This window comes from Marmota monax, unplaced genomic scaffold (assembly GCF_021218885.2).
Source record: "Marmota monax isolate L192 unplaced genomic scaffold, Marmota_monax_Labrador192_F-V1.1 WCK01_AAM20220418_F8-fsc00013, whole genome shotgun sequence".
Lineage (NCBI taxonomy): Eukaryota > Metazoa > Chordata > Mammalia > Rodentia > Sciuridae > Marmota > Marmota monax.
Window position 1 is genome coordinate 11,932,304 of NW_026692202.1, and position 72,089 is coordinate 12,004,392.

General features: G+C 34.2%; 1 pseudogene; it reads left to right on the forward strand.

The window, feature by feature from the left end:
• Positions 1 to 1,422: 1,422 nt before the first annotated feature.
• LOC124083233 (trifunctional enzyme subunit alpha, mitochondrial-like) lies at positions 1,423 to 52,707 on the forward strand (annotated as a pseudogene).
• The last annotated feature ends 19,382 nt before the right edge of the window (positions 52,708 to 72,089 follow it).

Genomic DNA, 72,089 nt, shown 5'->3' on the forward strand with positions numbered 1-72,089 from the left:
ACATTTTATAAAAACAAATTGCAAAGTTTTAATTGCAGATAATATTGGTCACATGTGGAGCTCCCAAGACCTCCAGTGTTTATGAATATGAATATGAAGCACTGCATCACTGATTATGAAATGAACTTAGAAAACCATTACAGTCAAGTTTCAGTTTTGAGCTTTGTGGAGTACATAGGGGTGCTCCATTCAATAATAGGATGACTTGTACAATAATAAGGAAACCATTTCAACCAAAATCATTCAGCAGTTCATTATGTGATAAAATGTAAATCCAGAAGTGTCATAAGCAAGGCACCTCCAGAGTGCTCTCCTATGGAATCACGGAAATTAGAAAAACCCTGTGAGGTCATTCACTTCATCTGTCCCTGGTATCAAAGTGTTCTCAGCAAAATATTTTCAAATATAGAGTCCATACTCCCATCATGAGATTCTATTATTTCTCCTTTTATTGCATTACTTTTTTCACTATGATGAATTGTTTTCTAACCTGACAATTGTTTCATTTAAATATTATTGGTCTTTTTGCAACAAATAAGTAATTCTACCTATACAAAATATTGTTACACTCTTCTTATATTCTCTTTAAAACTGATCTTACACATTTTTTACTTATAAGGCTAAATACAGTACTTTTGGGCCAATAAAATTTACATTTTGGAAACACGAACTATTATTGTCTGATAGTCCTATGGGGACCCAGAAATCCCAGACACAGTCAATTCCAATCTACCAAAAATTTAAAAGGTATGCTTACCTGGTCAATTTCCAAGTTGTTTCTACTTTTGGCAACCAGAATTATTAGTACCCTTTGTCTGACCCCAAATACAAACATAAGATTTTGGAAAAATTAAAAGTAGATTCTTATTAGGAAAATTTGAGCAACACTTCAACTTTACCCAAGTCCTTCAATTTACATATGAGAAAATAATTGAGTCCCAGAAAGCAATTTGTCTATGTGGCCAAACACCTGAATTAATTTACAATTAGAAGTGTATAACTTAAGTCTAAAAGATCTAGTTTCATTTCCTCCCTCTGCAGTTAATTAATTTTGTCATTTTTGGTAATCCATTAGCCTTCTGAGCCTCAGATACTTGTCTATAAAATGGAAAGAACAATATTTGGCATACAAGTTAGTTACAGGAATCAAACTTAAAATGCTTTTAACACAATACCTGGTTCAGAGTAACTGTTCAATAAATGATACCAGTTAGTCACAAAAAAAAACAGCTTATAAACCATTGTTTAAGATTTACTTAGCACATTCATTAATTGCACCTGTCATCTCTCCTTCACTTAGATCTAAGTGTTATGCATCGATACTCATAATAAGAGAAAAATAAGCTTTTGTCTAAAGCTAAGTACAAGATATTCACTCATCAGTTACAACTAAGGATGTTTAAGGAGGTATGGCATTGCACTATGAAATATTTAGCCCAGTTTGAGGGTAAGAGATACATAATAAATTTGTAATGTTGCAAAGAACCTAATTCTTTTAATCAGTGTCCTAACTTACATTGAAAATAAAATGTTTAAATACTTTTTAGCATAAATTAAAACTAAAACATGGTCTTTATATGTATTTCTGGGTTATAAAAAACATTTTTATATTATAAAAATAATACATATGGTGAAGAAAATTTTCCAGTGCAAAAAAAGAAAAAAGTCATTTATAATATTACTATCCAGAAATAATTGCTTTTAACGTTTTGACAAAAATCCTTAAAATCTTTTAAGTATATATTTTCCAATTATTTAATAGATATTGAGTTCATCATATATGAAATAAGTTATACACTCTTATTTAGTTATACACTACCTTATTTTCCAATTATAAATGCTGAGCATTTATCCATCATATATTCTTTTATTTTTTATTTGTTCTTTTTAGATACACATGACAGTAGAGTGTATTCTGAAGTATTACACATGGATGGAATACAAATTTTCTAATTAAGATCCTATCTTGAAAAGATGTTTTTAAGTATCATGTCATAGGGATGAATCAATATTTTATTTTACTCCCATTCTCCTGTAAAACATTTATGCTGTTCTTATAACACTGTAATTAGCATCCTTTGGTTCCATAAATTCTTTTCAATTAGAATTTTCTATCAACCATTAAACTGAAAACTCCTTGAAGCCACAGCTCTTATCCAACCTGTATTGGATTTCATTTGCTGCCAGCATGGTGTGATTATTCAATAAGAACTACTCTAAGGGGCTGGGGTTATAGCTCAGTGGTAGAGCGCTTGCCTAGCACATGTGAGACACTGGGTTAAATCCTTAGCACCACATAAAAATAAATAAAATAAATGTATATATTAAAAAAAGAACCACTCTAAGAAATATGTCCCTATTAATTAACATTCAGTAAAGGCATTTTCCTTTACAGACACTAGGAAACTAATTCAGAATCTGTGATTCACACTACTCCACTTTCCTTACATTGCCATAATAAATTTTAACAGAAAATTTTAAAATTACTGCTAAATATGGCTCCCTCTGTCTGAATGTTTCCTCCATAAACCATGAACCTTCTTAAGTATCAATACATTCAAGATACATCCATAAATTCACATGTTTTGCTAGCCACTGTAGTACCTAGATGACTCTAAAACTAGTTAAGGTTAGAAACCAGAAAAACAGTCCTATTTCTTATAGATAGCAAAAACACCCATATATTTTAAATGCCACCTTTTAAAAATCCAAAACAATTTATGTATTTTATATTCAAAGAACAAATTTGAAGGATTTAAATTCATAATCATAATAGAAAAAATTGAATTAACAATTAAAATAATTTAGGAACTGACATATGCTACTTACATGGAACTTAAAAACTTCCTGTGTAAAGATTGATTTGAGAGTAATTTTTAAGCCAAGCCTTTATAATAATAAAGAGGAAAGCACCAAATTACATCATGCTGAAAGAAAAATAGCAACCAGAAAGTTGACTGTTTCAAGAATGATCTTAATTGACTATGATGGGGCAAAAATATACTTTTTGAAATAATATTATATAGAAAGCTTTTCTCTGAAAAAATAAACCACCTTAAGTGTATGCTTATAAATGTTAAACTAACATTATAAATATTTTCTCCATTCACTACCTTTAAACTCCTACTAGTCTGATCTTCCAAAGTAAAAAGTTCTCTATTGACAACAAAAGAATTTTATTTTTAACACTGCATCATTTATTCTTAAACCACAGTATTTATAAGGCATAGCACTAGTTATAATGAAAGACAGTACATTCTGGAAACTAAAAATCTTTTATCCAATCTCTTAAGATACACTCACGAGTACAAAAGCCTCTCATCAAAAGAGAACTTTAAGAGGACCTATTTAACTATAGTCATAGAGGTGATTTGGAAATTTGTAAAAGTAAGTTTATATTCACACTTCCAGTAGAATCAGCTACCAGGGTCAGTAACACAATAGTCAGATCAGGACCACTTTATGCCTTGCACAAGACTATACCTACTACCACACAGCGCCACCTGGCAGCAAAATTAAAAACTGTGTCACTATGGTCTCCTGAGAATAGTCACTAATTGGTACTATACTCTGTTCTCCTTAATGACCCCAAATGATGCTGACCTCATTTTCCTCATTAAAAATGGACACATTCACATCCCAACTTTGAAAAGCCTGAATTTTTTTCATTTTATTTTATTATTCCTACTTTTTAAGCATTTTAATTTAAAGCAGTACATTTTCAAAGAACATCTTCACTGTAGCTGATCACAATTGATAATAATAAATGCTATCTGCATTTTTCAAAAATAAGTTGTCATCAGTTTTCATGGAGATCATCACAAGTTAATTTACAACAGTAACATGAAAAAAATCCAGTGTTCAATGGAGTATAGATGTTTGCCTCTTTGGTAAAGGAATAACAACAGAAATAATAACTTCTAATACCCACCTGTTTGATTACTATTTTTATGTATAAGTTTACCCACATATAAACACATGTATTTATGCCCTATTTATATATCTAAAGACATGATTTGCACATATTAAGATGAAATAAATCTTATTCAATCCATTGGCCTTTCTCTTCACAATGAGTTGCTTTAACCCAGATACATATAACAACCAGAGATACTCCCAACAAAAACTTAAATAGTAACTATTTCCACAACCTGACCAAAGAAAGTTTTTTTTTCCTTTGACTGAAAAGGAAATTTTTATTATCCACTGTTCCTTAGTCCTAAACAATTACCTTTTACCATACCATTTCTTCATAACTGCATAAATAAAAAAGGAGGGAGAAAAACTGATGATGATTGTCTGCAGAAACACTACCACTAGGATCCCAAAAATAATAACATAAACTCAATGAGAAAAGTACAAAGCTGGGTTCATATTCATATTTACCCAACTAGATGGTTCTGATTGAAAAAGTCAGTAAACATCTCTGTATAACATTACAGATTTCCTGACCATAAAAAAATATTTGTTATATTATTTATAATAAATATTATGTTTGATAATCTTCCTGAATTATGGAGCAATTGTCACTTAAGAATTTTAAAAATGCATATTTGTTTTGTGCTTTCTAGTCTTTCTTCTTAGGTCTTTTAAAAATAAAAACTTACATTAGTAGCAATCAAAATATGGCTTCAATATTCAAAAGTGTCCAGTAAAAATATCATAGAGTGGAGATACAGCACACATCTGATTATACAGCCAAAGAAAAACCTATTCTTGCATTTTTCTTTGGCTCCCAAACAGGAGTACATGAGAAGAAGAAAAAAAAATGTTATAAAAAGGACATACTTATTGGAAAATGGCTTAAATCACATTTTGTTGATGCACTTCTTTCCTCAAAACTCAGGGCTGGAATTGCAGTCATCACATGGACAAAAATGAAGAATGAAAGTCACATTTTTCCCTACCTTCCCCTCTGTAAGTGCTTTCTCATGTTGGTAGACGGTTGGAAAGAGAATATAAGAACACAGAACAATAAGAAAGTTACAGCAATAGTTAAAATGAGATGAGAAAAAAGAGATGATTTCAGAAATTAGAAAGCTAGACTAAAAGAATTTAGTGACATATTTGATGGGAGAAGATTTAAAGAGAATCAAAATACAACTGGAAGATATTTTCTTCAAAGGAGAAATGAATATGGACAACACTGACCAATCACAAAACTGGTTTTGGATCTGTTGAACTTTATATGCTTCAAGTGTGATTTCTTAGTGAAATGAATCAGCAGTCGGTTATACTTGATTCTGATGTCAGCAAACAAATCTAGTAAAGGCACAGTGATGAATATAACAATAAATGCACAATTAAACAGTTATTGAATACAGAAATAGAATTGGAGGAAATGTTCCCCAAAATTATCATAATGACATCCATTCTTCATTTTTACTACTTAAGCTCCTGCTGGCAACCTATTATGCTTTAAAATATTTCTGTAAGAATTATAAATACAATAGATAGGAAAACGAGATCAACTAATTATACTGAATGATTTTAGTGTGAAGTGTTTCCAAAATCAATATTTAAAAATCTCAAGGTTATTATATTCCTTTTTGCCATTATCCTATCTCTTCAAATGACATAATGTACCTGAGAAATTGAATACATTCAAACTTTTATTAGGAAACTAAAACATTAATACTACTAAACTCTGGGGAACTGCCAAAGTAGTAAGCATCCAAAGGTTTGCCATCTGACCCCAGATATATTGCCAAGAATTAGGGGAAAAAAATTTTAAGTAACATTTACTGTAAAAGTCATGTAATCTTTCATTTCTGCAGGAAATAGATAGCAATTTGGTTTTAAAGTGAGATCTTGAAAACAACTATACCAACATAATCATCAAATTTGGCTTTATTAATTTGTAATGGTTAGAGGTAAAATTTACCTGAATATTTGTAGTTGACTTCCATCTGGACTTTATTACTCACAAGTCCATGCTCTTTAAAACTATGTCTTTGGGATGACATGCACTTTCAGAGTTGCCAGGCTATTTTGAGGGTAAAGCTGGTCTCGTGAGTCATGAAGAAGTGACACTAGAGTGGATATAATGTACTTGATCTTCCTAACAGCCAATATTTGTGACCTTTCAGAACTGGCTAAAGCAAAATAATAAACCTCAACTGTAAAGATCAAGAAGAAACCCACACTGAGAATAGGCCTAAACTAGGACAAGTAGTTGGGAAAACTTGTCCCAAAAGCTGTAAAACTCAAAATATCGTGGAACTCTGAGAAAATAGATTTTAAGATGAGAGATAGTAAGAACTTCATTTTAAAAAAATAGCAAACAGAATGATAAATTGGATGTCAGATTTTAAAATATCAAAATGATAAATGTTAAATGCAATGTTAAAACTGGCAGGAACAGGAAGGAAATTAAAATCCTGAAGTAGGCACTTTAAAATATCTTTTAGGTTGCCAAAGCACTAAACCATATTTAATTATATGCAAATATACCATTATATCTCAATTGTTCCATCCACTTGATTGGGCAATGGAAAGAGTGCTCCTAGTCCTAAGGGTGAAGACAATTTTTTTCAAATATTAACTTACAATTTATAACTTAGAAACAGTGTTCACAATATACTCTGAAAGCAAATTTCTTGAAACACTTATGGCAGGGTTTTTTTAAGAAGTCACATACACAAGTTCAAATGTCAAACCTATCTGCCATTAGCATGGCCACAAATCTTCTACCAGGCCAAAGACAATCAACTAAACCATTTATACCATCGTGAATTAATTCAGTACATAAACTCTTGCACAGAAGTTTAAAAGAAAATACAAACAGTAAAAATTTCAAATAGCTTCATGAGCACATCATCAAATACAGCATGGAATATTGATACTTTAAGCCTCTGTTACTCAAAATGCAGTATGACATGAGAAACAGAAGCAAAACTTTGGATCTTGGTAGAAAGTATATACTGAGGACCAGGACAAACTTACTAATTCACAATCTGCATTTTAATAATTATCTCAGTTGACTCATCTGCACATTCAGATCTAAGAAGCACCACTCCAAATTAGATAAAACTTGGTTAAATGAAGTTTGAGCAAATCCTTAAGAATTGTCCAAAACTCATAAATGAATAATTAAGTCATTTGTTTTCATTATGCAAGAAAAAAAATAAAGGTTTAATTTCACAACATTTTCCTTGGAAATCTAAAATTCCGTTTAAAAAAATCTTTTTCAAAAGTTTAAAAATTCTTTTATCAAGATTCAACTACAAGATGGCAGCGAGGGGAGTGCATTACCCCCGTGTGCTGCTTCACTGTGTGGGAGTATGACAAGTCAGGACGGCTAAAGGATATCTTGTTAGGAATTTCCAGCAATAGTGGGGTGCGCCGGAACCTGGAGGAAGGATTTCCATCGCACGAGGATCGGCTACGGGGACTCAAACGCGAGAGGTTTGTCGCACGGAGGGTAACACTGCTTATTCAGCAAATCGCCCCGCGGCTAGAGTCTGCAACGCGCGCTGGGATAGAGACGCAGGGTTACAGTGCTGCAGTTTCTGCCAGCCGCGCAAGCACCGCACTCAGGGCTGAATTCTGGGTTCGAGACAGGGGAAGGAAGCGGTCCATCTCGGTTCTCCACACCGGTCAGACCACAGAGGAGGCCAGCAGCCACCATGTTGGTAAACTGACGTCACCATACCTGTTTTCGACTGACCGCAGCTCATTCAGCCATAGAACAGGTAATTTCAGGATACAATTCGCCTGCGACTTGCAGACAGATTGCTAGGGTTCAGCGCCTGGGTGCTTCTTAGAATCTGATCTTATCGAAGCGAACACCGAGCGCGGGGTGGCCGAGTTCTGGCTCCCGGAACCGTCCCGGAACCGCCCTGGCTCAGGGCTGCGGAGCCTGCGGAGGCTGCTTCTTGGACCCTGCTACTATCAGAGCATACACCAAGCACTAAGCAGCCGAATTCCGGCTCCCGGAACTGAGCCCGCGGGGACTGCTTCTTGGAGCTTACACTTATAGGAGCTTACACCGAGCACGGAGCGGCCGAGTTCCGGCTCCCGGAACTTCCCTGGACCGGGGCTAGGAGCCCGCGGAAACTGCGTCTCGGTCCGGGTCCTGCTGAGGGCCGGTCAGGACTCACCCGTTGCTTGGGTTGCCCGGCAAGGGGAACGAAATGCTGCCATTCGCATAGGATACCAACATGGCAGAGATCTGATGTCAGCAGAAAGCGGTGGAGGAGAGATCTTCATCAATACCAGCGGTGACATAAGCAGTTGGTCTCCTGGTAGGGGGGGTGAGGCTCAGTCACCCGAGTCTCCTCAATTTGTCCTCAAGCCAGAGGGAAGGAGCCGGGCGGCCGCCAGCACCCGGAGCAGGCCCAGCGGCTCGCCAGCGTGGTGACCGCGTGACCCCAATTGGAGAGGGGGCGGAGCGGAGCCGCCACCCACACCCGCCAGGTGGGCAGACCCGTGACCCAGTAGTACATGGGCGTGGTAGGAGGGGCAGGGCAGAGCCGCCCTTCGCGCTTGCAAGGTAAACAGACCTGTGACAGCCTGGCGGGTCAGGCCCAGTGGCCTGCCAGTGTGGTACACACGTCACCCCAACTGGAGTAGGGGCAGAGCAGATTGTTCTCCCACGCCCGGATGAGGACCTGCCGGTGTGGTGGTCACGTGACCCCAATTGGAGTGGGGGCGGAGCGGAACCGCCACCTGTGCCCGCAGGGTGAGCAGACCAGTGATCAACCTGCAGATCAGGCCCAGGGGTCCGCAGGCGTGGTAGGAGGGGCAGGGCAGATCCGCCGCCCGCGCCTTCAAGGTAGGCAGACCTACAACAGACCGGCGGATCAGGCCCAGGAGCCTGCCGGCGTGGTACAAACACCACCCTAATTGGAGTAGTGACAGAGCAGAGTCGCCTCCCGTGCCAGGAACAGGCCCAGCGTCCTGCAGGCGGGGTAGTCACGACACCCCAATTGGAGTAGGGGCAGAGCAGAGCCTCCACCCGTGCCCGAAAGGTGGGCAGATCTGTGACCGACCAGAAGGACAGGCCCAGTGGCCTGCCGGTACAACAGACACGTCACCCCATTTGGAGTAGGGGCAGAGTAGAGCTGCCGCCCGCGCCTGCAGGGTAGGCAAACCTGCAACCGACCGGCGGATCAGGCCCGGTGGCCTGCCGGCGTGGTACACTCGTCACCCCAATTGGAGTAGGGGCAGAACAGAGCCGCCGCCAGCTCCCAGAACAGGCCCAGTGACCTGCCGGCGTGGTAGCCACGACACCCCAATTGGAATAAGGAGAGAGCAGAGCCGCCGCCCGCACCTGCAGGAAAGATACACAAGCAGTATGAAAAGACAAGGAAAGAAAGGACCACAAGCAATGCAGGTCAACGCAACTTTAGAAGAGGTAACAGCTGCAGCAGATGGAATGTCAGATAAAGAATTCAGGATATACATGCTTCAGATGATCTGGAGTATCAAGGAAGACATTAAACAGCAAAATCAGACAATGAAAGATCACTTCGACAACGAATTACGCAAACAAATCCAGGAAGCAAAGGATCAACTATACAGGGAGATAGAGGTTATAAAAAAGAAGCAATCAGAAATCCTAGAAATGCAGGAAGCAATAAACCAACTTAAAAACTCAATGGAGAATACTACCAGCAGAGTAGAACACTTAGAAGATAGAACATCAGACAATGAAGACAAAGTATTCAACTGCAAAAGAACATAGACAGCTCAGCAAGACTGTTAAGAAACCATGAGCAGAACATCCAAGAAATATGGGATAACATTAAGAGACCAAACTTAAGAGTCATTGGGATACAGGAAGGTACAGAACTCCAAACCAAATGAATGAGCAGTCTATTCAATGAAATAATACAAGAAAACTTCCCAGACTTGAAGAATGAGACAGAATCCCAAATCCTAGAAGCCTACAGGACGCCAAATGTGCAAAATCATAAGAGATCCACACCTAGACACATTATAATGAAGATGCCCAACATACAGAATAAGGAGAGAATTTTAAAAGCTACAAGAGAAAGGAAGCAGATTACATTTAGGGGTAAGCCAATCAGGATAACAGCTGATCTTTCAACACAGACTCTGAAAGCTAGAAGATCCTGGAATAACATATTTCAAACACTGAAAGAAAATGGGTTCCAACAAAGAATTGTGTATCCAGAGAAATTAAGCTTCAGGATGGAGGATGAAATTAAAACCTTCCACGATAAACAAAAGTTTAAAGAATTCGCAGCTAGAAAACCATCTCTTCAAAACATCCTCGCCAAAGCATTACAGGAAGAGGAAATGGAAAATAACAATGAAAACCAACAGTGGGAGGTAGGACAGTAAAGGGGGGGGGGAATAATCAAAGAGGAAAACAAACAATGTTTAGTAACAGAAATAAACAAATATGGCTGGAAGAACAACCCATATCTCAATAATAACCCTAAATGTTAATGGCTTAAACTCACCAATTAAGAGACACAGGCTAGTAGAATGGATCACAAAACAAGACCCAACAATATGCTGCCTACAGGAGACGCATTTGATAGGAAAAGACATACATAGGCTGAAGGTGAAAGGTTGGGAAAAATCATATCACTCATATGGACTTCGGAAACAAGCAGGAGTGTCCATACTCATATCAAATAAAATAGATTTCAAGCCAAAGTTAATCAAAAGAGATAAAGAGGGACACTACATACTGCTTAAGGGAACCATAAACCAACAAGACATAACAATCATAAATATTTATGCCCCAAACAATGGTGCAGCTATGTTCGTCAAACAAACTCTTCTCAAGTTCAAGAGTCTAATACACCACCACACCATAATCATGGGAGACTTCAACACACCTCTCTCGCCACTGGACAGATCTTCCAAACAAAAGTTGAATAAGGAAACTATAGAACTCAATAACACTATTAATAACCTAGACCTAATTGACATATATAGAGTATACCACCCAACATCAAGCAGTTACACTTTTTTCTCAGCAGCACATGGATCCTTCTCAAAAATAGATCATATATTATGTCACAGGGCAACTCTTAGACAATATAAAGGAGTAGAGATAATACCATGCATCTTATCTGATCATAATGGAATGAAACTGAAAATCAACGATAAAAGAAGGAAGGAAAAAGCATACATCACTTGGAGAATGAACAATAGGTTACTGAATGATCAATGGGTTATAGAAGACATCAAGGAGGAAATTAAAAAATTCTTAGAGATAAAAGAAAACACAGACACAACATATCGGAATCTATGGGACACATTGAAAGCAGTTCTAAGAGGAAAATTCATTGCTTGGAGTTCATTCCTTAAAAAAAGAAAAAACCAACAAATAAATGATCTCATACTTCATCTCAAAATCCTAGAAAAAGAAGAGCAAAACAACAGCAAAAGAAGTAGAAGGCAAGAAATAATTAAAATCAGAGCTGAAATTAATGAAATCGAAACAAAAGAAACAATTGAAAAAATTGACAAAACTAAAAGTTGGTTCTTTGAAAAAATAAACAAAATCGACAGACCCTTAGCGATGCTAGCGAAGAGAAGAAGAGAGAGAACTCAAATTACTAGCTTACGGGATGAAAAAGGCAATATCACAACAGACACTTCAGAAATACAGAAGATAATCAAAAACTATTTTGAATCCTTATACTCCAATAAATTAGAAGATAGTGAAGGCATAGATAAATTTCTTAAGTCATATGATCTGCCCAGATTGAGTCAGGAGGATATAGAAAACCTAAACAGACCAATATCAATTGAGGAAATAGAAGAAACCATAAAAAGACTACCAACTAAGAAAAGCCCAGGTCCAGATGGGTATACAGCAGAATTTTACAAAACCTTTAAAGAAGAACTAATACCAATACTTTTCAAGCTACTTCAGGAAATAGAAAAGGAGGGAGAACTTCCAAATTCATTCTATGAGGCCAACATCACCCTGATACCTAAACCAGACAAAGACACTTCAAAGAAAGAAAACTACAGACCAATATCTCTAATGAACCTAGATGCAAAAATCCTCAATAAAATTCTGGCGAATCGGATACAAAAACATATCAAAAAAATTGTACACCATGATCAAGTAGGATTCATCCCTGGGATGCAAGGCTGGTTCAATATATGGAAATCAATAAATGTTATTCACCACATCAATAGACTTAAAAATAAGAACCATATGATCATCTCGATAGATGCGGAAAAAGCATTCGACAAAGTACAGAATCCCTTTATGTTCAAAACTCTAGAAAAACTAGGGATAACAGGAACATACCTCAATATTGTAAAAGCAAACTATGCTAAGCCTCAGGCTAGCATCATTCTGAATGGAGAAAAACTGAAGGCATTCCCTCTAAAATCTGGAACAAGACAGGGATGCCCTCTCTCTCCACTTCTCTTCAACATAGTTCTCGAAACACTGGCCAGAGCAATTAGACAGACGAAAGAAATTAAAGGCATAAAAACAGGAAAAGAAGAACTTAAATTATCACTATTTGCAGATGATATGATTCTATACCTAGCAGACCCAAAAGGCTCTACAAAGAAACTATTAGAGCTAATAAATGAATTCAGCAAAGTGGCAGGATTTAAAATCAACACGCATAAATCAAAGGCATTCCTGTATATCAGCGACAAATCCTCTGAAATGGAAATGAGGACAACCACTCCATTCAAAATATCTTCAAAAAAAATAAAATACTTGGGAATCGACCTAACAAAAGAGGTGAAAGACTTATACAATGAAAACTACAGAACCCTAAAGAGAGAAATAGAAGATCTTAGAAGATGGAAAAATATACCCTGTTCATGGATAGGCAGAACTAACATCATCAAAATGGCGATATTACCAAAAGTTCTCTATAGGTTTAATGCAATGCCAATCAAAATCCCAACGGCATTTCTTGTAGAAATAGAGAAAGCAATCATGAAATTCATATGGAAAAATAAAAGACCCAGAATAGCAAAAACAATGCTAAGCAAGAAGTGTGAATCAGGCGGTATAGCGATACCAGACTTCAAACTATACTACAGAGCAATAGGAACAAAAACAGCATGGTACTGGTACCAAAACAGGCGGGTGGACCAATGGTACAGAATAGAGGACACAGAAACCAATCCACAAAACTACAACTATCTTATATTTGATAAAGGGGCTAAAAGCATGCAATGGAGGAAGGATAGCATCTTCAACAAATGGTGCTGGGAAAACTGGAAATCCATATGCAACAAAATGAAACTGAATCCCTTTCTCTCGCCATGCACAAAAGTGAATTCAAAATGGATCAAGGAGCTTGATATCAAATCAGAGACGCGCCGTCTGATAGAAGAAAAAGTTGGCTACGATCTACAGTCGGTGGGGTCGGGCCCCAAATTCCTCAATAGGACACCCATAGCACAAAAGTTAATAACTAGAATCAACAAATGGGACTTACTCAAACTAAAAAGTTTTTTCTCAGCAAAAGAAACAATAAGAGAGGTAAATAGGGAGCCTACACCCTGGGAACAAATCTTTACTCCTCACACTTCAGATAGAGCCCTAATATCCAGAGTATACAAAGAACTCAAAAAATTAGACAATAAGAGAACAAACAACCCAATCAACAAATGGGCCAAGGACCTGAACAGACACTTCTCAGAGGAGGACATACAGTCAATCAACAAGTACATGAAAAAATGCTCAACATCTCTAGCTGTCAGAGAAATGCAAATCAAAACCACCCTAAGATACCATCTCACTCCAGTAAGATTGGCAGCCATTAGGAAGTCAAACAACAACAAGTGCTGGCGAGGATGTGGGGAAAAGGGTACACTTGTACATTGCTGGTGGGACTGCAGATTGGTGCAGCCAATTTGGAAAGCAGTATGGAGATTTCTTGGAAAGCTGGGAATGGAGCCACCATTTGACCCAGCTATTCCCCTTCTTGGTCTATTCCCTAAAGACCTAAAAAGAGCATGCTACAGGGACACTGCTACATCGATGTTCATAGCAGCACAGTTCACAATAGCAAGACTGTGGAACCAACCCAGATGCCCTTCAATAGATGAATGGATAAAAAAAATGTGGCATTTATACACAATGGAGTATTACTCTGCATTAAAAAATGACAAAATCATAGAATTTGCAGGGAAATGGATGGCATTAGAGCAGATTATGCTAAGTGAAGCTAGCCAATCCCTAAAAAACAAATGCCAAATGTCTTCTTTGATATAAGGAGAGTAACTAAGAACAGAGTAGGGATGAAGAGCAGGAGAAGAAGATTAACATTTAACAGGGATGAGAGGTGGGAGGGAAAGTGAGAGAGAAGGGAAATTGCATGGTAATGGAAGGAGACCCTCAGGGTTATACAGTGGATGGGGTAGAGAGAGAGGAGGGGAGGGGAGGGGAGAGGTGGGGAGGGGGGAGGGTGGAGGATGGGAAAGGCAGCGGAGCACAACAGACACTAGTATGGCAATTTGTAAATCAATGGATGTGTAACTGATGTGATTCTGCAATCTGTGTATGGGGTGAAGATGGGAGTTCATAACCCACTTGAATCAAAGTGTGGAATATGATATGTCAAGAAATTTGTAATGTTTTGAACAACCCACAATAAAAAATTAAAAAAAAAAAGATTCAACTACAAATAATAAATCATAGGGACATGCAGCAATTAGAGATGATGTTGCTTAGCAAGTGCAATAATGTGTCAACTCAAAAGCCAAAAGATAGCGTAGTAAATTGTGTGAATCTGCAAAAGAGAAAATGCAGTTCAGATCAATCTTTTCAGACAATTGTCTCATTTAAAAGCAGCAGGATTTTTAGAAACTTAAGCTTTAAATTTCAGGGTGATTTGAATCTCTTTTTACATAAAAAATCATCCCCATTATTTACAGAAAAGTATACACCCTAGATCCAACAATGTCACTTTTAGCAGACTTCATAACTTTTTTGAACTTTAGTTTCTTTAGCAGTACAAAGAAGAATTTTATTACTCATTTAAAAAAAAAATTGAAGTTAAATAAGTAAGGAAGGAATTCTAAATACAATGCTAAATATATAATCAATAAACTCTGGCATCCTATAATATTTAGTAATATTTATAGGAATTTTTTGGATTTTTGTCAAATATACCTGTCAATGACAATATTTTAAATTTCAAGAAAACACATCTCACTCAGTGATGGTTAATAAATAAACACTTTGAATTAAAACAAATTGACAGGTAAAAAGAAAATTAATCAAAATAAATGAGTTAGTAACAAAAATAAATTATAGCACCAGACACACTTATGCATATGTAAGTTTTTGAGGCTGTTATTATAATGAATTAATTCTAGGTGTTTGTCAAATTATCTAATCTTTTAATCATCTTTATTTTATATATAATGATACTGAGACTCAGGTATAACAACTGAAGTCATCATAGTGTCACATGGAATGTTTTCACTGCCCTAAAAGTCCTCTCTGGTATTTTCATCCCTCCCTCCCTCCCTGCTAGCTCCCCAAACTCAGGCAACCAGTGATCTTTTTGGTTTCTTGATAGGTTTACCTATTCCAAAATATTCTATATTTGGACTCTTTTTTGTTGTCGTTTTGGGTTCTTTTTATTTATACATGACAGAAGAATCCATTTTGACATAATTACAAAAGCATGGAATATATCAGGTTCTAATGCAGTCCCTAGGAACTCCTCTTCCTCTTGCCTCCCCGAAAGCCCTGCTCCCTTTCCTCTACTTCACAGATCTGCCATTTACCCTATTTATTTTTTTAATTAATTTCTTGTGCATGTACACCATGGTGAGATTCACTATGTTATATTTATATATGTACATAAGAAATTATATCAGATTCATTCCACTGCCTTCCTTTTCCAAACCCTCTTCCCTACTCTTCATTTCCCATTGTCAACTCCACTGAACTTCTTTTTATTTTTACATTCCCTGCTCTTTGATTGGGGATTAACTTGGATATAGCAGAGAAAACACTCAACATTTGGTTTTTTGTGATGGGCTTATTTCACTTAGCATGATAATCTCCAGATAAATCTATTTACTGGCAAATGTCATAAAGCTTTCTTTATGGCTGAGTAATGCTTCATTGTGTATGTACACCACGTTTTCTTTATCCATTCATTTGTTGAAGGGCACCTAGTATGGCTCCTTAGTTTAGCTAACATTAATTCTGCAGCTATAAATATTAGCATGGCTTCATCACTGTAGTATGTTGATTTTAAATCATTTGGATATATACCAAAGAGTGATATACCTGGGTCAAATGGTGGTCCCATTCCTAGTTTTTTGAGGAATCTCCATACTGCTTTCCAGAGTGGTTGCACCAATTTGCAGTCCCAACAGCAAGGTAGGAGTGTACCTTTTCCCCACATCCTCACCAACATTTATTGTTACTTGTATGCTTAATAATTACCATTCCAACTGGAATGAAATGGAATCTCAGTGTAGTTTTAATTTTCACTTCTCTAATTGCTAAAGATGTTGAACATTTTTCCATATATGTGTTGACCATTCATGTTTCTTCTTCTATAAAGTGCTTGTTCAGTTCCTTTGTCCATTTATTGATCGGATGATGATGATGATGATGATGATTTTGGTGTTAAGTTTTTTTAGTTCTTTTTATATTCTGGAGAATATAATGCCCTATCTGAGGAGCAGGTGGTAAAGATTTTCTCCCATTCATAGGCTCTCTCTTCACATTCATAATCATTTCTTTTGCAATGAAACAGCTTTTTGATGACATCTTATTGATTTCTGATTTTACTTCTTGCACTTTAGGAGTCTTGTTAAGGAAGTCAGTTCCTAGGCTAACATGTTGGAGAATTGGGCCTACATTTTCTTCTAGCAGGTGCAGCATTTCTGGTCCAATTCCTAGGTCTTTGATCCACATTAAATTTAGTGAAGGGTGAGAGGGGTTAAATTTAATTCTACTACATATAGATTTTCAGTTTTCACAGCACCATTTGTTAAACTGCTATCTTTTCTCCAATGTATGTTTTTGGCACCTTTATCAAGGTGGGTTTATCTCTGCGTCTATTCTGTTCCATTGGCCTTTATGCCTGTTTTGGTGCCAATACTATGCTGTTTTTTGTTAGGATAGTACAATTTAAGTGCTTGTATTTTGATGATTCCTGATTTGCTTTTCTCACTTAGGATTGCTTTCGCTATTCTAGGTCTTTTATTTTTTTCAAATGAATTTCATGACTGTTTTTTTTTTTATTTCTATGAAGAGCATACTGGAATTTTAATGGGAATTGTTTTGAATATGTATAACACTTTTGTTAGTATGGTTATTTTGACAATATTAATTCTGCCTATCTTAGAAAGGTCTTTCCACCTTCTAAGCTCTCCTTCAATTTCTTTCTTTGGTGTTCTATAGTTTTCATTGTAGAGGTCCTTCACACCTTTGTTAGATTGAGTCCATTGTGAATGAAATAATTTTCCTAACTTCTCTTTCAGCTGATTCATCACTGGAGTGTAGGAACACAATTGATTTATGGGTGTTGATTTGTATCCTTATATGCTTATTTACTGAATTCATTTATGAGTTCTAGAAGTTTTCTGGTGGAATTTCTTGGGTCTTCTGAATATAGGATCATGCCACTGGCAAACAGAGAGTGTGCTCTTCTTTTCCTAATTGCATCCTTTTAATTTCAAGGACTATGCTGAATAGGAGTGGTGAAAATGGGCATCACTGTCTTGTTCCTGTTTTTAGAAGCAATGGTTTCAGTTTTTCCTCTATTTAGAGTGATATTGGCCTTCTTGTTGAGTTTGTTATATATAGCCTTTATGATGTTGAGGTATGTTATTTCTATCCCTAGTTTTTCTAGTGTCAAACATGGATGCTGTACTTTGACAAATGCTTTTTCTGCATCTATTGACACAGTCATGTGACTCTTTTCTTTACATCTATTTATGTTGTGAATTACATTTATTGATTTCTGTATGCTGCATCTTGATGGGATAAAAACCACTTGATAATGTTGAACTATCTTTTTAATGTGTTTTTGCACACAATTTTGCCAGTGTTTTATCAAGAATTTTTGCATCTATGTTCATCAAGGATATTTTTCTGAAGTTTTCTTTCCTATTATGCCTTTGTCTGTTTGATATCAGGGTGATACTAGCTTTGTAGAATAAATTTGGAAGATTTCCTTCCTTTTCATGGAATAATTTAAGGAGCATTGATATAAGTTCTTCCTCAAAGACCTGATAAAACTAAGCTGAGAATTCTTCCAGTTCTGGAATTTTCTTAGTTGATAGGCTTTTGATGGCTTCTTCAATTTCATTACATGAAATTGATCTATTTTTCTATATCCTCCTAGTCAAATTTGGGTAGGTCATATGTCTCTACAAATTTGACCATGGCTTCAAGATTTTCTAGCTTATTAGGGTATAAATTTCAAAATTGTTTTTGATAATCTTCTGGATTTCAGTAGTATCTGTGGTAATATTTTTTTTCTTCTCAGATTTTAAGAATTTGAGTTTTTTCCCCTCTTTCTTTTGGTTAGTCCGGCTAAGAATTTATCAATTTTGTGTAGTCTTTCAAAAAACCAATTTTTTGTTTCATTGATTTTTGAATTTTTTAAATTGCAATTTCATTTGATTTTGGCTCTCATTTTAATTATTATCTGTCTTCTACTGATTCTGGTATTGGTTTGTTCCTATTTTTCCAGGGGCTTTGAGATGTAATGTTAGATTATTTATTTTGTATCTCTCTATTCATTTAATATATGAGCTTAATGCTATGAACTTGTCTTTTAGGATCACCTTTCATAGTGTCCCAGAGATTTTATCTGCTACCCATTCATCATTCTAAAGTGTATTATTTAGTCTCCAGATGTTATTACTTTTTAAATTTTTTTTAGTTGTAGTTGGACAAAATACCTTTATTTATTTACTTATTTATATGTGGTGCTAAGGATCAAACCCAGGGCCTCACATGTGCTAGGCAAGTGCTCTACCGCTGAGCCACAACCCCAGCCCCTCTAGGTGTTATTTTGTATATTACCATTGATTTTTAATTTTATTCCACTATAATCTGATAGAATGCAATGTATTATCTCTATTTTTTTTGTATTTACTAAGATTTGTTGTGTGGCCTAAAATATGGTCTATTTTAGAAAATGTTCCATGTGCTCCTGAGAAGAAAAGTGAGTTCAGTCACTGATAAATGAAATATTCTATAGATGTCTGTTGAGTCCAACTTATTAATTGTAATTTTTAGTTCTATAACTTCTTTACTTAGTTTTTATTTGGATGATCTATCCTTTGATGAATAAGGTATGTTAGTTACCAAGTATTATGGTGTTGTGGTCTATTTGATTCTTAATATTAAGCAGGGTGTTTTTGATGTATGTAGATGCTCCATTGTTTGGGGCATAAATATTTACAACTGCTATTTCTTATAGTTGTATTATTCACTTAAGATGTATGAAATGAACTTCTTCATCTCTTCTTATTAATTTTGGCTTAAGTCTACTTTATCTGATATGAGAATAGTAACTCCTCCTTGCTTATGAGATCAATGTGAATGTTTTTTTTTTCTATACTTTCACCTTCAGTCAGTGGATGTTTTTGTTATGAGGTGAGTCTCTAGGAGACAGCATATTGTTGGGTCTTATTTTTTAACCCAATCTGCCAACCCCTGTCTTTTGATTGAAGAATTTAGACAATTAACATTCAGTGTTATTATTAAGAGAAGATTTTTATTTCCTGTCATTTTGATTTATTTCTAGTGTTTAAGTTGAATTCAATTCTCTTTTGATTGACTATTCTTCTGGTGTAGCTCCTCCCTCTGCTGGTATCATGTCTTCTTCACAAGATATTTTTTGAGTATGTTTTGTAATGCAGGCTTTCTAGTTATAAATACTTTTAGCTTTTGTTCATCATGGGAAGTTTTTATTTCATCAATTCTGAAGCTTAATTTTACTGGGTATAATATTCCTGGTTGGCATCTATTTTCTTGTAGAGCTTGGTATACATTATTCCAAAACCTCCTAGCCTTTGGGGTCTGGGTTGAGAAATCAGTTGAGATCCAGATTGGTTTACCTCTCAATGTGCCCAATTGTTTTTCTCTATCAGCTTTTAAAATTCTTTCCTTATTCTGTATGTTAGGTATTTTCATAATAATGTTTTCTTGGAGTGGATCTTTTGGGATTTTCTATGTTTGGAATCCTATCTGCCTTCTGTATTTGAATATCCATTTAATTCTTGAGGTTTGGATTTTTTCTGATATTATTTTATTGAAAAGATTGTGTGTTCATTTAGTTTGTATTTCAGAGCCTTCTCTATCCTGATGAATCCTAAATTTGGTCTTCTCATGTTATCCCATGTTTCTTGAATATTCTCTTCATGGTCTGTTAACATCTTTTCTCTATGGTAGCCTTTATTTTTAAGATTATATACTTTGTCTTCAAGGCCTGAAAATCTGTCTTCAATATGGTCTAGTCTATTGGTGATGCTTTCCATTAAATTTTTAATCTGGTGCATTAATTTCTTCAAGGATTTCTGTTTGGTTCTTTTTCAGAATCTCTCTCTTTATTGAAGTGATACTTCACTTTCTATTTCTCTCGGATTTTACTCATTACATCATCTCTTGTTGAACAGTTTAACTATAAACTTTCTAAATTCCTTCTCTGACGCTTCTTTCAATGTGATGTCAATGAAGTTGTTGGAGCATTATGGGTTGTCTGGGATGGTTTGTTCCTTTGCTTTTTCATATCGTTTGTGTGTCTACCCATCTATCAATATGATTCTGACTTCTTCTTTTAAGTGAAGTATTATATTTTGTGAGCTTCCTTTTCTTAAAAGCCCTGTTTTAGGTGAACTAGTTGACCAATTGGTGGAATCCCCAAGACCAAGATGAAAATCTCCAGAGTCAAAAATATTTGGATACTTAGAAAAAGCTACAGTTACTTTTTCCAAAGGACTAGCAGATAAGATCTCTCCAAAGACATAAAATAATGATGAAAAAATTGACATCATACAGCATGAATATTCCATTTGTCAGGAAACAAAAAGGTGGAAGAAAAAGTGTAAAAGCAGACTGAAGATCATTATCCAGCACCTCTGAAAATAAAGTATGTGATAAAGACTGGATCCAATCAAGGGAATGATGCTGGTTATCTCATCAATTCTCAAATTTGAAGAGGTTGCAATGACCAAAGATTAAAGGCCTTTATAGGACTATCATTGTATTAGTCAGGATTCTCTAGAGGAACAGAATCAACAGGAAGTATAATTATAAAGGGGTTTTCATTAGGTTAGCTTAAGCAACCAGAATCTGAATAGTCCATAATAGCCACCTGCAAGCTGGAGAGCTAAAAGAACCTGTAGCTGCACAGTCCAAGAGGCTGAAGCCCCAGAACAAGAGGGATCAAAGGTGCTACCCTAGTCCAAGACCAAAGGTTTCTCAAGAATCACTGGCAAAGTCTGTTTTGGAAGACTAAGAATCAAGAGTTTATATCCTCAGTTGATCGCAGCAGCAATCAAGAACCCATTTAAGAAGAACTGAGCTTGCATCTGCTGTTGCTTCCTTGTTCTTCCAACTTTTATTCCATCCAAGCCATCATCCTATTGGACTGTGCTGCCCACGCTTAGGGAGGGTCTCCACTTCAGTGGGCTATCCCACATGCTAATCATTCCTTGACACACTCTCACTGATACACCCAGAACCTTTTAATCATCAGCATCTCTTAATCCAACCAAGTTGACAATTCAAATTAACCATTACAATCATAGTTAGGTCTTGTTCAAGAAAAATAAATTTGGATCTCTGTAGAAGAATATTAAGCACCTAGCTACTCTTGGTGGAGGGCTGACAGGGAGGTAGCATCACCTGAATAAAGGACTGAAGACTGCATTTAAAAGATGCTGTAGCTGGGAAGGGCCAAGAACAGCAAGTATTCAAAATATTGTCTGATAAAATAAATAAGGAAGTTCTAATATTATTAGAAAGAAATTCTACTTTCAGCAACTTGGATAGGCAACTTAATTACCAGAGTTTTGAAAAGGCCAACATGGTGATTGAAGATATTTTTGAGGACCTTAGTCTTAAGCACAGAGTACTAAAGGAAGTAACAGTAGGGATCCCAGATCACTGTTTTTCTAATCAAATTGCTGCCAAACTTGCTGCTGTTGGCAAAAGACTTGAGAGAGTGACTGTATTACTTCTCTCCTATGTATTACTTCTCTCCTATGGACAAGCACAGCTGTTTGAGATCATAAGTAAAAAGACATCCAAGGATACAATTGCTTCAGGTGTAACAGGTAGAGGAGGATCATCACTATGGTTAAAGATGGACCTGGTTTCTATACCACCAAGTGCCTTGCACCCATGATGTCTGAAGTCATATGAATCCTCCAGAAAGCTAGATTCCCTGAGAGAATCTTTGGCTTTCCTATGGGTACTGTTACACTGGCAAATGAAGTTACAGTGGATGTAGCAAAACATGTGGCAGAAGATCTAGGCAAGACCTATAGGGAGCATTTAGGAGGTAGAAGCCTAGAACTGCTGAAACAGATGCTGTTCAAGGGTCTGGAAAGGGTTTTTACTTTGATCAGAAGTGTTATGGCTGCATGTAAGGTTTCCCCCCAAAAGCTCACATGTGAGACAATGCAAGAAGGTTCAAAGGAGAAATAATTGGGTTGTGAGAATTTTAAACCAATCAGTGAACTAATCCCCTGATAGGAATTAACTGAGTGCTAACTAAAGTGGTAGATTACAGCTGAGGAGGTGGGAATTGGGATGTGGCAATGGGGAATATATTTGTTTCTGGCAAGTAGAAGGAGACCTCTCTCTGCTTTCTGATCACCACATGAGCTGCTTCCCTCTGCCAAACACTCTGCCATGATGTTCAGCCTCACCTTGAGTCCCAAGTAATGGAGCCTGCTGTCTATGGATGGAGACCTCTGAAACTGAGATGCTGAATAAACCTTTTCTCCTCTACAAATGCACTGATTGGGCCTTTTAGTCACAGCAGTGAAAAAGCTGCTAAACCAAGAAGCATTCAAAGAATAAGGCTTTGAATTCAGACATAGTCAGTATTTTTGTAAATCTGAGGTTTTCTCCTAAGTCTAAGGTTTCCTCTGACAAAGAGATACATCACCACCCAGTAAAAAGATTTGTGAATGAAAGCATCTTGGCTGCAAGTGCAGCAGGAGACACTGGAGCAGTCTTTGCTCTTGGCTTCTCCGCTTGCTTTGGAGAGCACTTCTGCTTTGTGAATCTGTATAATACTAAGAAGGTAATAGACTGGCTCAAATAGTATTAGGCTGCCTATGGAAAACAGTTCACCCCAAATCAGTTGCTCATTGACCATGGTAACAACCCTAACAAGAAGTTCTACCATTGAGCAAGCCCTCATAAACTGCACAGTCAACATACTAACCTTATGTTTGCATCAGCTTTTCATCACTGGGACAAAATACCTAACAAAACCAACTTAAATGAAAAAAGATTCATTTTGGATCTCTGTGTTAGATGTTTCAGCCGGGCCATTAATTTTGGTTTGAGGCAAGGCAAGAATATCAAGATAGAAGGGTGTACTAACCTCATGGCAGCTAAGCACCAGAGAAAGAGAGGAAAGGACCAGGGACAAGCTACTTCCAAGGCAGACCCCCAATAAACTTCCTCCAACTAGGCTCTACTTCCTAGAGTTTCCACCATCTCCCAATAATGCCATCAAATTATTCATCCATCAGTGTATTACCGATGAGGTCAGAGTCCTTATAATCCAATCACTTCCCAGAAGACCTGTCTCTGAACATTGCTGCACTGGGAACAAGCCTTCAAAACATGAGCCTTTGGAGGACATTCAAGATCCTAACCATAACATTCTAGCTGCCAGCATTGCTGTTATTTCAATAGTGCTATCTAAATTTATCAGAGTAACTGGAGGAAAACAAAACTATGGCGTTGGGTTTGCCTTCTACTATGACTCTCTCTTCATCCTTTTGAAGTCTGACTGGAAATTAGAGTTTTTGCTTCATGGTGGAAGGTAGAACACACTGGTCTCATTTTATAAGGCCCAAAGTGGCAGCTAAGAGTCATTTAGAGCCATCTTTGCTTCCTTTTCCTCCTGGGAGAGCAGTTGGTGGCCAGTGGAGGGAGAGGTAATTATGTACAAACAGTTTAACAATAAATATCAAACTATCAAAAGGAAGGAAAGAAAACACTGTGAATAGAATGAGAAAAAAAAGCGACAGACTGAGATAAAATAATATAAGAAGACATTTTAAATAAATTAGTTATCTGAAGAATACAAAGAAATCTTGACATTCAACATTAAAAAATGAACAACAATTTTAAAATGGGCTTAAGAAGATATATAGGTGACAAGGAAGCACATGGAAAGATGTTACATATCCCACACCATTAAGAAATGCAAATTAAAACATTGAAATACTGCTGCACCCATATTACAATAGCCAAAATTCAGAACATCAACACACCAAATGCAATCAAGGATATGGAGCAACAGAAATTCTTATTAATTCATGGTAAGCTTTAGCCAGACTAAGGAAAAAAAGATGAAACTCACATAAAGTCAATAACTAAAGAGAATATATACGTTACAATTTATTTCACAGAAATACAAAGAACATAAGGAACTACTGTGTACAAGTATATGCCAATTAATTGGATTACATACCAAGACAAAACTGAGAAGAGACAGAAAATCTGAACAGACCAATACAAGTAAGGAGACTGACTCATTAACAAAAAAAATCACCCATGAATAAGGCCTAAGACCTTATTATTTCACTGATGAATTTCATTAAATATTCAAATAAGAAATAATGTCAATCCTTCTCAAAATTGCAAAAAGAAGTGAATTGAGAGAAAATTATATTTCATAAGGCCAGTATTATTCTAATAAAGGATAAGGACACTGCAAGAAAAGAAAAGCCCTGATAAACATGGGGCAAAAATCCTCAACAAAGCACAACTAAAGTGAATTCAATAGCAAATTAAAAGAATTATTCACCATGATCAAATGGGATTTTCTCAAAAAGTTAAGGGTGGTTTAACATATGCAAATATAAAAATCTTTTACACTTCATTAATGGAAGGCAAAATAAAGATTTTCTGATTGTCTCAATAAATGCAGAAAAAGCATTTCACAAAATGTATTATCCTTTTATGATTAAAAATCTCAAGAAATTAGATATAAAAGGAATGCATCTCAACAAGATAAAGATCATATATGAAAAACTCACACCTAACATCATATTTACAGTAAAAAGTGGAATGCTTTTCCTTCAATGCCAAGAAAAAGACAAGAACTCCCACTATCAATTCTTTTATTCAACATTATACTGAAAGTCTTACAACAATTAGGCAAGAAAATACAAATGAGGGCTGGGGTTGTGGCTCAGTGGCAGAGTGCTTTCCCAGCATGTGTGAGGCACTGGGTTTGATTCTCAGCACCGCATATAAATAAATAATAAAGGTCCATTGACAACTAAAAAATATTTTAAAAAAAAAGAAAATACAAATGTGTCCACACAGATACTGCTAGGCAAATATACACTTCATTATTATTCATAGAAGCCCCAGACTGAAAACAATCCAAAATCCAAACAACCAGTCAGTAGATAAATAAAATATAGTATATCCATAAATGGAATATTATTGAGGAAAAAAATTAATGAAATATGGACTTTGGATCCATTATATTAGAGAACCTGAAAAATTTTATGCTAAATCAAAGAAGTCATACACAAAGATTATGTATGTAGGATTCCATTCATAAAAAAAATCCAGAAAGAGCAAATTTATAGTGAAAAGCAGAGAAAATAAGAATTGACTGCAAATGGACTTTGAAAAACAATATAGTGTAATAAAAAATTCCAAAACTGGTTTATTGTAACAGTTATATGACCTTATATACTATAGATCATTGAATTACATACTTACAAAGGGTGAATTTTATGGCATGTAAATTATACCTCAATAAACCACTTTTTTAAAAAACTGAATAGCATTATCTTAGATTAGATAGAGGGAAGTGAAGGGAGGGGAGGGAAGCGGATATGGGATATGAAAGATAGTAGAATGAAACAGACATTATTACTTTATGTATATATGTGACCGCATGACCAAAGTGATTCTACAACATGTACACTCAGAAAAATGAGAAATTATATCCCATCTATTTATGATATATCAAAGTGCATAAATGTATTCTACTGTTATGTATAACAAATTAAAAAATTAATTTTAAAATGTCATTGTCATGATGGAATACAAAAATTCTAGTTCTTGTATCTCAATGGACTTAAATTTAATATATTCTTGCATCTATAAAAACTTCCCAATATTATTATTTCTTTTTAAAATAAATCTATTCTACTGCATTTGTATAGAATTGTTTTAATTCATAGATAAAAACCTTCTTAAGAGAATGAGGTAAAATATTAAGAAAGTTGTAATACTATCTTCTTAATCATAATATATCATCTTGTACAGCTTATATTGCAGGACCTTTTTTCATAACTTGATAATATACTCCATATGCATAGAATAAAGTCATACGCACTTAGAAATAAAAATTTTTAAAAATACTAGAAATACCTGAAGAAAAGTAAATTACTCCTTAACAGAGCAAAATTTATAACTCATAATATCTATATTTCATGGGTATTTCAAAAACTGGATCCAACATTTACTTAATAATCATAAGTAACAATAATGGCATTACTCTGATCATTTCTATTCTAAATTGTATTCTAAAATGTAACTTTCTTCAACAGAAAGTCCTTTTGCTCTGTACCCACCCCACCCCCCAGGATATACTCTAAATATCACACCATACCCTCTGCTCCATAGATCTTTTAATGACCTTGAAACAAAGAAAAAATATTCTAATTTTATAATTTCCATATGCACATATCAAGACATAAGGTGAAAGTAAAATGTAGTGTTAAAATCACATAGTCTGTTTCTTGGGCACTTTTAAATTTTTTCCAGCAACATTCTAAATATTTAAATACTTACATTTTGAAATAATATATAGCCTAAGATTTCCTGCATCTTTAGACTTTTATAGCCACCTTCTTTCCCTTTTTCCTACTACAACATATTATATAATATCTATATTCTCAATATATGAATATATAAATGTGTGTATATATAAATCTATGTTCTACAGTATTAGTATTATATTTTTAATTCATAGGCAAAAAGATATATATTCATATATATATCCCTCATTCTCTTAAACAAAATTCCAATAGGAGTTGAACTCTAGCAATTTTAACTAACCCTAATAATCTACTTTTAAATCTTAAATCAAGAACTTTTTCCCTCTAAACAATGAATATTTGCTCTTTCACAATTGTATAATGGTCATATTTTTCATTCTATCACCTAGACACTCTAGGTCTTGACACTGATACTCTACCAATGGATAATTTTTGGCTGTTAATTATATGAAAGTTCAAACTCAGAGTTAAAATAATCATATTAGAAAAAATTCTAAATAAATTCTACCTGTATAGAACTAAATGTAAAACCATTTTTAAATAAAACTATGGGCTGTATCAGTGTTATTTCCTCCTATTATAGTATAAATTCTATAAAAATATAATACATTATATATTTTGTAGAAACTCACACAAACTTAAAATGTAAAACTTCATTATAACGGAAATGACATTGATAAGACGGTGGGATAAGAACTCCCAGCCCTCTTTCCACTGAATTAACAATAGAGAATCCAAATTATTTTTGTAACAATTATAGAAAGCAGTTAAAAACATGCAGTATCCCTGGTGAATGCAAAGCCACGTACAGCTACAGTAAAAAAGATAAGATGAGCCTTTTTTTTCATGACTGCCCATTCTACAAGCCAGCACAGGTCCACTTGGCTCAGGACTTCTCCCTAGGGAAAAAGAGAAGAGTAAAGGATTGAAGGCAATGTAAGGGATTAGTTTCTGTGCTACATGGTTTATAGCACTAAAAGAATCAGTAAAGTTTAGATGGCCTACAGTGTTGCAGATAATTCAGGGCTTTTGTGTAATTGAAAGAATATATCCAACCCATAACCTCTCCCTTGGAAGACAAGGAAAAACCTAGAATATGATTTGGTATTCTAGCTTTGGGGGAAGTTTCCCAAGAAACTGCTTTCTGTCTCACCTGATTTGGAGAGCTTATAAGAAAACTAAATACTTTAGGCACTTGGAGCCACTAAAATAAAGGGTTGAAAAAGCACCTTGTTACTTTCTGTAGCACTAGAGAACCTATCTTACTATATACAAACATCAGAGGAAACAAGAGATTAAGAGCTCTGAAAAGGAAATTACTGCAAGTCTCTCTAATTGGGAAATAGCATGCATAAGACTGGAATAGTCATAGCTTCCAAAAAAAGTTTTCAAAGGTCCCCAGAATCTCCAAAAGGGATGACAGATGAAGGTGTTTCATCTGCATAAAATTCAGTCAAAAATAAAAGCACATGAAAAATTAGGGAAACATGGCCCAATCAAACAACACAAATCTCCAGAAACCAACCCCAGAGAAATGGAACTAGTAACTTGCCTAAGAACTCAAAATAATTGTCTTTAAAAAGGCAGTGATTTTTAAGAGAGAAAAAATAAACAACAAAATGAAATCAGGAAAATGATAAATGAACATAAGAATGTCAACAATGAGAAACATTTAAAAAAAAAAGAATGAAACACAAATTTTGGAGCTGAGTAATACAATATCTGAATTGAAAATCCTTTAGAAGAGGCCAACAGCAAATTTGATCAAGCAAAAGAAAGATTCAGCAAACTTGATGGCAGATAATTTCAAATTATTCAGTTGGAAGAGAAAAAAGAAAACAATGCATAAAAGTAAAAAAGTGTAAAAAATATCCTAAAGGACTTTCAGGACACGCGTGCGCGCGCGTACGCGCACACACACGTATTGCAATACACAACATGGATTTTCAAAGGAAAAAGAGAAAGAAAAGCAACATAGAGGTTTTTAAAGAAATACTGCTTGAAATTTCCCCAAATATGAAGAAAAAAAATTGATACCCAAATTTGGGAAACTCAAAGAACTACAACCAGAATGAACTGAAAGATAACTGTGCAAAAACACATTAAGGTCAACAAAAGTCAAAGACAGAAAATTTTAAAGCAACAAGAGAAAAGTGACTCATCATATACTAGAAAGTTGCCATTAAATTATCAACAGATTTTTCACAAAAATACTTTTTGTATAGAATGCAAAGGATTGATGTATGCTAGGTGTGAAAGAAAAATAAAACTGCAAACCAAGAATACTACATGCATCAAGATTGTCTTGAAGAATTGAAAGGGAAATAGACTTTAAAACTGAGGGAGTTCATCACACTAGGACTGAACTAAAGAAATGTTAAAGGATGTGAGGGCAAGAGAATATTGAGGGAGGAAAAAAAAAGTCTTGAAGGAAGAAACAAGGATTATTTGGGTTGGTAAAATCAAGAATCAATAAATGGGATGGATTCAAACTTAAAAGCTTCTTCTCAGCAAAAGAACCAATTAGTGAAGTGAATAGAGAGCCTACAAAATGGAAGCAAATTTATACCACACACACACACATGAGATAGAGCACTAATCTCTAGAATATATAAAGAACTCAAAAATCTTAACACCAAAAAACAAATAACCCAATCAATAGATGGACCAAGGAACTGAACAGACACTTCTCAGAAGATGATATACAATCAATCAACAAATACATAAAAAAATGTTCATCATCTCTAGCAATTAGAGAAATGCAAATCAAAACTACTCAAAGATTTCATTTCACTCCAGTAAGAATGACAGTTATTAAGAATACAAACAACAATAAGTATTGGCTAGAATGTGGGGAAAAGGGCACACTCTTACATTGCTGGTAGGTTTGTAAATTGATGCAACCAATCTGGAAAGCAGTATGGCGAATCCTTAGAAAACTGGGAATGGAACCACCTTTTAATCCAGGTATCCCACACCTCGGTTAATACCCAAAGGACTTAAAAACAGCATACTACAGGGACACAGCCATATCAATGTTTATAACAGCACAATTCACAATAACTAAACTGTGGAACCAACCTAGATGCCAAAATCTAAAGAACTCTCAAATCTCTTATAAATGATGTAGTATTTGCATATAATCTATATACAACCTCTATGTACTTGAAATCATCTCTACTTTACTTATAATACTAAATACCAGTTTAAATATTATGTACATAGTTATATTATTTATGAGTTTGTATATAACAAGAAGGAAGGTAATATTTAGTACACACAGAAGTTTTTAAATACTTTTTTTTTAAAGATTCAAGATGGCAGATTAGAGGAAAGCTGTATTCCTAGTTGCTCTGTGGCTCAAGATTCAAGCAGCAGAAGTACTATTTCTCAGAAAGGTGAGTGAAAGAGAGATTTCACTAGAATTCAATACTGGACAGACAGAATGTCTTAGAGACTCAGATATTTGGGTACATTGAACCAAGAAGAATTTAGGTACATTGGAGCCAAGCCAGTCAGAAGAGTAGCAGCACTGGTTCATCACACAGGGAAGGGATAACACAGAGAGGAACACAATAGACAGATTAAGAACCCAAAACCCTGAGATTAGAAAAGTGGACTGAACTTAGCTAATCCACTGTAGACTGCTGTTTGAAAAGGACATATGGATTTCCAGTCTTCCCAGAACCATTTGTTGAAGAGGCTATCTTTTTTCCAATGAATGTTTTTGGTGTCTTTGACTAGAATGAGATAATCGTCTTTATGTGGGTTTGTCTCTGTGTCTTCTATTCTGTACAATTGGTCTACATGTCTATTTTGGTGCCAATACCATGCAACTCTAATCAAAGTGGATCAAAGAACTAGGAATTAGACCAGAGACCCTATGCCTAATAGAATAAAAAGTAGGCCCAAATGTCATCATGTCAGATTAGACCCTGACATCCTTCACAAGACTCCTAAAGCACAAGAAATAAAATCAAGAATCAATAAATGGGATGGATTCAAACTAAAAAGCTTCTCAGCAAAGAAACAATCAATGAGGTGAAGAGAGAGCTTACATTTTGGGAGCAAATTTTGCCAAATATACAACAGAGCACTAATCTCCAGGTTATATAAAGAACTCAAAAACTTAACACCAAAAAACAAATAACCCAATCAATAAATGGGCTAAGGATATGAACGGATGCTTCTCAGAAGAAATACAATCAATCAACAAATATATGAAAAAAATGTTCAACATCTCTAGTAATTAGAGAAATGCAAATCAAAACTACTCTAAGATTTTATCTCACTTAAATCAGAATAGCAGTTATAAAGAATACAAGCAACAATAAGTTTTGGCTAGGCTGTGGAGGAAAAGCACACTCACATAGTGTTGGTGAGATTGCAAATTGGTGCAACCAATATGGAAAACAGTATGGAGATTACTTAGAAAACTTGGAATGGAACCATGATTTGACCCAGCTATCCCACTCCTTGGTCTATACCTTAAAGACTTAAAAACAGCATACTACAATAATACAGCCACTTCAATGTTTATAGCAGCACAATTCACAATAGCTAAACTGTGGAAGCAACCTAGATGCCCTTTAATAGATGAATGAATAAAGAAACTGTAGTACATATACACAATGGAATGTTACTTAGCATTAAAGTAGAATAAAATTATAGCATTTGTAGGTAAATGGATGGAGCTGGAGAATATCATGCTAAGCAAAATAAGTCAATCTCAAAAAACTAGGGGACAAATGTTTTCTCTGATATGTGGATGCTAATCCGTATGGGGGGGGATTATATGGGATAAGCAGAGGAACTTCGGATGAGGCAAAGGGAAGGGGTAGGAAAGATGGTGGAATGAGACAGATATCATTACCCTAGGTACATGTATGATTGCATGAATGGTATAACTCTACTTCATGAACAACCAGAGAAGTGAAAAATTCTGCTCTATTTGTGTACAGTGAATTGAAGAGATTTCTACTGTCATGTATAACTGATTAGAACTAAGAAGGAAGGAAGGAAGGGAGGGAGGGAAGGAGGGAAGGAGGGAAGATAGGTAGGTGCTCTGTTTTTATCAACTGGCTACAGACAACTGAAGAGGGAGCCATACTGAGGAAGCCAAGCAGTTTCAGGAGCCAGGAGAGCATGGCAAATACTGCCATACTGTCCTAGCGAATACACCTACCATGAGACTTAGAGCACACCTAGGGCACGTAAGTGAAACAATCACAGAGAATATTGTACCCAAGGGAATTCAAGTCAGAAAAACAAAGAGGAACCCAACTCACTTTTCCTTTGAGTCTGGAAGCTCATGTGAACAGCTGAAGCTCATCAGGAATCTGAACAGACAGGTGTGAATACACTCAGGGACTAAGCCTAAGAAGACTAAGTTCATAGACAATAGAGTGTGTGGAGGATTGGCTTCCCTGCCCACAAGGAGAATTCTTTCTTTGGGGTGGTAGGTACTGGAAATCGAACTCAGGGGCACTTCACCATTGAGCCATATCCCCAGCCCTATTATGTATTTTATTTAGAGACAGGGTCTCACTGAGTTGCTTAGCTTTTGCTGAGGCTAGCTTTGAACTCTTAATCCTCCTGCCTCAGCTTCCCAAGCTGCTGGGTTTATAGGTATGAACCACCATCCAGGCTCCACAAGTAGAATTTTTGAGAGGCCAATGAGATCCAGACTCCCAGTGGAGATCTTCAACTGCCAGGCCCTAAAATTGTGTTGATCTAATCTCTCTAGGGCAGACACCACCCGAAAAAGCCTGATTACCACCCAAGCGCCAGCCTATGGAATCCTTCTATAGAACTCTGCAGCCTCACCCTGGTAGTGCATCAGTCAGCTTTGTGCAGACAAAACTCCAACTGACAGTTTTTCTCATTCCATCCTACCTTATAGTGGTGAGAAGGGAAGCTTAGAGTTATTTCAACAAGTCTCAGTCTTAGGCTCCTCCAACTGGCAGATCAGTGAGCCACACAAAAAGAGGAAAGGGTCAACAACACCCAGCCCTTGTGCCTGGCCCCCACTCCCTCCATAACCCCAGAAGAAAGAAAAGCAAGTGGTTTCATCCATTAACATGGAACCTACAGGTATGGGGGTCTGACATAGGAGTCAATCCAGCAGGAAGATATACACTTATAAATTTATATACCCTAACTAGTGAAAGAACCCAAATTTATGAAGAACTGAAGAGAAAAATAGATAATACAAGAGTAGTGGATAGAACAATCAGAAAGTATATCAATAAGAAAACAGGACTAAAAAAGACCATAGGCAACTTAACAGACATATATAAAACACAAAGCCCAACTAAAGCAGATATACATTTTTCTCAAGTATAACACAGAACATTTCCCCAGGAAAATGAATCAGATTAGGCCACAAGCAAGTCAGAACAAATTTTTAAATGAAATCACACCATCTATCTTTTCTGATCATATTGGAATGGATTAAAAATCAATAGCTTTAGGAAAATAGAAAATTCACAAATATGTGAAACTTAACACAATCTTGAAATCACAATGAAGGTTAGAAAATATCATAAAACAAAGGAAAATGAAAGCAAAACATGAGATGCAGCAAAAAGAGTGCTAAGAAAAAATTATAACAGTAAATATGTTTAAAACAAGAGAGATCTCAAATCAATAAACTAACTTCATTCCTCAAGGAAACAGAAAAACAACAAACTAAACTGAAAGTAGCAGCAGAAAAAGTAAGTAACTAGATTAAAAGACAAATAAGTGAAAAAATAGAAGGGAAAAACAATAGAAAAAAACTCAAAGAATCTGAGAAATGGTGTTTTGAAAACATCAACAAATTTAGCAAATTTTTGCTGGATTAATCAAGAAAAAAGAGATGACTCAAATCAGAAGAGGAGAAAGTATAACTAATACTACAAAAATAAATAAAACAATCATAAGAGAGTACTATAAACAATTCTATGCCAACAAATTAGATAACCTAGATAAAATACACAAATTCCTAGGTGTATACAACCTACAAAGACTGAATTATAAATAAATAGAAAATCCAAAAAGATATATAACCAGTAATGGGATTTAATTAGATATAAAAGCCTCCCCAAGAAAGAAAAATCTGAAAACTAATGCCATCACTACAGAACTACATCAAAGACTTAAAGAATTAAAGATGATTTTTCAAAAATCCCTCCAGAAATTGAATAGGAGGAGACATTTCCAAAGTCAATTATAAAAGGATACCATTACTCTGAAACAAAGCTGAACAAAGAAAACAAAATACAAGTACAGATCAATATCCCTGAAAAGTGCTGATGCAAGAATCCTCAACAAAATGCAGGTGAAATGAATTCATCAGCATAGAATTGTGCACTATCACCAAGTGAGATTAACCCTTGATATATGATGACATTTTAATATTTGAAAGTCAATCAATAAAATACACCACACCATTACAACAAAGGACATAAATTACATGGCCATCTCAATGGATGTAGAAAAAATTGACAAATTTAATTTGACAAAATTTAGTATCCTTCCATAATAGAAACATTCAAGAAGCCAGGTATAGAACGAAATTACTTTAGCTTATTTCAGGTCATACATGAAAACCTCACAGCTCACATATTTAAATGGTGAAAAAATAAAATATTTTTCTATAAGAACAGGTAGTCCTATGACTTCAGTTATAGAACTAAAGTTCCAGTTAAAGCAATTAGGGAATAAAAAGAAACAAAAGACATCAAAATTGGAAATAAAGAAGTAACATTATCTCTGTTTATAGATGATATGATTTTATATGTTGAAAACCCTAAAGAGATCACACAAAAAAAAAATCTGTTAGAACCAATAAATTCATCAAAGTGTTTAATACAAAAATCAAATGTTTTTATAAACTAAAAACTATCCAAAAATGAAATAAAGAAAATAATCCCATTTATAATAGCATCAAAAAGAGTAAAATACTCAAGAATAAACTGAATCAAAGAGGTGAATGACTTACAAACTGAAAACTTCAAGGCATTTATGAAAGAAATTAAAGAATTCACAAATAACTGGAAAAATGCTGTTCATGTATTGTAAGACTTAACATTTTAAAATGTCCATATAACCCAAATGATCTGTAGATTCGATGTAATCTCTATTAAAAATTCCAAAGGTATTTTATGAAAAATAGAAAAAAAATCATAAAGTTCTTATGAACTCTCAAAACAAAACAGACAAGAAAAAAAGTTGGAAAACATACTACCTGATTTCAAAATATATTACAAAGCTACAGTAATCAAAACAACACAGTATTGACATAAAGAGAGACATAAAGACCAATGAAATTTAATAAACATCCCAGAAATAAACACTCATGAATATAGTGAAATTATCTTTTCTAAGTATGCCAAGATCACACAATAGTGAAAATATAGTCTCTATTTTTTTCCAAATACTGTTGGGAACCTGGATATCTACATGAAAGGAATAAAGATGATCCCCTATTTCATACCTACTTTAAAAAATTAACACAAAATGGGGACTGGGTTGTAGTTCAGTGGTAGAGCATTTGCCTAGCATGTGTGAGGCACTGGATTCAATTCTCAGCACCAAATATAAATAAATAAAATAAAGGTCCATTAACCACTAAAAATAAATTAATTAACATAAAATGGACTAAAGATCTAAAAATAAGGAATGAAACAATAAAATGACTAAAGAAAACTATAGGGGGAAAGCTCCATGACATTCATCTGTGATAACAAAAGCAAAATAGTTGGGACTATATCAAACTTAAAACCTTTTGTGAAACAAAGGAAACAATCAACCAAGTGAGGCAAACCTTTGAAATTAGAGAAAATATTTGTAAACCATACATGGGATAATGAATAATATTCAGACTACATAAAGAATTACTATAGATCAATAAGAAAAACTTCTTTTAAAATGATCAGATTAACAGGCAAATGACTTGAAAGGACATTTCTCTGAAGAAGATACAAGGAATATGAGAAGATAGTCAATTTCACTAATCATCAGGAAAATGCAAATCTAATTCAAAATGAGACTTCAACCATACCTATCTATTATGATTTAAGGAAGGAAAGGAATAATAGGTGTTGATGAGGATATAGAAAAATTTGAATCCTTAGGCACTGTTGGCCCAAAGATTTTTAAATGGTATAGTCAAACTAGAAATCATAAAAGCAATCCCAATTGCAATAATGTTGTGTTTTAGATTTAGGTGTCTCCCAAAACCTCATATGTGACACAATGCAAGAAAGCATAGGGGTGAAATGATTTGGCTATGAAAGTTTTGGCCTAATCACAGCATTAATCTCCAGACAGGGATTAACTGGGTGGTAACTATAGACAGATAGGGTGTGGCTACAAGAGGTGGGTCCCTGGGGGTATGTCTTTGGGGAATGTATTTGTCCTTGATCATCAGGGATCTCTCTCTTCTTCCTGGTGCCATGTCCTATGCTGTTTCATTCTGCTGTGATGTATTGCCCCACCTCAGACCCAGGGCAACAGAGCCAGCTATTTATGAACTGAGACTTCTGAAACCATGGGCTCCAAAATAAACTTTTCCTCCTCTAAAATTGTTCATGTCAAGTCTTTTGGTCAAGCCACAAAAAAACCTGACTATAATAAATACTATTTCAAAAGATATAACAAAGTTACAGTAATCAAAACATCCAGAAATAAAATACCCAAAAATAAATTTAGCTGAAGATGTGAAAGCTCTCTATAATGAAAATTATAAAATATTGATGAAAGAAATTGAAGAGCACACACAAAAAAAAGAAAGACATTCCATATTCACAAATTAGTGGAATCAGCATTGTTAAAATATCCATACTAACTAAAGAGATTACAAAAATCAGTGCAATTCCTATCAAAATATCATGATATTTTTCACAGAATTAGAAAAACAATCCTAAAATTTATGTGGAACCACAAAAATTTATGAATAGACAAAGCCAATGTTAGCATAAAGAACAAAGTAGGAGGCATTATGCTACCCTACTTCAACACATACAAAGGTTTAATAATAAAAATAACAATGGTACTGTATTGACATTAGAATAGCCACATAGATGAATGGAAAAGAGAGACTAGAAGTAAACTATGCATCTACAGCCAATTATAGTCTTTTCAATAAATGGGTGCTGGGGAAATTGGATATTCACATACAGAAGAATGAGACTAGACTCTTACATTTCAGGAGTTACAAAGATCAACTCAAAATGGATTAAAGACTTTAGTATCTGATGTGAAACAGAAACTACTAGAAGAAAACACATGATAAATGTTTAGGACACTGGAATGGAAAAATGATTTTTGTACAAGGCCCTAAAAGCACAGGAAACAAAAGCAAAAATACAAAAATGTGATTGCATAAAACTCAAAAGTTTATGCACTATAAAGAAAATTCTCAAGTGCAGAGACAACATACAGAACATACAGAATGGGAGAAAATATTAGCAATGAATCAAGTTGTTTATATCCAGAATATATATAAGGAATTCCACAAACTCAATAGTAAAAAAAAAAAAGAAAGAAAGAAAAAGGAAAAAAAGACAAAAACAAACAAAAAACACAAAACAAAAACAAAATACACATTTCTCAAAAGAAGACTTACAAATGGCCACCAGGGACATGAAAAAATGTTCAACATCACGAATCATCACAGAAGGCAAATCAAAACCACAAAGAGCTGTCACCTCATCCCAGTAAGAATGACTAATATCTGAAAGACTATAAAGATAACAAGCACTTGTGAGGAAGAAGAAGAAAATGGACCATTTGCATACTGTTGATGGGCATGTAAATTAGCACAGCCATTAGTAAAAAACAGTATGGAGGGTCCTTAAAAAATTAAAAATAGGACATCCATATTATCCAGAAATCTCATTCCTCATTATTCATTCAGAGAAAATGAAATCATCATATCAGAGAGATATCTATACTCCAAAGTCCATTGCAGCATTGTCACAGTAACCAAGAAGTGGAAACAACCTAAGTGCCCATCAATTAACAAATGGATAAAGACAATGTGGTACATATTCACAATGGAATACTATTCAGCTATAAGAAAAGATAAAATCTTTCATTTTCAACAACATGGATGGAACTAGAGATCATTATGCTAAGTGAAGTAAGTCAAGTACAGAATGATAAATACCAAAAGTTCTCGGTTACATGTAGGGTAAAAATTGTTCTCAACAAAGTAGAGAATACAACAGGTTAGTTATTACCAGAGCCAGGGAAGGCTATAGATGAGGGAGATATGGAGAAACAATAGTTAATGGGTTAAAGTACAGTTTATAAGAAAAATAACTTCTAATATTATATAGCACAGAGAGATAACTATCACTGATGACAATTAATATTTCAAAATAGCTAGTAGAGAAAATATTGAATGTTCCCAACACAAAGGAAGGAGGTATGTCTTAAGTGGTAGATCATTAATCTGATCATTATACATTATACACATGTATTAAAATGTCACAAGCACCATTCCCAATTAATATATACAATTACTACGTAAAATGTGAAATAAAATATATTTTTAGAAAAATAATATGGGAAGCTGAGAAAATTGGGAGGGAGACAAAATTTCTTTCAGAAGAATTTCATATAATACAGAGATGGCCCCCAACTTACAAAGGTATAACTTGGAATTTGGGGGATTTATTGATGGTACAAAAGTAATATGTATTTAGTAAGAACAGTACTTTGAATTTTGAATTTTGATCTTTTCATGGGTATCGATATTTACTACCATACCTTTTGCAGAGCTGAGTAGTGGCAGCAAGTTACAGCTCCCAGTCAGGCATTTCTTCAGGAGGATAAACAAGCAACCTTAAAGTATACTGTGTTGTTAAGATACAAAGTTTGGTAGTTTAGATGCATTAAGTACAATTTCAACTTAAAGTAGGTTTATCAATAAGTAACCCCATCATAAATTAAAGGGCATTGTACAAATGTAATCCCCAAATTTAGTGTAGGTTGTAGGTTGGATTTAGTGATTTCTTGAAAGAACATAGCATAAAAAGGAAAAAAGAAGAACTTAATAGTGGAGAAGGCTGGAAAACAATAACTTATCCAAGTGATCAGGGTTAACATGACCATAAGGAAGGTTAATATCAAGTAACCTCTGATACAAAACAATGAGAAAGACACTTAAATTTCTTCAGTATCATCCCTTCCCCAAAAAATATAAATTCACTCTACTGAAGATAAAAACTTTAGACACACTCATACATAAAACTTGACAAGTACTCTTCAAAACTGCCAAGGTCATAAACAAGGAAAATTGAAGAAACTGTTGCCAAGAAAAGGAGACTACAGAGACATACAACAAAATGCAATGTGATCATGTAGGGGACTAGTTAAATCTGAATGAAGTGTGTGATTTAATTAATAGTAGTTTATTAATGTTGACCTCTTAGTTTTTCAATGGAACCATAACTAATTATTTTGTAAATACTGGCTCAATAGTAAAGCTAACCTAAAAAGGCAGATCGTGTATAATGTACTAGAAGAAAATTTATAATAGAGTGGAGAGAGCATATGGTCTGAGTAAGACAGACTTGGACTCAAATCTCAATTCCATCACTTAAAAGCCAAGGTACATTGAGCATGTTGTACAAATTCTCTAAATTTCACTCCGTTCATCTGCTCAGATGGAATCCTAAGTATACATCATGATCATAAGAAAAAAATGATTAAGTAAAGCTGATAATTATTGAATGATTATTTAGTGACAGGCACTAAGCCAAGAATATCCCTTATTTAATTTCTACACCAATCTAAAATAGTTACTATTAAGACAAACAAAAATGAAGCCTTATAGAGCTTCTATGATAAATGCAAAGTGCCTATCACATTAGTAGGAACATTTGTCTCTCCATGTAAGACATACCTGCTATTTAAAAGACTAAAAATTAATTAAGATTTCAAGATCATGAAATCCATGAAGACAGGCATTGTGCCTCTCTTGTGCACTGTTGTACTCTCAGCTTATTACAGTATCAAGGGGGAAAATAATTATTGAATAAATAAAGTGAATGAGTTAATTTTCAAGAGATAAAAGCATTTCAAAATTTTATTTAAATATCTAAAATTCCTTTTAAGATTCCTGTAAGCATGATAGCCTCAAAGCAGCATATATAAATATGATGAAAAATATTTTATCTTCTGATACTTGAGCTGATTTTCCTTCATGAAGGATCACTGAACTACTAACAAGGTATGATGTTCTTTCTCCTTACCCCTTCTGGTATTTCTCACTCTCTAGGTTCAAGATTAAAATACAAGTTTTCCTTTCTCATTATTTATTTTGTTTGTTTCCATTTTCTTTGACTGTCAACTATACCATTTAAAATAATTCCTTCTATTCTTATTTCCACATTACACTACAGACCTCAGAATTATCTAGTGCTTGCAATTTCACAATTTTCCATATCAGTGTTCTTCTCTTGCTGCATTAGATACCACTTTACATATGTTCCAAAACTGGAAACATTTCTCATCTACTTACCTCTCCTCTCATGTTCTTTTTGTCCATGTGTTTATATATATATTAATCTTATTTTCAATTTAATTGGGTTTCATGAAGAGTAAAGATAAATGTTTGTGTTCAATCAACCATATTAAATTGGAAGTCCATAACAACTACAATGGTTTTTCTTTATGTTTATTTCTTTTCTTTTCTTTTCTTTTTTAGCTTACAGACAGTGTTTTATTATATTTTTTTGTTGTTGGCATAAGATTGTAAAATTAATAAAGTTAGAGACTTTTTGTTCACTAAAATAGGATGAGGTCTATAGCCCACAGTAAATGTATTTATTTATTTACTTATTTCATACATGACAATAGTGGAATGCATTACATTCATAATTATCCATTCACAGCACAATTTTTCATAACTCTGTATATAAAGTATGTTCATGCCAAATTATGCCATTATACATGAGCTCTCTTATTGATTTTTTTGGCATTACAAATCTTAATACACCTTTATACCACAATTTATCATATCTCTGTTTGTATATAAGGTATGTTGACACCAAATTCATATCTTCATACATGTATTTTGTATAATGATGACGTCTCCTTCCACCATCCTTGCTGTTCCCCTTCTCCCTCCCTTTCTCTCCCTCTTTATGTTTATTTCTGAGTTTATTAAGTCAGAAGCGGTTGCTGTTTGGAGTATCAAATGGATAGGACAAACCTTATCACCAACTTACATCCTACCTTCATTCATCTCTAGAACATCTAGAAGGGGTCATATGCAAAACAAATTCCAGCAGATACTCATCTAGATAAACAAAGTAAAGACTATTAATAATGGAAGAATAAATATATCCTGAAACTTTTCCCAGATTTAAACTAATAGTTGTACAGATACTTAAATATTAACTATTTCCAACTGTACAATGAAAGAATTCCCTTCAAGATATTCCTAATAAGTGCTCACCTAGTCTCTACTTGAACATCTCTAGTGAGAAGATACTCAATCCTACTAGAAGACTCTGCATTTTTATGGTTTTCATCATTTAAATCTCTGGATTAGTCTCCAGAATGGCAAGGTGTTCAGCAAAGCCAAACAAAGGCATCACCATCCTAGTGTCTATGTAGAATTCTATTGTAGTAAAGATAAGGGTTAGCTGCAGTGACCATATCCATAGCAGTTCAAGTAGCAGCTTCCAGGGCAGATATTATCAAGGCAACAAGGTATCATATCTGTGTCCAACAGATCATTCTATAAGATGACTTTGGGATTTGTTCCTGTCCATGTAGCCTGATTCTCTAGTCTTTCCAGGGACTAATTTTAATACCTCTTAATAACTGGATAATATTCAACCTTTTTAACAAATTCCTTTTCTGCTTAAGACAGTTTCTTTTGTGTGCAAGTGAAAATATCTGATTTAAATTTAAATAGTTAATAATAAATTTAATAAAAATAAAAATGTTTAAACAAAAAATAACTCTTCAAAAATATTACTAAATAATCTTAAAAGCAATTATCAACATTGGACTCTGAAACTCTTCAAAAGAACTCAATTTCTCAGTTTGAAAAAGTAGATCTCTCCTTCAAGTGTTCCACCAGAAGACTTGCTTTATTTAGTAAAATTCTCCTTTGGAACTAGGAAGCATCGATGAGGCCTATTTCTAGGAGTGAACTCCGTACTCCCCTCTAATAATACCACTGGGGGAACTGGGAACTGAGTATTGTAGCCCATCTTCTCAATGAGTAGAAAGTGTGGATTGATGATGGCCTCAATTGAGAGAGGAGCAAGTATTTCTTCCAAGTACTCTTGTATTTTATTGAAATAATTAATTCTACTTATATATCATATATATCTCTAAAACAATAGAAAAATTAACAACTATATATATATATATATATATATATATATATATATATATATATATATATCAAGTAAAGAACCATCAAATCTCACTTCCCATTTTTTTTCTAGCTTAATACATATGTTGAAAACATGAAGTCATAAGGATTTATAAAGGCAGGTTTGGCAGACTTTTTCTATTTACTGGGACTATGAGCTATAAAATTGAATTTGGGGCCCTATCTCCAAGAAAAAAAGTTATTAGCTCTCAGAATAATTGTATGTTAGTGAATCAGACATAGATAAAAGATTTCCATTATAACTGTTTTTGGCTATGATTTACAGTGGCCTACATTGTTTTATAATGACTTTCAATTTTGAAAATGTACATCCATTGTTAGTTTTATGGATATAGTCACAACTGATTGTGGGATTGGAGAGATTGATCCTTCTAACTCAGTAACAACAAGGAAAATTTGAACATACAAAAAATAGACATTCTAGATACATTTACAATAAAGCTCTTATTTTCTGGGAAAATAAGTATTTAAAAAATTCAATAATTGCTTAACAATTTATTTTCTTTGGTTTTTGGTATAAGTTGGTAAATAAACTTGCTTGGTACAGAGCTCCTGCCTTCTACTATTACACAATCTGAGATTATCTACTCATTTGTGTCCCAGTTCAAAATAAAACCTCATAAAATCAATTTCTAACTAGCAGTTGATATAAAGGCATCATTGAATAATGAATTTGACAAAAAGAAACCAACCAGGACATAAACTTTTGATTTATTCCACCTACATCTTTCTTCCCTGACTCATTGCATAACAAGACAATTTGCCAATAGTTTCAACCAAAGTCTTGTGACCTTTCATAGCATTAAACTTGAAATCCATGCTAAAATTTCCCTTACCCTACATATCACTTCTCCCCATCCTATCTGTGATAGGCCCACCCCTACCCACATTCCCTACCAACAATTAGTCTTTATTCCAAATTAAACATGGAGAAAATCAAGGGATACATTTAGAGCCCAAATTGCATGCCTCCCTACCCTTCCCCATTTTAGCTTCTGCCTCTGTCTAGGCTTCTCCTTAATTTACAGATAGTTGACAAAACTTATTCTGGTCCATTTCTCTACAATTGAAGCCCACCAAAATCACATCCCTTTTGGTTCAAGTAGCTGATATCTTTCATAGTTTTTCTGATTCCCCATTAGTGAGACATGTCACATAAAGTCATTTAGAATCATTTCTCCTTACTTAAAATATAATGATAAGATTTAAACATAGAGATTAAAGTAATAAGCAAGAGAGATGAAACATGGTATTTTATCATAACTCTGTAACAATAATGATAAGCCACACTCACATGACTATAAGCTCATTTATCCAATTATTCCCATAAAATTGGGAAGGAGAAATTAACAACCTCTCTCTATCATTTATCTAGTCTGTGCCAGAGGGGTGAGGGGTGGTAGCTCTTCTTTTATTTTGAGATGATAAACAAAACACACACACACACTTACATCCCAAAATAATTCCACAAAAAACTCATATTTAGTAAAGTCATTGAGCCAGGATTTAAATCAAGGTCTATTCAAATAAATTTGTTAGGCAATAATAAAACTTCTCTCTATGTATTTTAAATGAACTAGCTATGGAAGTTCTGGTGAGACACTATTATCACTTAGGAAAGGTACACTGTTCCTATTTCACTATTGACAAATTTGACTTAGTAGATTTACTTAACCTAAATCACATAATTAATTAATGAACAATACAAACTAAAATCCCAAATCTCCTGGTGATTTAATTCTATTAGGGAATGTTTAGACAAATAGAAAAGAAGGCATACATTCAATTAATATATTCATATGATTTGAGAGTGAAGGTAAGCAGTAATATTAATTAGGCCAGAGCAACGAGTTCAGGACTCACCATACAAACAGGGATCTCTGGTTCTAGCTTGACAAATAGTAGATATTTTTAAAAGTATTTCTTCTTCAAGAAACACAAGTAGTCTCATTTTAATTTGATATGGTAATATTGGGACACTATTCATTAAAACTGCTTGGACAAAAATGTTAAAATTAATGTTTATTCATTTCATAATGGCAAATCTCAATGTTGGAATAAATCCACAAGTGACATTGAAGTGCTGTTCTCCCATTTCTTCATATATTAATGGACCTCAAATTATTTGTTTTGGGAAAAAAATCAGAAAAATAAATAAAATAATGTATAATGAGGAGCTAAACTAATAATATCTAAGTTCTCTGCTAGTTTGATCTCTAAATGCCCATGCTTATGATTCTGAGTATGTCTAATAGTACATGAATAGAAACTCAAAACAAAAAACACATGTAATTATATTCTGTGTAATCAGTTCTACTGAGACTATTAATTCTAAATTATTATGAAATACCCAACTATACACATTCACACACACACACACATACACACTTCTTTTTATCTTATAATATTTTTTTCCAAAACTGCATTTAAAATGTAAATATGCTATGAGGAAACTTAAAGATGAGTTTAAGACCTGAGCAACATTGAGATATTAATTAGAGATTCTTTAGAAAAATAATGTTGTACTTACAACATTTTATGCTAAAATGGGAAAAAAATAAAAGGTATTCTCAGATTTCTCAAGTACTTGAGATAAAGGCTAAGATTAGCATTGAACTGAATATTGAATATTTTAAACTATTATTTGAATTGAACATATTTTTATTTATCAACATTTTATGAAAAGTAAGAATTTTGCCAATAGTTTCAACCAGAGTCTTGTGACCTTTCATAGCATTAAATTTGAAATCCATGTAGTATAAAAAAGTTAATGTCTTCAGATCATTTATCAAAAATGGTACAAATTCTTCAGAAGATAGAAGTGAAATTAATATTTAGTTTCTAGAGTACATTTGAGCTAAAATTTTTAATGTTAAATTACATTTCAATTTTATTAAGTAAAATTTTTTAACTTATGTAGGTAAATTTTTCACTTTATTTCTGTCTTTTAAAAACTCCTTAAATAGTTTGACTATACCAACACATTTTGAAAAGTTAATATACAATCTATTAATCTATCATCTAAAAAGATTTTTATGAACTAATCTACTGAAAAAATATTTTCATAAATGTTCTTATGGAAAAGTGGCTTGTAATCAAAATTCAATTTGACTCAGAAACAGGCACACTGGCAAGTCATCTAACTTTTCTCTAAATATGTTATTATTTAAAGATATTTTCCTCTACTGCGCTATTGTCTTCTGAAGATTATTATGATTAAACATGACAAAATATTTTGCAAGCCATAGAGCAATTGTCAGCATGGGTATTATATTATTCTGTATATGTCAACTAAAAAAAAAAATTTCCAAGAACAGTTGGAATGCGCTGTCTCATCCAAATGACTTGAGTTGATTGTGAGTACATCTTCTAGCTCAGCATTCTTCAGTTAACTCAGAATCCTATAAACTGGCAATGGTGACAAAATACAATCTACAAGAAAATTTACCTAGCAAGTTGGCCACAAATCAGTTATAAGGAAGTTGAAATTTTAAAAATAAAATAAAAGTTGAGAATTTAAGAGAAGTATAAGATCAGGGAAAAGAAGTGAGATGATGTAAGTAAATCAAGAATGTTTGGGTGATTTACATTATACCATCCTTGTATGTTTGCCCAGCAAGGATCTTTTTCTTTTTTTTTTTTAAACCAATTCTGGGGAAATTATTCACTCTTTAAAAAAATTTGACTATACGATTCAATCTGCTCTCCAACCAGTAATGCTCAATGGTCTGACAGTTTTTTTTGTTTTTTTTTTAAATATAAAAGGCATTTACAACTGAACTGCATTGAAGTTCTTTTCCCTATTTCTTACACCACATCCAGCTAATTGCTCTTTAACATGTTAACAGAAGGATAAGCTGATACATAATAATTCAGGCATGCACCAATCCCATAATGCCAGGAACTCAGAAGCAGCATGAGAAAACATCAGATTTTTGGCATGTGGGCTAGATGTTTAAATCTGCATAGATTCGAGCCAATTAGACTTGTCAGACTCCAATACAGTTGAGAGTGACCCCTGATGGTGGAAAGACATGTGGGACAAGCCACAGAAAAGCTTGCAAATGTCAGAGAGGCCAAAAGGTGCCCCACTGGCCTCAAAACTATTAATTAGCAACCAGCAAAAGCACCACCAAAGAATCGCTGCCCCAGCACTCCTCCTCCAGAGGTTGCTGCTACTCGGCCTCATTATCATCTGGATGGAAAACAACACCCTTTCCTGGGAGCTCTCGGCAACACTCTTATTGATTAAGTTCCCACAGTGTTAAATCATTCTGTAGCTTTCACTTCAATCTTCCCACCCCTGAATAATAAAACCTTCAAAGGATTTACTAGGATGGAAATGGAAGTGGGAGCACAAGGAGAGAAGGAGCACTACAACATATTGTTTATATAGTGCCTACAGCGTCAGCATAAATCAGATCCCAGGAAGGGCTTAAAAGACAACATCTAAAATGAAGTTCATCTAAATTTTCTCTTGTACTTACTAAAGTATGATCTAAAAAAAAAATCTTAGCATATCAGCTTTTATAAGTCTCCTATGCCAAATAAAATGACACTAAATGATATTTCTACAAGTCCTCAGTGATCTTATTTGATTAGAAAAATCATAAATACCTGATAGACAGATGCAGGTTCTGATAAGCTTAGCAAAATATTTCAAGAGGGGAAAGAGGGAGGTAAAAAACCAGAGCCACAATGTGAATCTCATGAAAGAATAGGTACATAAATTTTTACTCCAAATAACTTATTCTTTTTTCCCATTTATGGAGTGTTTCTATTAAAACACAGAAGAAAGGAAGAGATGATGATGGTGAAATAGACTCACTTGTATAATACATATTGTGTATTAGTATCAGATTTCTCATTTATAGATTCTATCTTGCAGAGTACATGTGGGGATTAAATAATAGCATCTTATAAAGTACTTATCATACAATAAGTGCTCAGAAAAGTATAGATGCTATTGTCATTTTCCTTAGCATGATAACACAGATAACTTTAGTAGCTTGCTTGTTCTATAAAGGAATATGTTTCTCCATTGGGTTTACATACATCTACAAGTAAGTTCCAATTTCCCGCAGAGAAACAGTAAAATAAACATTAAGTGGACATATAACATCTACACTTATTTGTGTCTTCTCAGCCATCATTCTCCAACAAACTATTTGACTCTGTCTGAGTAAGACCACAGCTTCTGCCAAAACAGAAGAGACATGCTCAAGGGAAAACAGGGAATATAAGTTGTACACAGAGGAAATCTAAGTTGGACAAACTTGTCTGCAAGTTCAGTATGATGTTTGAATTTTTAGACAGTGTACTTGGGCTTTCTGAGCTAGAAATAAATAAACTATGCTGCTTTTAAATAGGAAATATTATTAATTTCATTTGCATTAAGAGTATTCCATGACCATTAAATGTGACAATAAGTACAAGTCAGTGGAAAGACACAGTGACAATTTGAGAATTTTGTATGAAGTTAAGATTTATATCATGGTTACACAATTAAGTTTATTTTTCAGTAATTTTGACTCATCCTTTAATTGCCCTCTATCATATATGTGATCTGAACACCCATGAAGTGAGGAGAAGGGATAGTTTAAGTTAAATAGGTTTAAAAATATTCAGTAATGTACATCTGCATAGATGCACTTTACATTTTTAGAAGAAAGGGTTATGGTGCACTAAATCATGTTAGAAATCACTTTAAAATTTACATTCCCTACAAAATAAGATACAATGGCATAAATAATTAAATTACATTTCTTAATATTGTGCTGCATATTGATTATCACTAAAACAAGCTATCTTTCTAGAAATTTTGACCAATGACAACAGGAAACTGGTCAGAATTCATATCTAAAGCACAAAAAGATACATTGCTATTATATTTCCAATTTACATATAAAGTAAGACTGCTTTGGTTCTCAGTCTACCTCCTAGCAAAGACATTACTCTTTAAGTTTCTACATCTCTAACTAATTCCACTATTTAAAAATATATATATATTTTAGTTGCAGATAGACACAATATCTTTATTTTATTTATTTATTTTTACGTGGTGCTGAGGATTGAACCCAGTGCCTCACATGTGTTAGGCAAGTGCTCTACCACTGAGCTATATCCCCAACCCTAATTCTACTATTAAAAAAAAAAAAGCATAATATGGTTTCACCTGTAAACACAGTGGGATTGATTATACAAGTAGCTGCATGTGGAAGCAAATTCCCAAATATACTCTAGAATTCACTACACACCTCTTGTAATATTGAACACTTTCTAAATGTAGGTCCATATTCTCAGCCACATATGTGGAGATAACAGAGATGATTTTCACTGGGAAAATGACATTCCCTCTGAAACTTCCAGTAGCCCTATTAATGCCAACAAGCCACAGTGGGAATAATTTGAAGACAAAACCTACCCAGCAACTTATTTATTCATTTATTAAAAACTAAATGAGATTTCAAGCCTATAATTTTTATGTGCTAATTATATGGATCATAAATATAGAAAAAAGAGGAAAAACATCATGTAAAAATCAGCACCACATTAGTGCAAAGTTATTGAACTCTACTCCAACAAGGTGAATAAATAAGTCAAGGTGAATAAATAATGGAGTCATGTGATCTCCATTATACAGAGTCCAGAGTTCACAAACATTACTCATAGAAAATGTAGACACACATACCCTGGTGATAGAGCATTCGGCAATTACAGAATTTGCAAAAGAAATTATGTGAACCCAAACTCAAGAAAGCATATAAGAATCATTTTTTTCTAGACAAAATTCTGTTCCTCTTTAGCTGGCACTTCCTTCTCCATATCACACTACACCATATCAAGTACACACACACATGGAAACACACACACATACACATACAAATTATCCTAAACAACATTCTGGGAGACACCTTTTCCCTAATACTGAGGCCTGGGCTGTTTCCTCAAAATCTTGTTCTACATCATCGGAGTAAAGCTCTTGCTGCGAAGGATGAAGATAATGGCAACTCCAACTGAGAGGCCATTCACACTACTCATAATTATAGAACAGGATTGCAGTAGTTAGAGAATGGGGTAGGGAACTGAAGGGTAAAGAGAAAACCATTCAGTCGCAAAAGCTGTGCCTTGCCAAGGCCGAATACTGGGTCTTAACAGAAGTTCAAACACCTATGTTTATCTATTACTTTGGAAGAGCTGATTTGACAACTCATTTTATTAATTTAAAAGCAATTTTAAAGAGTTGATACCAAGCAAGTAGTTATTTAAGTAAGGTTTTAAAAGTAATCACTATAGTTTTCTTTAAAAGCAAATTTTCTACAATATTTTCACAGTATGATAGAATGGTGTACAATTAACAAAACACAGTTATACTTTTCCCTTATGACATAAGGCTAGGAAACATCATATTACTACTTCAGCAAGAAACCATCAAAATATTTTTATTTCTTCAAGTAAATATTTTGGACAGAATAGAAATTATATACTAATCATAGAAGTTCATCAAGGTAAATTCTCTCACCACATAAAAAGTATCCAGCAATTAGAACTAAAGGTCAACTATCCATTTGACTACCCACAATTTTGCTATTTGAACTAGCATTTTATTAAAAATTGCATTTTTAATTTTAATTAACAATTTTGTTTATCAATAGTGCTAAAATTTAGCTAGAATAATTCAGTACTGACAAAATTATTACTATTTTAAACTCTGTGTATCGAATAAGTAACCCTTAAAAAGGAAAATGAAAACAGGAAAAGAACTGATGCAAACTTCATTTTACATAAGTTAGTAATAATAAACCACTGTATAACAGGATATCAAACTGCTGATAAGTTTTTAATATGATGTTACAAAACTGCCAACTAAGTAAAAACAAGAGGGATGGAGATGTCTACCAATATTTGCCTACTAAATATTATCTAAGAATCTAGAGTTCACTTTTGCAACATTTTGGCAAGCATGTGTTCCTCTTTAATTTCCATTGCAACTCACTGTGAAAGGTATATATAACAGTAATGGAATGCTGACTTCACACAGAAAACCATGATTTTTACTCTAGTTAATGAAAACTGGGTGGTTTTTCTTTTCTTTTTTTTTTTTTAGTAATTTCTTTCACCATCACTAATGGTCTTATGATAATAATCATAGTATATAATCTGACACAATTGCTCTTAGAGAAATTTCTAGTAAAGACTGCAGCCTCTGTGGGAGGTAACTGTCAGAATTATCTTAAACCACTACCTGTCTTCAGCTACAATAGAAAAGGCCTTTAATCAAAATAATCCTTTTTTCAAAAGAGCAACTTTTTTCCCTCTGCAATTCACTCATCTTAAAAGAGCACTATAGCTTTTGTGCATAACTTAATTCATTCCTCAAGACAAGTACAAAATTTGTCACTGACATTTAGCGCCAGCCGTAGGCAATGGATAAAATGAACTAGTTAGCAATTTAACCTGTAAAAAAAACAGAGTGGGATGAACAATTTTCTGCCATCAAAGCAAATGGCTAACATTTAGCAGGATTTTATTTTTATTTTTCAGCCCATCCCATCTTCAAGAAGAAAGAAGTCAGGCTAACATTTTTTCAGGGTCCTAAATCTTCCTCTCAGCCTATTCCTTTAATGGTTTCAAGTAAATGACTATCCAGAGGATAATTAGGCACTGTGCTGTCGCATCGTGTCAGGTCACAGCTGGATTTAGTCAGCATTAACCTTTGGGGAGAATTGGAATATCAGTATCATTTAAAATTAAAGACGTGTAAGCAGGCATTTCTGAAGATGTTAGAAAAGTAATTGTCTGTAAATTGTTTGACCTTGAGATTTAATTGCATGCACAACACACATTCTAGCAAGAGCCCTGGACTGTCTTCATTCTTTTACCTCCACACTTCTCACTCCACAGGGCCTATTAGGCTACCTGTGGCTTTTTCAGTAAAATATTAAAGATTCTAGCCTTCAGTTTAAAACAAAAGCTTTGAAGCTTTGCTCAGTATACTAAAAATTGAAAGCAAACATGCTTATCAATCAGAATACCAATTTTAATAGATATGTTTAAAAGCATACAAAAGATAGTCATGTTTGAAAGCTAAGTTTAAACCTCATCCACCCCCTTCTTTTCTACTAACAAGTTTGCATATTTTGCCTTATTCCCTTTTTCCCTAATGAGACAGCTTATGCTTTCAAAGTCCCTCAAGCTAGGCAAATCTCTCCACCGCTTCTACTGTTAATAATGAAACTTCGTAATTATACAAATCCAAGGTGGCCAATCAGCTTTCCAGGCTGAGCCTTCGGGTACCTCATAAATTATTCATGTGACACTCGGGCCTGTGAACTCACTTGCTTATATTAGAAGCCTAATTAATATTTAATCACACGTGCAGAGGGCACTTGGAGCTGCACTGTGCCTGAAAAAAAAAAAAAAGGGTAAATATAAATGTGCATATGCCTCAATGTAAATCTCATTCAGTATAAAAAGGAAATGTCCACGGACCTGCGGAAGTGACCGTGAAACACACTAGGTACATTCTGTCAGTTTTGATTCACTTTCTTTGAGCTTACTGCATGCCAGGCACTGTGTGGGACCCTAAGAAAAGGAAGTCACAATCCTTATCCCCCAGGGCTCACATAAATCCTTTCTTTCAAACCAGGGGATTTCAAAGCCATGACAGGTAAATATTGTCTTTTCAAATTCCAAATAGAAAGAAAAGGAAAAAAAGAAAAAAGAAAGAACACAGTTATCCAGCAGTCTAGAAAAGGATGATACACATCCACATCCTCATGGCTTTGGACAATGTTCATTTTGTTTCTTAAGAGACAATGGTACTATTAAGCAACATTCAGAATGCCTACCTACCTCAGTAACCTTTTTGGGAGTTCACTGTTTGTTTGTTTTATGTTGTTCCCACTCCACCCCACCCCATGCCAGAGGAAGGTAGAAGAAGCTAGAAAAGTAAGCCCAACCTTATCTAGCTTGGAAGATTTACAGATAGTTGCTTTTTAGTGGATTTATCCTATGCTATTCAAAAATATATCCTTTCAAAGAGAAAGAAAGAAAAAAGGCCCATAGCTAGTCATGGTAACACAAGTCCATGAGATGATAAAACAGTCACTGAGAAAGAAGCAGGAGCTAGTCCACAGGTATATCTTTTGCACAATACTGGCACTGACATGCTGTGGTAATCTATACTCCCAGGTTACATGGCTGTAAAAGTACAGCCAGTGGCATTGTTTCTAAAGATCTCTTCTGTATTTGATGACATCTCTATTCCACTAGAAATGACTCTAGCTTTTCCCCGGAGCCACCATGCCATGATCTTCACTTTCGGCAACTTCACATGAATAGTTAGTAAAGAGACCAAGTTTATAGTTCTCTGGGCAATTATACTTCAGTGGTCCCAATACCTCACAAGACGATGGTTCTGGGACCTTTTAGCAAGTAAGTCAAATTACATGATGGAGATTCCCTATTCAAAATGGGAAAATGGCAGAGTGATAGAGCTATGATTTAGAGATATAATTAACAAAATGCTTAATATTAACCCTAGGAAATTATATCACTGACCACCCTGTTTTTTTTCTTTCATAATATAAACTAGGATATGCCCAAATGGAGTCTCAATAGTTCAGAGTTTGCACAGTTAGTAGAAATAATGGTTCCATGCACCTAAAGAAGACCAAGATTCTTCCTGGTCAACAGAAAACATTCCTACAGGTTTGAGGAGGCTCTATGATAAAAATATCAATTAGTATAAAAAAGAAAATGTCCCCAGGCATTGCCTTGACCCTGGATTGTCTCCAATATACTCACATAATCTCCTGGGCTTCTAAGGCACTACTGCTAAGGTTCCCTTTTCCTGGGTTGTATGGGTACTTATTGATTATAATTATATCAATACCTTGCAACTGGAATATATGTGGAAATTGATCATGGATAAAAAAAGCATATAGACAGGCCTATGAGAAGTCAGCTTTAAACAAGATAAGATAGCACTGATCTAAAAGATAATAAACTTGGAGTATCTACAATCTGAGTTCAAATTCCAGCTCTTTTTATTGCTATGCATCATTGAGCAAGATATAATTCATATCAAGTCTCAGTTTTGTCATCTATGTGTACAAGGAGTTTGCTAATACCTACATAACAGTTTAAGGTACTCTATGCAAAGCATTCATTTAGTGCCCAGCATGCAAAAAGACACTCATGCATGCCAGATATTATGTAGTTATTAAGACCCACAATTTGTTCAATCATTCAGTCATTTTTACCCCAAAGCTCTGCTAATTGAAATATAAAAATAACTTTAAAAACCACAGTACCTATTTATTTTTAAAAGAATAAAGAATTCTTTCTTGTGCTCCATTTTCAGAAAGGTCCTAATGAAATCCATTGCTTTCAAAAAATGCTGTGATTGGGCTATTCTCAGCAAATAAAAGAGGGGACATGGTCACAATGTCTCTGCACTACTTTAAAAAATATAACATCTGCAGCCCCAGATTCCATACTAACCTGGTTGTTCAATAGTTACAGACTGGCATTCAACAAGAATTGAGGCACTGAGAAATTCTGGTTGGAATAAGCCAAATCGTGAATTATGCTATTAAGATAAAACACAGGGGTGGGTTTCTCTGGAATTTAAGAGGAATGAGAGCAATGAAAGTAGACTGCAGACAAATGCACCTCCTGGCCCCCAGCTCTGCTTTTGGTAAAATTTTCAGAAATGACCAGGATATCAAACCTAACATTGGTTACCAACTCTGGATTATGGATGAAACTGAGAACCCAGTTGTATGGTTGTACTGAAGCTACTTTCTGCCTCAGTGAGGACTGCCTCAAAAAGAACAACTGTGTAAGCTTGCAGGTTAGGGAGAGATGGGGCAGATGTGGGAAAAGTGAAATCAACTTTCAAAAGCTACAGTTAGTAGGGAGTGCAAAGGCAGAGTAACTGAGAAGTAGACTGCTAATAAAGGTAGGTTCCTGTTAATTTAAAAACATCCAAATTTTAAAAATAGATGTCCACTATTAGGTACTCTTTCAACACATCCTTATGGAGAGACTGTGTGTAGTAAATAAGTGAAACTATTCACACTACCACTGCATGGCAGACTGGAGTTGGGTTCATATGCTTGATATAGACATAAAACCTAAAATTCCCAGTCAAAATTAAATTTTCTTCCCTTGTTCATCTCTAGTATTACATTTGATTCTCTAATAACAACCCTTATGTCATTTTGCTAGCATTACAGGTAGTTAATATTTTATCTCCCATCCTATGCCATAAACCGTGGATCAACAATTGTCAAAGATTGATCCAGGAATAACATGCACCAGAACTGCTATGAATGGCAGCCTGAAGCTTATATAACTTGATGAGGTCATTTTAAGGAATAAAGTACAAGATTTTGAATCAAAATCAGATACAAATGTGAATACTTAGCATAAGAAAAGAAATAACAAAAAAATTACTAGATACTCAAGAAGTCAGGTCACTTCATAATATTTAAAGTACTTTCACAGAAATGGTTCTTGGTAGAAACCTGGCTCCCTAAAACATACTCTCCACCTAAAATATGCTTTTACTCTTAGTGACTTACAGAATTCACAGAGTCAGTACAAATGAAGAGCTCTGCCACTTTTAGGCCCTATCAACTTCACAATACATTTGGCTCTGCCTGAGATACTTGTTAAAACTAAAGAGATGCCTTTACCTGACTTCAATCATTGAATCAGAATGTTTGCATGTGGGCCCACCAATCTCCATGTTAGCATATCCCACTCTAAGGACCACTGCCCTGGATAATAATAAAGTATTATTATTAAAGGTCAAGAATTATTTAAATTACTCATCTCATTTTCTTTGAATATACAAGTTCCCTGTTCCTAGTTCACAGCAAGTGCTCAATAAATATGTTGAGCTACCAAGTTATTTGTGCATATGCTTTATCACCCTACAAGATCCTGGAAGATAGGGACTAAGCTATGTATTTCTTTAAATCACTTAAGCAGACGCAACCATGTCCTGCACTTATTAGACCCTCAAAAAACAATTAAATGAACTTCAGCTAAAGTATTCAATTTAGAAAAGAGTGACAACCTGTAGAATAAACAGGTTTGTTTATCCATAAGAAATATCATTCTTTCAAGGGGAAAAAAAGCTACAAATGCACATACAGAGTTGAAAACATTTTGATCTATGTGTTACAATATATGCATATTTTCACTCTCCCATGTTTATTGATACTATCAATGACAATGTCTACTAGATTATATGGGGGTAACAAGGAGCATATGTATACCTATTGTGCAGCTCATATATCTCAAACTTCCTGGGTTATGTGGGTTGAACAGGGTAGTCTGGCAAAGGGCAAAGTGGTCTGAGAGTAATAGCATAGGGCCAGATTTCTCAGAAGAAGCTGGAAATCCACATCATTATGAGAAATCTCTTAAGTTTTAAATGCTGTTGGTAGCTAACACTGAATTTTAAAAGACATTAGTTCAATCAAACAAAGCATCTTGCAGGCCATCAAGATAAAATCTCGAACACAGGGAGTATTCATACATAGCAGTGAAGTTAAAAACAAATATCCATAGTACAGCCTTATATAGTGTGATATCTCCCTGATCAGACTGTCACCTTATCAATACACATTTTATATATCCATTTCTGAGCCCAAAAATTCCAGGAATGTCTGATTCACTGCTTAATCCCAAGTACCTAGTACTCTGCCTGACATGTAGATGAAACATAATAAGCAGTTATTGAATGAATGATTGGAGCAGGAACTTTATAGATGAAACTCAGAACCATATTAATGGGTGAATAAGACAAACTGAAAAAATATATACACAATATGTTATAATTAACTCAAGTTTAAAATGTAGCAATATCATACATAGTATATGGATTTATAAATAGGTAGGAAAAAACATAAGGACACAAATGATAAAAACATTCAGAATAGTTGTTACCTCTCAAGAAAATGATATCAAGACTGTGGAGACATATATAAACTTTACAGTTGTAATTTTTCTTCTTAAGTTTAGAGGATACAGTGTTAGTTATATCTCTCTTAGCTTTTTATATTAAAAATATTTCACAATTATTCAAATAAACTTTTTTTAAATTTTGAAATAACTTCAGATTTACAAAGATAGTTCTAAGAGTTCCTGTATACCCTCCACCAGCTTCCCCCATCTTACATTAATACTTTACATTAGCTTGGTCCATTTATCAAAACAAAGAAACTGATATTTGTACATTATTACTAAAGTCAAACTCTAGACTTTATTTGCCTTTCACCATTTTTCCCATTAATTTATTTATTTTTTATTCCAGGATCCAATCCAGAGAACCACATTGCATGTAGTTGTCAAGTCTCCCAAGTCTCTTCTGGTCTATAACAGTTTCTCAATATTTCCTCCACAGTCTTAAGCAGTGCTAGCCAAATATCCTGCAAAAGTCTCTTTCTAGCTGGGTGTGCTGGTACACACCTCTAGTCTCAACAACTCAGGAGGCTGAGGCAAAAGGATTGAAAACTCATGGCCAGCCCCAGCAACTGAAGGAGACTCTAAGCAATTTAGCGAAACCCCGTGGCAAAATAAAAAATAAAAAGGACTGGGGATGTGGCTCAGTATTAAGTGCCTCTGGTTTCAATCACTGGTCCCCCCTCCCAAAACAGTCCCTTATTCTTACATTTTCTGTCATTTTTTAATGGGGTTGTAGGCTTTTGGAAACAACTGAGGTAAATTGCTATTGTGTCACATCACATCAGGGGTACATGTTATACACGTGACATCATGGTTGATGTTAATTCTCATCACTTATTTAAGACAGTGTTTACCTAAGATTCTTTAAAGTTATTGTTTTCCCTTTACTTATTCTATGTATAGGAAATGAATTACCAAGTCTCATTCACCCACAAGAGGAAACAATGGGAAAGAGGGAGTACAGGATAGAATTAAACTCCACCTCCTCTGGAAGGGAGTATCTTCACATATATAACAAGTTTTGAAAAAGAATTATTGAGTGTTAACATAAAAAGAAAGCAGAAGGCATAAAGAGTGAGAAAAAAAATGGCCCTAGGAATGTCCAAGTGTTTCATGTGGTCTGTGGAGACACAGAATTTCCTGTTCTAGGACACATACCATTCACATTCAGAATGTCAAAAGTCTCTTCCATGAGTTATTTCTCCCTTTTATCATTCAAAGGGTAACAAAATTTTCTAACAGGTAACCATTCTCTAAGCCAAATACTAATACCTGCCTTGATAGGAACATGATAATGGTCTGTTTAAAGTAAAATGTTTTCCATAAGCATTAGACTACCTATTCTATTCAAGAAAGTGGACTGGCATTGTGAAAACTTTCTTCTAAAATATGCATAATATTTAGTACCTGCCCACAAAGGAGGCTTTTACAATCTGATATAAGTGGGGAGGGGCTGAATAATAGCAATAGCACAAGTCATACTGGGTGTGTTACTATAAAAGAAATAGTGATTCCGTGATATAAGGATTTGGAAGAGGGAAAGATGAAATTCATCTGAGAGGTGTCTGGTGAGGCTGTGCTCACTACTTACCAATGCTAGGAAAAATCTTCTTGTCTATTTTTAATGAAGCACAATATCTAAGTTTTGGGGCCTTAATCAATTTAAGTGTTAAGTTCTACATAAGAAACAAATCCAGCATTGCTATAAATGTAACCAACGCTAGAATAAACAGTAGGAAAAAAAAACTACCCATAAGAGACAAAGATTACAAGCTTCACTACATTAATCTACCATTGGAAAAAAAAAACACTAGAATGACTCCTAGCTGTTAATAAATCAATACTTTCCTTAGCTCTGTGCCAACTTGTATTACCATACATCTCCAGCCTTACACCTTACCAGTCTCAGCATGGCCAAGCTGCTTCTGTTAATTCAACTGATTATTCTACCAAGATGGGACTTCCATGCCTATAGTTTAGCTAGGATCTTTTCATTATAATTTACATCGAATTCAAATTAATCCAAGTTTTAAAAAAATATGAGGGGAGATGCAAGAAAGATATTGGCTCACATAATCAAAAATTCAGGGCAAGTTCAGGACACTGTCCCTGACCCTTAGCTCTGACTTCCTTTTTAGAATTTTTATTCTCAGACAGGCTCTTCTTTTATTGTGATTCCCTGGCTGATATGGGGATACACTCTCACAGTCTAGCAAGCTCAGCAGAGGGGAGGGGGGTATTTTCAATTAAAACTCCAATATTGAGTTCTATTACAGTGAAGCATCACAGGCATATATTTGAACCAATCACTGGGTTCAAGAAAAAAGATACTAATTGGCCAGTCCTAGATGACATGCTCAATCCTGGCATTGTGCAAAGAGGCAACATTACATACAAACTATCAGGACTAGATGATTTGGAAGTTCACTAGAGTAAGATAAAGCTTCTATTGTCTTAAGAAGGCAGAAATCAGTATTCAGTGGGCAAAAATAATTGTATCTACTTTATTCTGTTATTTCCCAAGAAGGATTCATTATTCTCACTTTTTTTCTGTACTCTTCCTCATGTTGCTTTCTCATGAAATTTGTCACCATATCAGCAATTTGAAGAAGGTGTACTTGTCTTTAATAATTTCTTTATAGGTCTCCTATTTTTTAAGGCTTTCATTAATGCATCAATCACATACTTGTTCTATGTCCCATAAAATACCTGTATTTTGTATTCATTCCTCTCTATGGTATTTGTTTTCTACTTGGTGTTTATTCCATTTCACCATATAGTAAGGTAATGTATGTAAGAGAAATTCTTTGAGAGCAGATAAGGTACCATATCCATCTTGGCTTTAATTGTCCCCAAGAAAAGGAGCCATTTCATTCCTCGCAGAAATAGAAAAAGCAATCATGAAATTCATCTGGAAAAATAAAAGACCCAGAATAGCAAAAGCAATTCTAAACAGGAATAGTGAAACTGGCGGTATAGCGATACCAGATTTTAAACTATACTACAGAGCAATAGTAACAAAAACAGCATGGTACTGGTACCAAAACAGGCAGGTAGACCAATGGTACAGAATAGAGAACACAGAGACAATCCACAAAATTACAACTACCTCATATTAGACAAAGGTGCCAAAAGCATGCAATGGAGAAAGGATAGCATCTTCAACAAATGGTGCTGGGAGAACTGGAAATCCATATGCAACAAAATGAAATTGAATCCCTTTCTCTCACCTTGCACACAAGTTAACTCAAAATGGATCAAGGAGATAGGAATCAGACCAGAAACTTTGCGTCTAATAGAAGAAAAAGTTGGCCCTAATCTCCACCTCGTGGGGTCGGGCTCCAAATTCCTTAATAGGACATCTATAGCACAAGAGTTAAAATCAAGAATCAACAAATGGGACATACTCAAACTAAAAAGTTTTTTCTCAGCAAAAGAAACAATAAGAGAGGTAAATAGGGAGCCTACATCCTGGGAACAAATATTTACCCCTCACACTTCAGATAGAGCTCTAATCTCCAGAGTATACAAAGAACTCAAAAAATTAAACAATAAGATAACAAATAACCCAATCAACAAATGGGCCAAGGACCTGAACAGACACTTCTCAGAGGAGGACATACAATCAATCAACAAATACATGAAAAAATGCTCACCATCGCTAGCAATCAGAGAAATGCAAATTAAAACCACCCTAAGATACCATCTCACTCCAGTAAGAATGGCAGCCATTATGAAGTCAAACAATAACAAGTGCTGGCGAGGATGTGGGGAAAAGGGTACATTTGTATATTGCTGGTGGGACTGCAAATTGGTTCAGTCAATTTGGAAAGCAGTATGGAGATTCCTTGGAAAGCTGGGAATGGAACCACCATTTGACCCAGCTGTTCCCCTTCTCAGACTATACCCAAAAGACCTAAAAAGAGCATACAACAGGACACAGCTACATCAATGTTCATAGCAGCACAATTCACAATAGCTAGACTGTGGAACCAACCCAGATGCCCTTCAATAGATGAATGGATAAAAAAATATGGCATTTATACATAATGGAATATTACTCAGCACTAAAAAACAACAAAATCATGGAATTTGCAGGGAAATGGATGGCATTAGAGCAGATTATGCTAAGTGAAGCTAGCCAATCCCTAAAAAACAAATGCAGAATATCTTCTTTGATATAAGGGGGGACGACTCAAAACAGAGCAGGGAGGAAGAGCATAAGAAGAAGATTACCATTAAATAGGTGCGTGGGAATGGGAGAGAGAAGGTGAATTGCATGGAAGATGGTAGGAGACCCTCATTGTTATGCAAAATTACATATAAGATGGTGTGAGGGGGAAGAAAAAAGAGAGAGAGAGAGAAACATGTCTGTTAGAGTCTGTAAAGAAGTCAGGATGGCGCCTGGCAAATGTTACACTCTGTAAACAAGTCTGGATGGCGCCTGGCAAAATGCCAGAGGGAGTGGTTTGTGAAGTAATGCTAGCGAGCCATTAAGTGTGGAGATTCCTTATTGGTTGACTGCTGTATCTAGTTTATGTTAATTAAGATAAGCTGTGTGGAATGTATAAATACCTCTGTTGTCCTACAATAAATGGCTTCCACTCCTGCTGTATCAATCTACACAAGTTCTTCGTTACCCCCCCCCCCCAGTTATTTTGCCCAGCCAGCCTGGCTGCGGCACATGTCACAGTAGATTGGGTAGAAAGAGAGGAGGAGAGGGGAGGGGGGTATAGGAAGGACAGCAGAATACAACAGACACTAGTATGGCCCTATGTATAAACGTGGCTGTGTAACCAATGTGATCCTGCAATCTGTACACGTGGAAAAATAAGATTAAGATTACGTACCCCATTTGAATAAAATATATGATATGTCAAGATCATTGTAATGTTTTGAGCAACTAAATAATAAATTTTAAAAAATTTTAATAAAGTTACAGACCTTGAAAAAAGAAAGAAAGAAAGAAAAGGAGCCATTTGATAAACATTTGCTAAGTTACAGATCATCAAAACACTTTCTGCTCTAAAGCCCCTTTTCTATAAATTCTTTCTCACTTTGGTCAGTTATTTGTTCTGAATCCTTCTCAGTATTTACACATGTATTTGGTTCTATTGGCTCTGTCAGGCTCTAGGTCTCAGAAACTCTATTTAATTCTCACAAACGGGTTCAACTTTGTCTCAGAACCAGGATCTATGCTGAGTGAGCAAGGAAAACTTTAAACTGTTCCAACAAATTGCATTTAATTATTGCAGTTCCTCCTGTGTTCAATCTTCTACCTTGGTGACCCTCAAGGCACCCCTTTCCTCCAAAGCTAGTTCTGTCTATGACTCATAGATCATATAGGGGATTGCCATGTATAAAATACGTGCATAAAATACATGTATAAAATACATGGCAATGCTTTAGAGTCAAAAGATATGTGACCCTCAAGTAAGTTACTTAATCTGAGTCTTATTTGTTCATCTCTGAAATAAGAATTTTAATTCATAATGCTTAATTTAACTGTTTTCATAAGTATAAAATAAAATATCAAATATAAAGAGCCTATCATAACATCTGATTTATTAAAGATACTCAACAATATGCTATCAATATGTGCTCATTGGACAATGGACCAGTTACCCAATTTCTCTTTTTGTTTTATAAATCTTTCCATCAAAGAACTTTGCTGGGATATGCTCACACATTGGCCTAATTGAATATTTAATTGCTATAATCCAAGAATATTCTGGAAATCCCAATGAAATGAGATTTCATCTATAGAACTTAAGCCCAAACAAACACAGATCTATTCCCTAAACTGACAGCCTGTATCATTCTTAATTACTCTAAAACCCAAACTAGCCAATTCCCAGAATTATATAAATGGCCCCAACTATCCTATAGCCCCCAAACCTTCCATGACTGCTTTTCTAAGACTAAGAGCCAAAGATTCACATCTTTCTCAGAACCATGCTTTGCTCAGTTCATACACAGAATCATAGCTACAACCAACACCAAGTTCCATAAAAAAGGTCTACATGAATCGGTTCAAACAAGGATCTGGAATTCCCCTAAATATTTGTGGAATAAATATTAAGATTTTAAGGAGAGATTGTTGGAGAAAAAAAGTCATCTAACCATTGTTTAATTATTATTGTATTTCTCATGGTAAAATGTGAAACAAAAAGAGCTACTATTGCTATTGCTCCCCACCCCACCCCGGCCCCCAAAGGACAATCAATGCAACAAGGGATGGGAATGTAACTTCTGAAAACTCTCTTCCTAAATCTCTTCTATTTAGAAATCATGTTTGATTTTTAAATATAAACCAAGGAGTAAAATAACTGGGTTCAGTAGTGGTTCCATTCCAAATTTTCTAGGGAATCCCCATACTGCTTTCCAGTGTGATTGCACCAATTTGCAGTCCTATCCAGAAATGTATTAGTGAAACTTTTCCCCCACGTCTTCACCAACACTTTTTGTTACTTGTTTTTGATAATTGCTATTCTGACTGAAACAAGATGGAATTCCAGTGTAGTTTTAATTCGCATTTCTCTAATAGCTAAAGATGTTGAAGATTTTTTCATATATTTGTTAACCATTCATATTTTTCTGTGAAGTGCTTGTTCAGTTCCTTTGCCCATTTATTGATTGGGTTATTGTGTGTGTGTGTGTGCATGTTAATTTTTTTGATTTTGTTGTATATTCTGGAGATTAATGCTCTATCTGAGGTGCAGGTGGCAAAGATTTTCTCCCATTCTGTAGGCTCTCTGTTCACATTCTTGATTGTTTCCTTTGCTGTGAAGAAGCCTTTTAGTTTTATATCATCCCATTTATTGATTTTTTTTTAATTTTACTTCTCGTACTTTAGGATTCTTATTGAATAAGTCAATTCTGAAGTCAACATGATGAAGAGTTGGGCCTAATCAGCATACTACAGTGACACATTCACATCAATGTTTATATAACTGTTCAATTCACAACAGCCAAGCTATAGAACCAACCTAGGTGCCCTGCAACAGATGAATAGATAAAGAAAATGTGATATATATATATATATATATATATATATATATATATATATACACACACACAATGGAATATTACTCAGCCATAAAGAAAAATCAAATAGTGGCATTTGCCATTAAATGGATGGAACCAAAGATTATCATGCTAATCGAAATAAGTCAGTCCAAAAATCCCAAAGCTTAATGCTTTCTCTGATATGTGGATGCTAACCCACAACAAGGGAGGGTGGGAGGGGAAGAAGAGAAGTCCATTGGATTAGACAAAGGGAAATGAAGAGAAGGGAGAAGGAATGAGAATAGACATGATAGTAGAATGAATTGGATGTAACTTTCCTATCCTTATATATGAAATATGACTAGGGTGACTCCACATCAAGTACAACCACAAGAATAGGATCCTAATTAGAATAAGTTATACTCCTTGTAGGTATAATATGTCAAAATATACTCCACTGTCACGTACAGCTATAAAAACAAATAAAAATAAATTTTAAAAAAGAAAAACAAGTTTGATTCAAAATAAGAAAACAGAAAGTAGCAATCAAATAATGCCATAAGTCCACAATTTGTGCCCTGAAAACAATTTTAAATGTTTATAACAAATATACTTGCAACTGAAACATTTGCCAATTTTTTTTTCTTAAAGGGATGGTAATACGTGCAAGTAAAACTCATCAGCATCCTACTTCCTTCCCAGGTAAACCAGGTTCTTGGTCATAGGACTATTTGGATTATCAATGATACCACATTCTGTAGAGTATAAAAGGAATATGGCACAGCATTTGAGGAGGACAAGGGACTAAATGGAGTAAAAACCTTTAAATGGTAATAATAATATATGCAAAAAAATGTTTACAAGTGAAAAAAATAAGAAGAAGATAAAATCTGAATCCAGAATGGGTTATGCCTGCTTACAGATACTGGCTGCCACATTTTTGTTACAGTTGCCAATCTTTGGTGTCCTAGACCTTTACTTTTAATGGAACATGTATGGAAAGAAGAGATAGTCTAAATTATTTGCTTTGTGAGTTGTTAAGTGCAGAAATAGAGGAAAAAATAACAAAAGTAGGATTATTAAGAGAGAAACCTGAAAGAGATGAACTAAATAAACCCTCCCACAAAGGAAGATAGAATAGAGGCTTTCTCAAGAGAGGCACTAAAACATAAGGTTATGGAAAAGTTGAAAATATAATGGGGAAATATACAAGATATGTAAGGGAGTCCCTAACATTCACCAGGACTCATGGGACTCAGTATAGCCATGCTCATTGCTAAGACTTATTACAGTGAAAGGATACAAAGTACAATCAGCCAAGAGAAAAGGAACATGGGGTGAAGTCCAGAGCAAACCAGGCACAAGCTTCCAAGAGCATTCTTCCAGCTGAATCACACAGATATGCTTAATTCCCACAGCAATGAGTTGTGACAGCACATGGAAATATTGTCTAACAGGGAGTTTATTAGAAATTCAGTGACTCCTTGGGATTTAATTGGGTACTGGGTATGGTTAAACTTCTCCATATTGATCAATGAATTCAATAAAATTCTAATCAAAATATACATAGGGTTTTTTCTCTGAATTTGACAACATAATTCTAAATTTTATGCAGAATATCAAAGGCCAAGAGTAGACTAAATCAAAAGGTCAAGGATAGTCTAAATGTGTAGAAGAAAAAAAGAGGAGGAGGAGAAGAAAGTGGTCAGGGAAATTGTTTCACCAGTTATACAGAATTACTTAAACCTATGGCAATCAAGACAAGGTGGTACAGGCACAAAGACAGACAAATTAACCAATGTTGAACTAGAGTAGAGAGCTCAGAAAGAGTTCTAACACAGAGGGAACTATGATTTGGAATTGTGTTGGTTTCTCAGCCTGTTTAAAAGGATGATCGCTTTAAAAAGTGGTACTAGAATAGTTGGTGTTACACAGGGAAAAAGTGAAATTTAAAAATTATTCCTTCCTACCAAAAACCAAGTCTGGATGTACTAAGTACTTGAATATAAAAGGTAATCCTCTAAAACACTTAGAAGAAAGTACAAGAGAGTATAAAACCTTAGAATAGAGAAGAAATTTTCATATAAAAAATACAATTCATAAAGGAAAAATATCAATTATAATAAAATCAAGAACTACTATTTATTAAAGTACACTGTAAACAGAGTAAAATATTAAGCAATAATAAGTGAGAAACTTGAAAAACATTTAACCATCAAAATATTAGTATTCAGGAAGGAAAATACCCATTGAATGAATTTAAAATCAGTTTTAAAACCACATAGGAAAATAACAAAGGCACAAATAAGAATGTAAAAGAAAAAGAAATATTGATGGCCAGTAAATACTGAAAATCATGGAAGTGGAAATTTAAATGATGCAATATTATTTAATACCCAACTACATTACAAAAAAAAATAGTAATATGACAAAAGCAAGCTTTCCTGAGCTTGTGAATTACAGGTATATGCTTTTGGAGGACACAATCACTTGGGAAAATTATTGGCATTACCTGGCAACGCTGAAGAAATACATCCCTTGTGACCCCAAATTCATTCCTCGCCAAACATTTCAACAATTCCATCTTGAAAAGACAAACATGAATGTTCACAGTAGCATTGTTTCCACCCAATGTTATTCATCAAAAAAAATTTGTTGATAGTGAAATATATGAATAATTAATTTGGTACATTCACGCAAGGAAATACTACATAGCAGAACAAATGCTCTAAACATCATAATGTTGAGAGGGAGAGAGAGAGAGAAAGGGAGGGAGGGAGAGAAAGTCACTCAGTCCTATTTCAGAAAACTGGCAAGGATAAAAGTCTGATTTAGAGTACATAAAAGAATAGCGAAGGGAAACAATTAGAGCCAATGGTGGCCTTTAGTACATTTATTGTTTTTTTTCTTTTTTCTTTGTATGTTTTTCCTATCCCATCCAGAATAGAAACTTCCTTAAGGCAAAGATCTTTGTTTTGTTTGTCTGTTTGTTTGTCTGTTTATGTTCTAGGAGCCAGGGGAAAAATAGAGTCAGATGCTTCATAAATATTTGCTGAATTGAGCTGACTCTTTCCAAAATTTTGTTAAAAAATAGAATAGAGAAATAGAGTAAAAAGTGAACCTGATGGTCTTTCATGTAGAAAAATAGTGGCATTCTAGTAGTTTTCTATCACAGACCACAAACTAGCAAATAGAAGTAATTATATGGCAGATTTGAGCTCACTATAAGCAACAACAATAAAAAGAAAGCTAAAAAAGAAAAGCAAAAAATAAAGTTCAAAACAAGCAAAAAAGAAAAATGCAACTTTTATCTTACATTACTCAACATAAGAGGAGGCTGCTTTTTGCAGGGGGTAGTGTGTGTATTATCTCTGACTCAAACTGATAATAAGCTACAAAATAGTATAAAATACTGCTGGAATTTTAAAGAGGATGAAGTAATTACTGGATACACAATTGAAGGGCCCTTTAACTTTAAGAGTCTCTGAAATTTTTATTTCACAGTTTTATCTCAGTCTTCTCACCTGGGGCATTCTGAGCTAAAATTCTCTGTTGGGGAATACAAATGTATAAAATTCAAGTCAGAGCAAATTACAACTTAAAAGGTAACTTTAACATGAAAAATAATTTACGCATTTCAACACCATTTATTTATGTGATTTTGTTATTTCAAAAATATATATAATTGAGAGTTCTCTTTCTTAAAAAAAATGAGAGACTTTTGTTTATATTCACAAAACTATATGATTATACTCTTTGCAGTATCTTCCAACCTTTATTGCATGACTCTTATAACTATTTCAGAGACAAATCAACTGTAATAAAAAAAATTTTGTTACTATTGCAATAGTTCATACAGTAAGTGGAAAAATCCTGGGACTGAACTTCAAAACTAATGAATTTAGTTGTGACTCTGAAGCAAGTATAATAATTTCAGTGATCTATTGGTTAAATTTTGAGTGTCTAGTAATATCTCAGAACTTTTACTTAAATAGTATTAAATATCATTAATTATCTAAGATGTCATTTAAACAAAATATTCTATTAAATAATATTAATTCTCTAAGATACCATTTAAACAAAATGAAACTTTTCACATTATTAATGTAAAGTCCAGTAAAAATTATTAATTGTCCTTAGATTCTGAAATACGTCCTACAGTGTATGTTGTAGTCAATCTGCTCAAAAATCCTTCTGCTGAATTTCTCTGCAGGCTGACTGCAGAGCCAGCAATAGGTTAATGAAATGCATGCATGGAATGAAAAAAACAAATTATAAGTGGTAATTCAACCACTAAACCTTCGCAGGGCTGGGGGGAAATAGGAAAATAAAGCTAATCTTATTTCATTTTACTTAACATACTCAAAATGTCACCTCATAAATCCTATTTTCTGTTTCCATAAAGAATCTGTGTTAGAACTATTGTTTATTAAAAGTTCTGCTGCCATATGGATAACTTAAAAAAAACTCCCCCAACCCTGTACTATGTGCAAATATCCAGCAATTTTACATTCATGGCCTGAAATTTTAATTTAAATTCTCTTCATTTCCTCACAAATCAACTTGGTGCACTATGTAAAGGAACTATGTAAATATCAGGACCTTGAACTTTGGTACAAGAACTTCCCTAAAAATACATTTATATGAGCCACAAACAATTCAAAAAATTATCTACTAAAATCATGCTTCTAGATAACAGCATTTTGTTTTCTAAAATATATTTGAAGGTGCATAGATTGGCTTTGATTTTTAGCCTAGCAGATTTATAAAATACTGTAAAACTTGAGGCTGCCTTCATAAAATAAAGTGCAACTTCATATGCAAACTCCTATATTAAAACATCTTGGGAAATGTTAAGAAAACAAAGTATATTGTCTATAATTCTAAACATACAAACAACACCATGGAGATACTTAGCTTAAAAAGTTGTCACCTTCAAATGAATAGTAAAAAACAGGATGTAGAAATTTATGAAGGGCTCTGAAATTTTTTTGTGATTTCAACATAGCATATGCCTTTTATTTATAGCAAAATAACTCTTAGGAAAAAAAATACTGAAAAAAAAGTCATCATCTTCATCTAAATTAAAGCCAACAAATTCTCATATTCCTTATAGAAATTATATTCCTTTCTCAGTGGTTTAGTGAAACAAATTCATGAAGTCTCTGCAGAGTGGCCCTTCATTTATATTTTAAATTTTAAAAATACAAGAAAACTTTGATGTCACCATTATCTTTTTGTCTGGATATTTGCACAGGGCTATTATTCTGTGACCAAGTGGAAAAAAAAAAAAAGGCAGATTCTGCTCTGTTTCTATTTAAAAATTCAGATAGAATCAACTCAGAAAATGTAAATTTCTTTAAAAATATACTAACACTTTTAAATATCTCTTCTAAAATGTTTGCACTGTAAAGTATGCTTTTTAACATGCACAGCTTCCAATAAAAAACACAAATTATGAAAAATATTTTGGTTATGTCCAATTTCTTGACAGTCTCCCACGTAGGGTTCCAGGTGCCTACAATGGAAACTAAAGAACTTTTTAAGGACAGGAACTTTAATACTAACATTCTCAGAACTTAGGGAAAGACAATGACAATATTCTTTAATAAAATCCGTGTGTCTTTTTTCGTATTAATTATTCTGCTTGAAACCTAAGAAGATTCTTTTTAAACATCTGAGGATACGTTTACAGATCATTTGGGGGGTGGGTGGGGACTGATATTTTAACACAATCCACATAAATGGGATTGCAAAGAGTTAGTTTAAGTTTTCCTACTGTGCTTCTAAGTACCTTCATATTAATAAGAAAATTTACATAATGGGAAAAACTGTTCACAGTAGCATTTAAAGAATCTGTTGGCTGCTGCACTGTTGTAAATGTAGTGTATATAAAGGCCTATTAGGCTTTAAAAAAAAACAACTAACTGGAATTCTAAAGTGAGGACAAAGATCACCTACCTCTACACCTAAACCTAATTCAAATTCTAATGATAAAGATTACTTCTACCTGTGCACCATCATTTAAACATGATTTCTCACTTGTACGAAAGAAAAAGACATTTTGAAATATTGCTTTTGAATGCATCATTTCAAAACAGGGTCATAGTAGTTTTGGGCAACAGGAAAGTAGAGAGAGACCATGATGAAGAATGAAAAACTGGTTTACCTAACTTTATTATCCCCAGGTTTTTGAGTTTTGTCTTTGAAAAAGGGATTTTGAAATATTAACAATAATGTATCTCAAAAGTATTTTTATGCACTAAACTTTTTAAAATCAATTTAAATTATAATTCTACTTTTGAAATTGTCATAATACATTTAAAACCCACAATTTTAAATATCACATGTAATTGACTATCTTTAATTATCAAAAAAATGGCACACACTATTTTTTATATGAAAAAACCTTCATTATTATAATCAGTATATCAGTGATATGTGCTAAAATGGGTTTAAGTATTCTGTTACAAGTAATGATGGTGTTGGGATGAACACTGTGATTAACACATTAGTCAATTTTATTTTTTAATGCACATAATTGACTACAAGAAATAAACCACAAACTGAAAAAATAGAAATTTTTAACATAGCAAGGAAGAAAAATAGGATTTGGAGTCAGACAACCTACAGCCAAACTCTGGCTAGGTAACTGAAATGATCACTAAACTTTTTAAAGTTTAATTCTTTTATCTATACAATAGGTTCTGTGCTTTCCCAGCTCTCAATACGACTACAAAGGTTAAACAAGATAGTGTACTGTTGGACAAATAATTGGCAAAAGATAACTTTTTTATTTCCTGTAAAGTATGCATTTAATCTTCTAACATATGCTTTCTTTTCCTTTCATTGTTGTTTTAAGCAGTACTTTAAAAAGGAGTAAAAAAATCTTTATTTAAGTCACAGTATAGTTTATAACTAGTAAAATCAGCACCACCTTATTCCAAAAACAAAGAGAAAAGAGGAAAATAGTTCAGCCTATTTTTCGAATGAAAGATGCACCTGGATGACTCAAGAGACTTGAGATTCCATTTCCCCCAGTTTAGTCACCTTTTACATTTCTTTTATTTAGCCTAAGGCCCTATTATTATATTTTCTGAATTCTATTCACAAATTTCTATAGATTATTACTCCCAAAAACAAATGAAAAAAGCAACCATTCAAACCAACTGACAGAATTGAGTGCAGTAGTGCAAATCTAAATAGATGTTTGTTTTTTAAGCTATATTTACTTCTTAATTATTTTAAAATAAGTTATGAAAATTACTTATTAAAGACATATTCAAAACATTTTTGTAAGCTCTATTTATAAATCCAAAATTGTTATTCTTAAAGTATATGGTTTTCCCTGTTCACTTATAATTATAATATATTTAAATATTCATTTCAGAAATATATAAATGCCAAAATTAAAATAACCTAGTTAAAATTATCAAAAAAATATGCACACACAAACACACACACACACATTCCACTATATAATTTGAGCATGTGAGTATTTCTTTTAGGAAGGCTTCAGCCTCAAGGCATCCTTTTAAACTCTTTTTAAGATATTTCCATAATTAAGTTTCTACAATATGTCACAAGAGAAATGTGAATTTCCATGATCTAAAATCGTCATGCCAGCTCTAAGTTTTAAAAACTTTTCACTACATACAATATTAACCATTTAAAAAAATTATAGGCAGTTCAATACAAACAATTAATCAAACCACTTATACAATATATTTTTTCTCATTTTATTAATAAAGCCCTTTAAAAAAACAGTATTATAAAAATGTATTTCTCTTTGGCTTATATTTTATATATAAGAATGATTTTCTTTCATTTTTAGAGTCACATTTTTGCAAAGTAGATAAAAACCTTCTTCAAAAATTAATTGGTTTAATTAAAATAAAGAATTAGTCTATAAAAAAGATATTTATGACAAAAATATTGGAAACCTTATTATGTGCTGTCTATATATATGTCTGCGTGTGTATAGACATGCACACATGCAAACACACACACACATCATATTCACCCTAAATATATTGGAACTTTAAAGAAAATAGGAAAATTACAACTTTGATTTAAAATAAACCATCCTTTATTCTTAAAGGACAACTAGAGATAAATGTTTTATAATTATTTACTTTTTCACCACCATTAATGTAAAAGAAGTATTTAAATTTATTTTACTAGGTCATGAGTAAAAACATGCCAAGAATATGAATTGTGGTGTTTTCATTAGAAAATGTAAATAAAATATTGAACTCCAAATTTTTTATTATAGATTGTATTTAAATGTCTATTTTCTCTCTGACTTCAAAATGATTGACTTGAGCACAATATTAAGTAAAAAATAAAGCAATCCTCCTGCCTGAAAGACTCCTGAATAAAGAGAAAATTATTTTTGGATTTCCTTCTTGATCAGATATGAAATATTCTGAAACGCCACCTCTATAATTTGATAAAAAGCTTGATATCTTCAAATGAAAATAGGACTCAGCACTTTCATTTTTCTGTCGCTAAAGGAACCTGGGTAAACTGATTTAAAAAAAAAAAAAATGAAAATCTCAGGCATAAAGGTGGCAGTAATGAAGCAAGCTTAAATATGCGCTGACCTTTGAAATGAACTGCAATCCGCGTTGTTTGGCCAAGGATCTGGCTGTGTTACTGTCTCCATCTATTTCTAGAGTGAAGGATGTGGGTGTTGGAGCTGCTCTGCTCTCTGGTGGATGTTGAC